The sequence below is a fragment of the Tenrec ecaudatus genome, chromosome 5, assembly GCF_050624435.1.
Source record: "Tenrec ecaudatus isolate mTenEca1 chromosome 5, mTenEca1.hap1, whole genome shotgun sequence".
Taxonomy (NCBI): domain Eukaryota; kingdom Metazoa; phylum Chordata; class Mammalia; order Afrosoricida; family Tenrecidae; genus Tenrec; species Tenrec ecaudatus.
In genome coordinates this window covers 127,473,781-127,545,869 of record NC_134534.1, presented here as the reverse complement: position 1 = coordinate 127,545,869, position 72,089 = coordinate 127,473,781, and the positions used below count along the sequence as shown (strand labels likewise).

Here is a 72,089-nt window from a genome sequence, read left to right as displayed (position 1 = left end):
TAAGGGTGTGCAACAGAACAGCAAGGGAAGTAGAACAATGAAGTCCCTTGGGAATACCAAAAATAGACTGTGGGGCCAGGGCATAGCACCCCATCAGAATCGGCCAGAAACACTCCTGAAGGTCAACAAACAGACCTTGAATGATTTACAGGCTTTCTTTTTTTGGGGGTCATTTTTTTGGTTGTCTTTCGTTGCTTTGTTTTGCTCTATCTTGTTTTTGTGCATATTATTGTCTCTGTATGCCTATCCAGATAAGATAGAAGAGATAAACAATTCAGAGGAGAAAACAACAGACTGTTCCGGGGGTGGCGGGGCATGGGAGAGTGGGAGGCGGGGGAAAGGAAGTGGATGTTAACAAACCCAGGGACAAGGGCATAACAAATGATTTAAAATGGGTGGAGAGGAGTTTGTAGGAGGCCTGGTAGGGCTTGATCAAGGGCAATGTAACCAAGAGGAATTACTGAAACCCAAATAAAAGACTGAACATGATAGTGAGACAAGAGGAAAGTAAAAGGAAACATAGGAAAGAACTAGGAGGAAAAGAGCATTTATAGAGGTCTAAATAGAGGCATGTACATATGTAAATATGTTTATATATGACAAATGATGATGGGGAAATAGTTCTATGTACATTTATTTATAGGTTTAGTATTAAGGTAGCAGATGGACATTGGGCCTCTATTTAAGCACTCCCTCAGCCCAAGAATACTTTGTTCTATTAATCTGTCATTTCATGATGCTCACCTTCTTGACACGATTGCTGAAGACAAATGGGTACATACGTGAATGTTGTGAAGAAAGCTGATGGTGCCCGACTATCAAAAGATACAGCATCTGGGGTCTTAAAGGCTTGAAGATAAACAAGTGGCCATTTACATGGGAAGCAACAAACTTCACATGGAAGAAGCACATCAGCCTGTGTGATCATGAGGTGTCAATGGGATTAGGTATCAGGCATAAAAGACCCAAAACAAAACAAAAAATCATATCGATGTGAATGAGGGAGAGTGTGGAGTGAAGACCCAAAGCCTATCTGTAGGCAACTGGACGTCCTCTATACTTTTGTTATTTCAAAAGTACTGTATAAATGGAAGCATCTAGATTGTAACCTTTTGAGCTGTCTTCCTACCCCAGGACATAATTCTATGGAGATCCATCCCAGTTGTTGGCTCCTTGTTGTTGCTGAGTATTTCTCAGTGTGAATGGTTCACCAATTGCTGAAAACTAGCTGGGTTGTTTCCAGATTTGGGGTCCTATAAATGAAACTGTTACAGTTTTGTGTATATGTTTATGTGAATATAAATGACCATTTCTTGGGAATCAATGCCCGAGTGTAATTGCTGGGTCTTTCGTTAGTTGTAAGTTTATGTGTAAAGAAACTGCCCAACACAGAGTGGCCCAACATTCCTATGAGTGACCTGGTTTCTTTATATCATCATCAGCATTTAGTGTTGCCACTATTTAAAAAAAACCTATTTTCAATTTTAGGTATTCAAGTAGGTTTGCAATAATAGCAAATTGTGGTTTAAGTTTTTGTTTCTGCAGTGGCGAATGAAGTTGAAAACATTACAACAGGCAAGTTTGTCATTTGTGTAGTCTCTTTGGTGAAATGCTTATTCATGTCTTTTGACCACTTATTGAATTGTTTTATTTTTATACTGCTGAGTTTCAGGAGCGCTTTGTTTATTCTGCATGTCATTTGTTAGATCTGTCATCAGCGCATAGTTTCTCCTATTCAATATCTTGTCATTTTGTCTTCTTTTTTAAAAAAATATTTTATTGGGGGCTCATACAACTCTTATCACAATTTATCCATCCATCCTTTGTGTCCAGCACATTTGTACATTTGTTGTCATCATCACTCTCAAAACATTTTCTTTCTACTTGAACTCTTGGGATCAGCTCCTCACTTTTTCCCCTCCCTCCCTAATTCACCCTCCCTCTCTCACAAAACCCTTGATAATTTATGAATTATTATTTTGTCATGTCTTACCCTGTCTTATGTCTCCCTTCACTCACTTTGCTGTTGTCCATCTCCCAGGGAGGGGGTTATATGGAGATCATTGTGATCAGTTCCCCCTTTCTCCCCATCCTTCCCCTTCCCTTCCTGTATCTCTACTCTCATTATTGATCCTGAGGGGGTTATCAGTCCTACATTCCTTGTGTTTCCAGCTCTTATCTGTATCAGTATACATCCTCTGGACTAGCTGGATTTGTAATGTAAAATTGGGATCATGAGAGTTGGGGTGGGGTGGGGGGAGGAAGCATTAAAGAACTAGAGGAAAGTTGTGTGTTTCATCGGTGCTATACTGCACCCTGACCCCTCTGTGAGGGGATGTCCAATTGTCTACAGATGGACATTGGGTCTCCACTCCATGACATCCTCCCCCTATTCACACTAGGTCTTAGATGCCTCATACCTGATCCCATTGACACCTCATGATCACACAGGCTAGTGTACTTCCATGTGGGCTTTGCTCTTTCTCAGATAGATGGCCGCTTTAAGATTTCAGATACTCTATCTTTTGATAGCTGGTCACCATCAGCTTTCTTCACCACATTTCTTTATGCACCCGCTTTGTGTCTTCAGCAATTGTGTCAGGAAGGTGAGCATCACAGAATGCCAGATTATTAGAGCAAAGTGTTCTTGTGTTGAGGGAGTACTTGGATAGAGCCCCAATGTCCATCTGCAACCTTAATTCTTAACATATAGATATAAGTACATAGATCTATTCCCCTATCAGTATATATAAATGTATTTACATATATACATGCCTGTATTTAGACCTCCTGGTTCTGCCCCTTTTATCTTATTCTAAGTCAGGGGTCCTCAAACTTTTAAAACAGGGGGCTTGTTCACTGTCCCTCAGACCATTGGAGGGCCTGACTATAGTTAAAAAAAACTATGAACAAATCCCTATGCACACTGCACACATCTTATTTTGAAGTGAAAAACCAAAACGGGTAAAAACACCTGGCGGGCTGGTTAAATGTCCTCGGCGGGCTGCATATGGCCCGCGGGCTGTAGTTTGAGGACCTCTGTAAGGTGTGCACACACCACTAGTGTTGTCATTCCCTTTATAGATTTCCATATGTTTGGCATGAGATTGGGCCATGGGGAGGGGTAAGTTCGGTTCTCGAACTGAAGGCCATAGTCTTGGGGTTCCACCAGTCTCTGTTCCCATTTTGCTGATGAGGAAACTGAGCCATGGAGATGTGACTTGAACGAGGCCTGATACCAAGTGGCAGGTAGTCTGAGAGGGGATTCCCTGGCTCCCTGTTCTTCTCGAAGAGGATGCAAAAGGCTTCTCAAGGAACCACTTGCTCCTTTTGGCACTGGGACACACAACTGCGTCTACTGTCCGTATTCTGTCTTCGCCAACATTTCTGTAAAGTCAGAGGCTGGCCTCTGCATATTCATTTTCCTGCGGTTCTGCTTCTGCGACAAGGCCTCTGCTGCACACTCTCCGAGTGCAGCCTGCCCCATGTCCATCACTGTCAGCCATCAGCCCGTCAGGGCTGGGTCCTGACGAGGAAGCAGAATGAGGCATGGAGCAGCTGCACCGTCACTGCTAGGAGAGCCAGGGAATTAATTGGGAGTCAAATACTTACCTACTCCAGAGTGATCTATCACAATTGAAGGGGATAATTATTTGCCCTTTGGATGGAGCAGAAATTTCAAGGGTTTGACTGCTATAATGTGTAACTAAATCATGGGAGACGGGAGTCAGTCAGTTCCCACTGAGATGATGCCAGTACTGCTCAGAGGCCTGGAACCCCATGCAAGGAGTGGGGAGTGGGGTGCAGGTCCTTCCGATGGTGCGTTAGGAACCCGTGAGGGCAGTCCAATGATCCCTGCAGACCCTGGCGATAGGTGCTGCTTTTGAAACCGAGTGTTTGTTTCTCAGCCTGTGCAACACACTTAACTTCACCTCTTGAGTTGGAACTCACAAACGGTTTCTGTGGTTGAAACCAGATATGGTTCGATGTCGGGCTCCAACTTAGAGTTTACTGTGGGCACAGCCAAATCATACTTCCAAGCCACCCACCCTGCTCAACCTTTGCGAGTGGATGGAGGGCACGGTGCTTTGCCTTATTTAAACCATCTACCTCCTCCTCCGACTTTTCTCTCCTTGGCCAGTGGGTACCATTGATTTTACAAAAATCAAACCCACAGTCCTTCTCCAGTGAGCTGCAGAAGCTGCAACTGTTCCAAGTCAGGGAGCACTTTGCTGCTGCTGCGGAACATTCCACCGCATATAATATGAGGGGCGAAAGCGGTGCATGCTCATTAAGGATTCCAATCAAGTCCAGGGCTTGATCCTGTGATCAAAACAGACCCAGTAGCTGAATGTAAACTTGCATCTGCGGCATTTCCTTTAGTAATAAGGCTCTTACTGGTCAACTTTTAGGAACAACATTTTTTGAACTAGGAAAAGTGAAGTTCGGGGAGAAGGGAGCTTTTCTGACACTTGCCACTATGCATATATTTTGCTTTCAAGCCCCAAACCAGTTAATTCCGAAGCACGGTAAGCCCAAGTACTCCAGAGTAGACCTGTAGGGTTTTCATGACAGGGACTTTTTGGAAGCAGATTTTCAGAGCTTTCTTCGGAGGCACCTCTGGGTGGTTCAAATGGCCAACTTTTTAGTTACTGAAAATTCATACCCTCCCGGGCATAAAGATTCTCAAAATTACTTCTTTGGAGGCCCAAAGCCCGCAGCGTCAGGATAGCATGGCTTTGGAGAAAAGAAGTGCCGAGAATTTATTTGATTCCAAAGAAAACGGTTTGCACACACAGCAGCCAGTCAGTGTAACTGACTGCAGGCGTGCTGGGCCTGTGACTGAGTCTCCTAATTAACTAGACACAACAGCCCTCACCTGCCTTCCAGGCTTGCAGGCCCTCTGCCATCCCAGAAACCCGTGACCCCGACATGTCTCCTCCCCAGGGACGAGCTTGATGTCGGCCCTGAGTGCCCATAGTAGAAGCAGGTCTGCTGGAAGCTGCCCTCATTGCCCTCCTCTGCCCTTTCCTCCTGACTTACTCCATGATTTGCTTTAATGACTAATGCTACCTTTTGGGCCTGCTATTTCTAAACGCTGCCTGGAATCGAGGACCAACGAGTGAAATATACATAACTGGCTATTTTACCAAGTCATCATTTATGAATAGAGCTCGATTAATTTGTTTAGTCAGATGTAGAGGGGCAATAAAAAGTGATTGACTAAAAACAATTAAAACAGTAAAAGTAAATTGTTTGTGTCCATTAAAACCTGCTGAGGCTGTCAGTGGAAAATTGTGGGCCTCAATGCGAAAATTAAAACTATTGATTTTCCCTGGTATGTATGTGAATATCAGGGTTCTAATTTGTTTTGTTTTTACTAGTGGGAAGTCCCTGAGGTCACAATGAAGGTGGGCCTTCAATAAGCTGCTTTGGTGGAGTTAATAAAGAGTTGGAAAGACAAATATGATAAGAAATGGCTGTGATGTTTTTAGGGGAGAATTATGTGTCTGGTCGTACCATACCCAAGTCACACTGCTGAATGCTAACACTCAGTAATTTATTGCATTCAGGGGTGAAAACGGGAAACCAACCACAGACTAAATAGTATTCATAGGGTTGCATTTTTTAGGGCTTCGTCATAATTTATCTGAGTGATATGGATATTTTTTTATTATTGTCATTTTAGTGTTTTATGTGCTACACTAAATCTTGTATTCCACGAACTATTATTTTTTAGTGTTCAATTAAAATACCAGCATAAAAGGGATTTTACATGGATAGATCTTGACTCATAATAAGAAAACTTTGGGGGAACCCTCTAAATCAGAGGAAGAGGTTTTCAATCACAAGAAGGCCTGGAATGGAGCCTCAGTAGGTTGTAAAATAGTGTTAACAGTCCTTTGGAGTTCTAAGCGTTCGACTGTCTGTCAAGGTATTGGACTGGGCCTGAGTTAACATTGGATTAGCCCCCTCATAAGTCATACATGGAGAGTGCAAACTCTCGCACTCGGTAATTAAGTGCACGATCAATAAACAAGTCAGACCTCCTTTTCCCCTTTAAATATGTCAGGCTTGGTTTCTGGGAAAGGGTTTAAAAAGTTATAGATGAAATCTGTTTGACTAGGACGTCCCAGGAGGCCTTAGTTGTCTGGTTCTCTGAGCTTGATTCTATCTAACACACTGTTTGTTTGTTTTAAAAATATTTTTATTGGGGGCTTGTACAAGTCTTATCACAATCCATCCATCCATCCATTGTGTCAAGCACATATGTACATTTGTTGCCATCATCATTCTCAAAACATTTGCTTTCTACTTGAGCCTTTAATATCGGCTGCTCATTTCCCCCCTCCCTCCCCACTCCCCTCTACCTCATGAACCCTTCATAATTCATAAATTACTATTATTTTGTCATATGTTACACTGTCTGATGTCTCCCCCTGCCCTCTTCTCTGCTGTCCATCCCCCAGGGAGGAGGCTATACATAGATTCTTATAATCAGTTCCCCCTTTCTACCCCACATTCCCTCCACCCTCCAGGCACCGCCACTCTCACCACTGGTCCTGAAGGAGTCATCTGTCCTGGATTCCCTGTGTTTCCAGTTGCTATGTGTACCAATGAACATCCTCTGGTCTAGCCAGATTTGTAAGGTAGAATTGGGATCATGATAGTGGGGGGGGGGCGGGGAGAGGAAGATTAAAGAACTAGAGGAAAGTTATATGTTTCATTGTTGCTACCTGCACCCTGACTGGCTTATCTCCTCCCCACAACCCTTCAGTAAGGGCGTGTCCAGTTGGCTGCCGATAGGCTTTGAGTCTCCACTCTGCACTCACCCACATTTGCAATGATATGATTTTTTGTTCCTTGATACTTGATACCTGATCTCTTTGACAGCTCGTGGTCACACAGGCTGGTGTGTTTCTTCCATGTGGGCTTTGTTGCTTCTGAACTAGATGGCCACGTGCTTATCTTCGAGCCTTTAAGACCCCAGATGCTATATCTTTTGATAGCCGGGCACCATTAGCTTTCTTCACCACATTTGCTTATATACACATTTGTCTTCAGTGAACATATCAGGAAGGTGGGCACCCACTGATATGGTTTTTAGCTCTTTGATGTCTGATAACTGATCCCTTCCAACCTTGTGGTCAGGCAGGCCGGTGTGCTTCTTCCATGTGGGCTTTGATGCTTCTCAGCTAGATGGCTGCTTGTTTATCTTCAAGCCTTTAAGACCCCAGATGCTATATCTTTTGATAGCCGGGCACCATTAGCTTTCTTCACCACATTTGCTTATGCACACATTTTGCTTCAGCAATCGAACACACTGGTTTTTAAGGGAAAGGCAATCCTGGGAGATGTCCAAACCAATAGCACATTTTTCCCTCTTGGGGAGAGTTTGTTTCATCTCTCTCCATGTCAACCCTACCACCCACCCCCGCCTATGTCTCCAGTAACAGTTTTCTAAGAAGCACATCAACACTTTAACCCATGAAAAGGCTGTGGCAACTGCACATATCTCACACTTATCCCAGCAGAGGACTTCTGGTGGCCAGCCCATATGTATCAGAGTAGAACTGTGCTCCAGAGAGCGTCTAATGGCTGATTTGGGGGAAGCCAAGCTCCAGGCCTTTTCTACAAGGTGCGTCTGGGTTGAACTTAAATCCCCAGCCTTTCAGTTGGCAGACAAGCACTGTAACCTTTTGCACCATCGATTGACCCCGTTTCTTATATGCAAACCCAATGTTGCTGAAGCAATTACAACTCTGAGACTGTAACTTTTCAGGGAAGCAGTCTCCTTTTTCTTCCAAGGAGCAGCTGGTGTATTTGAACTAATAGTCTTTGTTCAGCAGCCCAGTGCTTAAGTCACTGTGCTGTCAGTGACCTTCAAATGTTAGTAAGCCAGACAAATTGATTATCAGGCACTGATTCTAGATATTCTGGTTTGAGAGGTCTGGGCAGATATTTGGAATCTGTACTTTTAAAAAGGTTTTGGATGATTTTGATATGGGAATTATATCTAGAACAATGATGCTTATGGCTTTTGGAATCAGAAATCATTTTGAGAATCTGTTAAAAAAATATACCCTCATTTTTTGCCTCTACTGGAAATGGCTAAGTAACCCGCTCGGCTGCTCAGAGATGATAGGCTTGAGTCTGTGCAGAGGTACCTCAGAAGAAAGGTCTCACAATCTACTTTCAGAAGATCACAGTCCTTGAAAGCCTTATGGACTACAGTTCTCCTCCAATGTACATGGGGTCACTGTGAGTCAGAGTTGACTTGACAATAACAGGTTCAGAACTGCTGAGCCTGTTCAGCAAGATGTCTTTGTCTTTCAACGAGGGAAGGGACACAGTTAGCCTGGAAGAGGAATGAAGTGAGAAATACCCAAAGGTTTAACGGACTTTTCCTGGAATGGTCTTCACAGGTCCTCTTGACACATGAGCTGCGGGATGCCTGTGATTTCATGGTGGCTGCTGGTTGGAGTCTGGATGTAAGAGATGCCAGGTAAGTGGTGCCCATTAAGTAGATAGTTCCTTGATGAGCAGATGATTTATTTGGCCACAAATCTAAAGTCAGGAACATGAAGGGTGGGTGGAAAATTGAGTCATGCGCAGTTTAGATCGCTGAGAGGTGAATAGGGTGCATTGTGTTTGGGAAGGAGGTGTTTATTGTGTGCCCAACAGTGAGGTCACAGCATGGCAAGCTTCCAGGGCTTTCTGGATATAGCTGAGTGGATGAACCAGAGGGTTTGCTGGCCCTACTGGCCAAATGGGTTCATGGAACATGAACAGGAAGGTTTGAAGTAGGGGTTGCTTCTGCAAAATCAACAACAGAAAGTAGAAGTGAATCAATTAAATTATTTAGATAAGCAAAGCAGTTCTATGGTTCAAAACTTTAAGCATCAGACTCTAACAAGAAGTCTCCTTCATATATAGCAGTTTCTTGTGTAATGGGGAGAAATTTTATGCAAATACCAGCAAATGCCACATATATACTTCTCTCTGTGTGTATAATGGCCCCTTTTTATACAAACACAAATGGTAGTATAGTTTTGGTTACATTTTTAGTAGGTTTATTTAGTCCTGGGCAGAGTTTAGCAAAGGCCTGTGTGTGTTTTACTGCCCCTTACTTCATATTAAACCCTGCTGTATAACCCAAGGCTTTCGACTCTTTCATTCTGCTTCAACCCCTCTGCTGAGAATGTGCATTTCCACCCCAGAATGAACCATTTTAGAGTTCTAGTATAATTCCAGAGAGATGCAAGGTGGGAATGGCCTGTTTTGGTTTGGTGGGTGGTTGGGATAAGATGCTGGCATTTGTGATATTCTGAAATTTGAGCATCCACCAAAGGCATGGTGGGGGGGGGGGTGTATAGCAGAAAAAGAAGGAAAGGATATGGCTCATAATTGACACAAAGTCCCCCTTAAAACTGCTGCGTTCTAAGTGTGCCCCACCCTGCTGCTTCCTTATCTCTAAGGGGTTCAAATGATGAACTCCATCAGCCGAGAGATGGGAGCGTGGAGTTCACCCAGAGTGCCTCAGTAGAAAGACCTCCAGCTATGGGAAATCCTCTGAATCATAGCTCTACTCTGACATATACAGATGGTGTCACTATGAGTTTGAGGCTGCTTGATGATGTCAGGTCTCCAAGCCCAGCCTGCAGGGACACAGGGGAGTGCTGAGTATATTGGAGCACCTGCCACTTGCCTGGGCATAAGGACTGGGGCCTGTGAACATGCCACAATTTTCTCATTGATAAGATGAAAATTTTGTTGTTCTCATACATAGTGACTACCAGAATCTCCTGTAATCTTCTAAAAAAACCATCATGGCGGAGAGTGCAAGATTGTGACCAAGTAGCACACAAGGGAGGGACTCCACAGAGAATAGGGAAAGGGAGCTACTGAGAGGTATATCCTACATCTCCAGACCACAGCATTATCAGCATAAAGACAAGTAGACACAAATCTGCTAAAACCAAAGAGCAGCAATGTTTCCTGATTAGACTTCCTTTTGTCATTGCTCACCGGCTGATGCAGAAGTGGCAGAACAGCAGGGACGCAGTTCCACGGGACTCACCCGGGGCGGATAAAAATATAAATAACTTTGGCTGTTCACCCAGGCTGAGAGCTCCAGTAGGTAACCCCCTAGCCCTACCTCCCAATAGCAGGCTGAGTTAGCCACAGCTTACTGAGCCTCATGGGGATAAATCTGCAGGGCAGCCTGGAGCAGGCTTAAAGAGTGAGCACAAACCCAGGGAGCACCAGCCTTGCTTGGCAAAACTAATCCCACTTCCCTAAGGTACGATTTGGCACAGCCCCCAATCTTAAGACACCCTTCTCGCCTCCCCCCAAAAGCCCCTGAAACTTAAAAAACATGGTCAAGGAACAAGGACAATAACACAATCCCTCCAATAAAGGAAGGAAAGAAATCATAATGATCAAAGCAGAAATGAATTATATGGAAAATAAAACAAAATTAACAAGATAAGAAGCTAGTTATTTGAAAAGATTAACAAAGCAGACAGATCATTGGTAAACTTAACAAAGGAGAGCAAAGAAAAGATGCAAATACCTGGAATAGGAGATGAAAACAATGACAACACAACAGATCAACATGAAGTAAAAAAAAACAATAACACACTACAATGAACAGCTGTTCCAACAAACCCCACAATCTAGAGGAAATAGGCAGATACGTAGAAACACATCACCCACTCAAATTAATGCAGACCGATATTGAAAAACTCAACAGACCCATCACTAAAGAAAAATGGAGAAAGTCATTAAAAACTACCAGCCAAGAAAAGTCCAGAACCAGATGGTTTCACAGGGGAATTCTACCAAACATTCAAAGAAGGCCTGACACCAATACTGCACAAGATCTTTCAAAACATAGAAAAAGACAACAAACTCCCAAAACTTACTCTATGAAGTCAACATAACACTGATATCCAAACTGGGCAAACATCCCACAAAGTTTAAAAATTATAGAACAATATTCCTCATGAACATAGATACTAAACCCCCCAACACAATCCTGGCCAATAGAATACAGCAACATATAAAAAACATAACTCACCATGACCAAATGGGATTCATTCCCGGAATGCAGGTATGGTTCAATATTTGAAAACTAATCAATGTAATCCACCATACAAGCAAGACAAGAAATAAAACCTACATGTTTATATCAATAAATGCAGAAAAGGCATTTTACAATATTCAACATCATTTCTGTTCAAAACACTAGCAAAATAGGAATAAAAGTAAAATCCCTCACCATAATAAATTATCATTTATGAGAAACCAACAGCCAACATCATGCTCATTGAGGAAAATCTAGAAACATTCCCACTGAAAACAAGGACCAGGCAAGGGTGTACCCTATCACCACTCTTATTCAACATCATGCTGGAAATTTTAGCTAGAGACATCAGACAACAAAAAGAAATCAAGGTATTACAATGGACAAATAAGTGAAACTGGCTGCTTTATGATATGATCTCTATAAAACCCCAAAGGCCCCACAAAAAGCCTACTGGAAACAATCAAGGAATTCAGAAAGATAGCAGGATACACAGTTACTATCCAGAAATCATTTGGGTTCCTGTCTGCCAGCAAAGAATGCTACAAAAAAGACATTAAGAAATCAATACTTAATACAAAAAAAGAGGAGCTGATACCAAGGGTTCAAGGAGAAAGAAAATGTTTTGGAAGTGATGATGCAACATATGTACCAATGTGCTTGATACAATTGATGTATGGATTGTTATAAGAGCTGTAACAGCCTGCAATGAATGATATATTAAAAAAGAGAAAGAAATCAATACTGGCCGACTTCCTGGAAGATAACTCTGAGGTAGGGGTAGCCGAGTGGGGGTTGGGATGTACAGTTGGACCTTGTGGCACCCCAGGGCTCTTCTTTAGCTTGTGGGCTGACTTCCCCTGCAATGCTGATCCTCCCTGTCCCCATATGCACTGCAGAGCTTCTGTGACCTGTGGCCTGTGGCACAGGCAATCCCAGCCTGCACCACCTCTTCCCCCTTGGCTTTTCGTGCCAGCCTATAAGCCTGCACCTTTCCCCACTGGCCCGTGTCTTCTCCACTGCTGTCACGGCTTCCTGTGTTATCAGCCTACCAAGCGTCACACTCGCTGCTTGCAAACACCCTGCTGGTGCTGGCTGAGAGGACTACCCCAGCTCTCCTCCAAATAGGTAAACATAATTGTCTAGGGAGAAAGTAAAACTCCAGCGAGATGGAGACACAGCTTGATCATGCATTGCTGTTGGCTACAGTAGTCCTTAGAATCATTCTTACTAGCCTCCCAGGGAGAAAACTCAGGGCTCCTGTACTACAGGGGAAATGATTCCAAATTCCACCAAAATGACATGCAGAAAACAGTCGACATCAGTAACCTCTATAAGAAAGCAAGAGACACAAAATCCAATGTCGGAGGATGACTTGAACCTAATGACGTACATAGAAGAAGCAGACGTTGGACTTCCACAGAAAGAAATCTTAAGAATGCTGTTTAAAGTCATACAGGATATGAAAGAATCAATACAGAAAAAGGATGAAATAACAGAAGATAGAGTCTACATACTGAAGGGAAATACAAGAGTTGATGGAATGAGGCAAGAGAACCACAGAATAAAGTATGAGACCTCACCAACAGACTGGAAGCAGAGGACCATATCAGCATCTCAAAGGGAGCCAAGCAGATTTCAACAAAATGGAAAGGCAATCAAACAAGATAATCAAGGAAGGTGAAGAATATCTGAGAATAATGAGCAATTCTATGAATAGGAACAGTATTTGAATAATTGGGATACCAGAACAAGACATAACAAAGAAATCAACAGCCAAAACAGTGAGGGAATTTCTGGAAGAAAACTTCCTCAATTTAATGAATCTAGGAAGCAGAGAAGACATCAATTAGGCTGAACTCCAAGAAGAACACACCCAGACATATAGTAGCCTAATTATCCAACTTTGAGGAAAAGGAAAAACATCATAAGAGCAGCTAGAGAAAAGAATGCAATCACCTATTAAGGTACCCAGATAAGAATATGTTCAGACGTAGCAGCTATCATGAAGGAGAGAGAGTGGACTAGCATCTTCTGAAAGTTGAAGGAGAATAATGGTAATCCAAGAATCCTATATCCTGCCAAACTATCTATCAAAATAGATGGACAGGTAAGAGTTTTCCCAGACAAGGAAAAATTCAGAGAATACAGAAACAACAACAACCCCCAAACACCCAGCACTACCAAAAATTCTTGCCAACTCACTTTGGACAGAAGGCCAACATCCACAGAGCACTCACATGAAACCACCATATAGCACAACTGTGGTAGTTAATCTGTTGTCAATTTGAGAGGATTAAGTGAGAAGGGGTGGAATTCAGCCTGTCTATCTGGCACAGCATGATGACCTTATTTAGAGGTGTTATGGAGAGAAATAGCTCACTGGAGGCAGGACACAGGCTCACTCCCTGGGAGACATTGCAGCTGAAAAGACACATGGAGGTACGCTAGTGCCCTAAGCTGGAGTAGCCACATGGAGACCCCTGCCAGCACTGAGATGCTCACACTGCCACTGTAGCCATAAGACTTTCCACCTACTGACATGTGATCTTCCTGCATTTGGTGTCATTGCATGTGTTGTGTGAGTCTGAAGAGGAATTTATAGACATATTGGCTAATATCAGACTTATGGACTTGATCTGGACAGGGTTAGGATGTTTTCTCAATATTCAATTGTTCTTGTATATAAGCCTCTTTCTTATGCACATATGAGTCTCACTGGATTTTTTTTCTCTAGTCTACCCAGACTGACACAACAACACTATCCACAAGCCCAAACACTGGATGCAATGCCCGACATCAATGACCCAATGGTTAAAACAGGCAATAGTGAATCTCCCCACACATATACAACACAGTGCTAAGGATGGAGACAGGTAAATATCTAACACATTGGGTATGAGAAGACAGCAAAGAATTCACAGATGGATGTAATAACTGTAAATATCAATGGTGTGAATCCATCCATTAAAAGACAAAGGCTAGCAGACTGCATTAGGAAACAAAACACATCAATGTATTGTCTGCAAGAGACACGTCTCAAGTTCTTAAAGAAAAATAGGCTGAGTATCAAAAGCTGGTGAAAAGTATACCAAGCTTACGGCAATTTTTTAAGAAGCAGGAGTTGCAATCCTAATCTCTGACAAAATCGATCTCAAAGTGCAGCACATAACAAAATTTCAGTTTGGGTATGATATAATGCTTAAGGGATCAGTAGACTAAGAGCTAGTTAGCATAAAAATATATACATGCCCAAAGAAAGATCCATGGCATTTGTCAATCAAATCCTTTAAAACATGAAAAAAGAAGCCACAGTTGCAACAGTCATAGTAGAAGACCATTACACTGTGCTATGAGAAAGACGATCAGTGGGAAAGATACTCAACAGGGAGGCTACAGAACTAAATCCCACAATTAGACAACTCTACCTAATAGACACATTCATAGCTCTCCACCCAAATGCCAAAAAATTCATTCTTTTCAAGTGCACATGGCACTGAAAATAGACCACATGCTGGAACACAAGTCAAGCTTGAGTAAATTCTGACATATAGAGGTCACTCAGACATCCTTCTCTGATCATTTATGCCTCAATGCCATATACCAATAAAGGAAAGATTAAAAAAATCATATACTTGGATGATGAATAATTTTATTCTCTAAAAAGAGTAGGTATTTTCTCCAAATGGAGACAAAATTAGGAAGTTTCTAGAATCTAATGGGAATGGGAATACAGCACAAAAAACCTATGGGATGAAGCAAAGGCAGTTATCAGAGGATGTTAGGAAGTGATAAATGCACATATAAAGAAGGAACCCAGACTTATGTTTGATACCCTATCACAAAATCTTCAGTAGTTGGAACAGAGTAAACAGAATAATACTTTAATAGTGAAACATAGGAAACAATAAATATCAAGGTGGAGATAAATGAGTGGGAAAACAAAAAAAAAAAAAACCCAAACAATGCAAATATGAAGGCAGTAAAAAGCTGTTTCATTGAAAGGATTAACAAACCACTGGCAAATCTAAGCAAAGATAGCATGGAGTAGACATCAATATCCACGTTTAGGGATGAAAGCTGGGAACTTTTAATGGACCATCATGAAATTAAAGATTAATTACTCAGTACTATGAAACTCTGTACTTCAATGAATACAATAACTAGGAAGACGTGGACAAATACTTGGAAGAAGAATTCCTCCCCAGATTATCCCCCAAAGATGTCAGAACCTGAACTGACCCATAGCAAAAGAAGAAATAGATAAGGTTATCAAGGAATTATCAAATTAAAAAATTCCTGGCCCAGACAGTTCGACAGGAGAATTCTACCAAGCATTCAGGGAAGGGCTGACACCAATTCTATACAAGCTCTTCCAAAGCATAGAAAATGATGGTAAACTAAAACATATTTTATGAAGCTAGTATGACACAGATACCAAAACCAGGTAAGGACCCGCAAGAATAGAGAACTACAGGGCCATATCTCTAAAGAACATTAATGCAAAAAATCCTCAACAAAATTTCAGCCAATAGAATACAAAAGTATATAAAATGAATAATCCATCATGAGCAAATGAGATTCATACTAGAGATACAGGAATGATTCAACATCTGAAAGTCCATTAACATTTTCCAGTGCATTGACCAAAAAACGACAAGAACCACATGAGCTATCTAGGGATGTACCTAAATAAACCCAAATAATCTGTGTGAGGAAAACTACAGAACATTATTATAAGAAACCAAAAGGGATTTTAACAATGTAAGAAATGGATGAATATCCTATGTTCATGGATCAGAAGACTCAATATTACAGAGATGTCAGTCCCACCCAAGGCACTATCTAAGTTCAATCCTGATACAAAACCCAACTTCTTTTTTCAAAGAAATGGAAAAACTGACTACCAACTTCATATGGAAAGGGAAGAAGCCCAGAATTGGCAAAGAATAATAAATTAGGAGCACTTGCATGACTTTAGAGCTTATTATACAGCCACAGTTGTCAAAACAGCATGGTACTGGTGTAATGATAAATACAAAAACCAATGGATAGGAACAGCAAACCCATAAATAAAACAATCAGCATACAGACAACTGATTGTCAATAAGGGCCCCCCAAATATCAAATGGGAAGTGGATACCCTCTTTAACAAGTGGGGAAAAATTGCATATCTATGTGCAGAAAAATGCAAGACTCTTACCTCTCTCCATACACAAAACCAAATTCAAGGTAGATCACAGACCTTGTGGTAAAGTCCCCAAACATCAAAATCATCAACAAGCAAATTGGGGCAAAGCTAAGAATCTTAGCACAGGGACTACATAGGCTATCAGCAATAAGGAAGGATAAGCACCCCAGGGATGTTAAAATAGACGAGTGGTACATACAAAAGGAAAAACACGTGTGAACATCAAAAGGCTTCATCAAGTGAGTAAAAAGAGAGCTCACGGACTTGGAAAAGATATTTAGTAATGACATACCAGACAAAAGGCTTATTACCAAAGTCTACAGGATTCTGTAAGCTTACAATGAGAAAAAAATGAATTGCCTAATAAGGAGGTGGGCAAAAGACTTGAACAGAAGATTCACATGGGAGCAAACCTGAATGACTGGTAAACATATAAGTAAATGTTCCTGATCATTATACATTTGGGAAATGCAAATTAAAACAACTATGAGATACCAGTTAATACCCTTAAAGATAGCCCAGTTCAAAAAAATCAGAAAGCAACAAATGTTGGAGGGGGTGTGGTGAGATAGGAACTCTCATCCATTGCTGGTGGTCTTGTAGATATGTACAGCCACTGTGGAAAGAGATTTGGTAATACCTAAAACAGATGGAAATCGAGTTACCTTATGATTCAGTGTGGTGGTCACCTAATCTGGTGTCAATTTAAGGATTAAGAGTGTAGGTGTGGAGTCTAGGCTGTCAATCTGGAGATAGCCAATGAGACTTCTGTGGGCATGGCCTTCTCCTGAGAATTCTGGGAAATCTGGTACTTTCTCCTTGGATGTGGAAGACACCTCTCTCTCTCTGCTACTCCCTGGGAGACATTGCAGAAGACAAGCAGCATGGATGCAACCAGACCTCTGAAGCTGGAGAAGCTGCAGAGAGACCCCTGCCAGCACCGAGATGCTTACAGTGCCACTGGACCCAAAGACTTTCTACCCACTGGCTTGTGATCATCCTGCATTTGACTTCATTGCAGGTGTTTCATGACTCTGAAGAGGACTTTATAGATTAGTATTGGACATATGGGCTAAAATCAGACTTAAGGCCTTTGACTGGACTGGGTTTGGATGTTTTCTCAATATTAAATTCCTCTTGTATATAAAACTCTTTTTTATACACATGTGTGTCCATGGATTTGTTTCTCTAGCCTACCCAGACTAACACAGCCCAACAATCCTTTACTGGGCATGTAACCAGAAGAAATAAGAAACAGACCACGATCAAACATCTGCACTTCAATGTTCATTGCTGCACAGTTCACAATCATAAAGAATTGGAAACAGTCTTAATTTCCATCAATAGAAGAATGGATTTAAAAACTCTGGTATATATACACAATGGAGTTCTATGCATTCCTAAAAAAAACAGTGATGAAAAGATGAAGTATTTCGCCTTGTGGAAAGATTTGGAGGCTATTTAGCTGAGGAAAGTTAGCCAAGCACAAAAGGACAAGTACAAAAAGAGTCCGCTGAGGTAAGTTCAAACAGTAGAATGGACATAGGGGAAAATGCATGTAATGCATAGGTCTTGGGCTGAGGAACAGGTAGCCTGCCAACCCCTAATGATGCATAAATCATCAAAAAATAAAAATAAAATAAAAAAGAAGCAAATAACACCTGGGCTGAAAGACATCTCCCCTGGCCCCTTCATACGCTTTTTAAGGCGGGGTAGGAGGAAAGAAAAAAGAGAAAGAGGAAAGAAGAAAGTAAAAATTATATGGACATAAGTATATATATGTATATATGTTAATATATACATATAGGTGGATTTATGTGTATATGTTTACATATATACATACATGCAGCCATACCAATATTCATCTTTCCGACACTATCACTGAAGACAAATGGTGCATTAGCAAATGTGGTGAAGAAAGCTGATGGTGCTTGGCTATTAAAAGATGCAGTATTTTGAGTCTTAAAGGTTTGAAATTAAACAATGGCCATCTATCTGGGAAGTAACAAAGTTCACATGGAAGAAGCACACCAGTCTGTGTGATCATGAGGTGTCAATGTGAGTAGGTATCAGAAGTTCAAAAACAAGCAATAAAATTGACGTGAAGGGACGTGGACAAAGTGGAGACCCCAAACCTACCTGTAAGATAATTGGGCAATCCCTCAGAGAAGGGCCACATGGTAGGGATGATATATCTAGGGCACAGTTTAGCACTGATGAAATACATAATTATTCTCTAGTTCTTTAATATTCTCATCCCTTACCATTTTGGTCTTAGTTTTACCTCATTAATCTTGTTAGACCTGCATAAGTCCATTTGTATAATTAAGATCATTGGATGCATGAAAGCCAAGATAGATAACCCTTCAGAAATAGTAATGGGAGTAATGATTCCCTGAGGATGTGGGAAGAGAGGGCAGTGGAAAGGGGGTACTGATAGCAATGATGAACGTGATAGTTAGGTTTATTGTGCCAACCTGGCCAATAGGATCATGTGGGTAGAGATTCATCAGGTCACAGTTTGATTGGAGGGAAAAGAGATAAATGGCCTTGCAAGACACATCACTGTCTCTCTTGCTCTCTGGTGACCATACCAGTGTGCTGCTACTTTATCTAGTTCTCTGCCTTAACCTGTGTACTACACTACTTGTGGGCTAAGCCAACCCATGGATTGTGTGCTAGAGCTTGAGGAGGCTCCTTTGAGAACTGCTTCGCCACACCGCTGGTGCTTGTATCACTTGAACATGAGACTGGTGGATCCTGTGGCCATGCATTTCTTTCTACGGGCCCTTGGTATCTCCCCCCCCCCTTCCTCTCTACCCTCCCACCCTCGTGAACCCTTGGTAATTTATAAATTATTTTTATTTTCATATTTTACACCATCCACTGTCTCCACCCATGTTTTTGTTGTTCATCCTCCTGGGCTGGGGTGTAAGTCGATCATTGTGATTGGATCCTCCTTTCTCTCCCCTTCCACCTACCCTCATAGTATTGCTACTCTCATTATTGGTCCAGAGGGGTTTGTCCTGGATTCTGTGTGTCGAAAGCTCTTATCTGTACCAGTGTACACACTCTGGTCTAGACAGATTTGTAGGGTAGAACTGGGGTCATGATAGCGGGGAGTGTGTGTATGGGGGGGAAGGAAGCATTAAAGACCTAGAGGAATGTGATGTGTTTCCTCGGTGCTACACTGCACCCTGGTTGGCTCATCCCTTCTATGAGGGGATGTCCAATTGTCTACACATTGTCAATCATCCCCCTGGGGTATAAAGCAATTTCACTGTAACATCATCAAGTTTTCCAGTGACATAGAACTTGGAAGTTTTCCCCTGACACCAGTCCTCATACTTAGGGTCAACAGAGTCCAATTGAATGGAAGACTGAATTGTGTGTGGCTCATGGTGGAACTACTCACACAGACTCCTCACACCGACAGTGCTGTGTCATTGGAAAAATGGATGATGTTTTCAGTGAAATCACCTTATACTCCAGGGGGATGATTGACAGTGTTTTACTGTTGTTTTTTTCCTATGGGATTTTGTTTTCCTGTCTTTAGTTTTTTGGGGGCTGGTTATTTGTTGCTGTTGTTGGTGTAGTTGTTCTTAAAAATGGTGTTTTGATTTTGTGATAATATGACTGCCAAAGTGAATCTGAGTCATGTATATCCCATGCATGGATGCATGAGTTCTGGGCTCCCACTTAACTCCATACCCAATCCAAGAAGTTAGTTCTGATAATATGGCCCTGCTCGATACTCACCTTCATGGTCACTGAAGATAAGGGTGCTACAGCAAAGTGTGGTGAAGAAAGCAGATGGAGCCTGGGTATCAATCAGAATAGTGTCTAGGGTTTTAAAAGATTGATTTCAATCAAGCAGCCAATCTAAGTGAGGAGTCAACTCAGTCCACATGGAAGAAGCACATCAGCTTGTGTGATCCAGAGATGATAATAACTCAATTCAAATATGACAAAGGAAAAAGTATCAGAGCTTAAATTGTGAGCACTTAATTTGTAGAAGGCTATGGAGGACAGTGGGAGCCCAAATCCCATCTGCAGAGTGTCTAGTCAGATTAAGCCTCTGGCAGATCCCCTCTAGCCACAGAAAAGGGTCTAGAACAGCGCTATCAGATAGAGATTTTAATCCTGATTATGCTGGATCGAACTCAACACTTGGTCATTGACCTCCTTCTTGACTCATCCTGAAATTACTCTAGATGCAAGTATTTATTGCTTGTTCCATGACAAAAATTACTTCTTTGACTTTTAAAATACTGATGGTGGGCTTTTCTTTCCTACTCCTTATTTGTATTTTATCTTTATATAATTATTATTTTATCCTTACCACTTTCTTTTGTTTTTTATTGTTTCTGTTGGGGTTTCCAGTTTGTGAAGCACAGAAGGAGTAGATGAATAGAGATAATAGCTGATTCAAGGGCCTATAGGGGATATAGGGGTTGAGGTGGGAGATAGGGAGGGAGGGTGGAGATAAGGAGAGTGAGGGGGTTGGGGGAGCAAACAATGTATGGGGGAGGGAGCACTAGAACTGACTGTGATTCCACAATTCATTTTAAAAGTGATTTAACCCTGATAAAAAGGAGAGCAAAGGTTCTAAAATTGATTGCAATAATGATTGTACAATTCTTCTTCATATGCTTGACCTATTGAATTGTATGATATGCGGAGTATGTGACAAAAAGGATGCAATTGCAGGAAAAAAGAAAAACCACCCTTGAATTTCAGAACCCCATTCCTGGAAGTTCTGTACTAGGCCTCCCAGGGGGATCTAGGAAGATGCCTTTGGCCAAGTTCCCCAGGTGAGTCTGCTGTAGATTACCCATGAAATATACTCTGTTGGCCTCGTGGCTTCCCACAGTCCTGCCTAACTCACCATTTCTGACCACAGATAGACAATGTAGCCTTGACTACCACCTTCAGGCTGGATCGAAGCAGCTGAAGTGTTCCTCATGTCTTAGACTTTACAGACTCCCTTCTCCCCACCTGTAACTACGAAGGCAGAGCCCTAAACGTTTACAGCTGTAATTAAGACGGGTTGGCCAGGCTCATTAGTCACAGGTCGAATCCAATTTTCAAACATCTCCCACCTGCTGCCCCTTGGGAACCCATGTTCCCTGCCCCTTGCTTCATGACGTGGTGCTTGTCTGTGTGTCTGTATGTGTGACTATATTTAGAAGCAGGCAAGGTTGTTCCTGGCAGCTTCACCTGCACCTTGCTGATGCCCCTCCAGCTGGCAGGGAGCAGCACTTTTAATGTAAACAAAATTTCCCTTTGATTTCAGAGTGCTACCAATACCCTGTGCAGCGTTTATGAAGGACCATCTGGGCAGAATCACCCGGGGAGCTTTGTTAAAACATGCAGGTTCCTGGGTCCTCCTGGAGTCCACCAAATCCAAGTGTCTGGGGGCAGTGTTGGGGAACTGGAATTTTAACATGCTCCCTTTGGCAATCCACAGCTAGCATCAGTCTTTCCCTAATGACCTGTGTACATGTTTGGGCTTCTGTTGCCATGTGTAGCAGGTGAGTGGAGACTAGTTTGAAACGTATCTCTGATCATTTTCTCAAGGGCACCTTCCAAACCACAGCTGCTGCCACTGGCTAGCTCAGCAACTTGTTGCTGTTAATTCTTTCTCTGTTCTATCGGTCTTGGGTGTACAATATTCCAGGCTTTAATGTACATGTGAATCCCCTGGGGCTCTTGTTAAAATTCAGACCCAGACAGGGTGCGGAGATTGGGGGTTTTCTTGAGACTCTGGATACTGTCCATTTAAGTAAGTCTGTTCACATGGATTTCTGCATTTCAGAGGATACCCTCTCTCCTGGGTAAAAATGGGTTCTGTTAGCCTACTAGCTTGTCATAACTAGCAAGGAGCCCTGCTGGTGCTGTGGAGTAGGCATGGGACTGCTAGTCGCCAGTTTGATGGTTCAAATCTACCAGCTGCTCTGCTGGAGGAAGATGAGGCTGACTGCTCCCATGAAGACTTACAATCTCAAAAACCTTACATCAGGCTGCTATGAGTCACAATCGACTCAATGGCAATGGGTTCAGAAAAACTTAAAGTGCTCTGGCGGCATTGTTAGGTAAGCATTGGATGGCTAACCTCAATGTTGGTGGATCAAAGCCACTGGCTGCTCCTTGGAAGAAAGATGAGGCTGCCTGCTCTCATAAACATCTATAGTCTCAGAAACCAGGCATAGAATTGCTATGAGTCAGAACTGACTCGATGGCAGTGGGTTGCGTTGGGTCACAGCCAGCTCTCTGCTTTGGCTTAGTGTGTTGGTACTGACCACTGGATGTTGTCTTTGCTAGTAGCACTGACTTCTCTGTTTTCCTTTTTTGGTGACGGTAAGCCTGAAAGACCAGGTCTTGAGCCTGCCTTGCAGGAAGGCAGCTGATGATGTCGCCAGGCAAAGACTTTACTGCGCTGGGGTGGTGGGGACAGTACTGGATAGGGAGAAATCAGCACCCGCCTTCAGGAGCGGCCTCTAGACTGTAAGCCTTCTTAGTTTTAGCTTAATTTGTCATTAAGGGGAAAAGAGCCAAACTTAAAGCATTGCTCGAGGGCCTGGGCTTTTAAATTTATGTCACCGAGCAGCCTATGAATTAAGCCACCCACAGCCAGCCTATCAGTTTGGAAATGGTCCCTTTTCAGTGGCTTTATGCAAATTTTAACTTTTTTGAGTATCAAGCTTAATGGGAACACCTGATAAGTCCTGTCCTGCTTGGTGGGTCGGCATGGCTGGATGTGCACTAGTGTGTCATTGTGGAATGCCGTCTGTCCTGATCCCTTAGAGTCTAAGGCTTATATCACGAAATGGGAGTGATGTCAGTTCCCACTGAGGCTTGGGTTGCTAACAGAAAGGTCAGCAGTTCAAAACTATCATCTGCTCTGCAGGAGGAAGATGAGGCTTCTTTGTACGGAGTTATAGTCTCAGAAATCCACAGGGCTACTTCTACCCTGTCCTATAGGGTGTCACCATAAGTCAGAATCGACTTGATGCAGTGCGTTTGGAGAGAGTTGGGGAGTGGACTTGAAAGTTCTTCTAAGTGAAACGTGACAGTGGAGGAAAAAATATATGCAGGTGACCTTGGAACAACAAGGGGGGTCACATAAAACTTTTGATTTCCCCAAACTTAGCTACTGACAGTCTGCTGTTGGCCAGAAGCGCTTAGAATATGGTAGCCAATCAACACATGAGTATGTATTACATACTGCCCACATAGGAAAGCTGCGTTTTCAATAGGCGGCAAAAAGCTATCTTGTACACAGTGTCCCCTCAATGACCCATAGTGCTAAGGGGACAGCACTGGAGTCACAGAGTGGGAATTGTCCCTGGTCTGACACCACTCCCTTTCCCACAGGGTGGGGATGGGGCCACAAAGGGAGCGAAACAGAACAGGAAGAGGCAGAGCAATGAAGTCCCCAGGGAATTCCCCAGATAGACTTCTGAGGCAGGGCCTTGGAACCTCGGCAGACTCTGTTGGAAAACATTCACAAGGTCCACAGGGACAGACCTGGAACTATTTATAGGCTCCTTTCTTTCTCTCTCTCTCTCTCTCTCTCTCTCTCTCTCTCTCTCTCTCTCTCTCTCTCTGTCTGTCTTTATTTCTTCCCCTCCCTCATGTCTATCTATATAAGATAGGCAGGATAAACAATCCTGAGGACTGATGGTTTTGGGGGACATGGGAAAGGGGGAGGTACAGGAAAGAAAGGTGGGGAGCCAATAAACCCAGGGACAAGGGAACAATAAGTGATCTTTAAAAAAAGGATGGTGAGGAGAGTGTAGAATGCCTGGTGGGGCTTGAGCAAGTGCAATGTAGCTGAGAGGAATAACTGAGAGCCTAATGAAAGTTGAAAATGATAGTGGGGCGGGAGGAAAGCAAAAGGAAATAGAGGAAAGAACTAGGAGTCAAAAGACATTTAAGGAGGTATAAATACAGGCATGCTCATATGTAAATATATTTATATATAATGTTAGGGATATAGATCTATGCTCATAGATTTATCTGTTAAGTATTAAGATAGCAGACAGACATTGGGCCTCGACTCAAGAATTCTCTCAATACAAGAACACTTTGTTCTAATAACTTGGCATTCTGTGATGCTCATCTTCCTGAGAAGATCGCTGAAGATAAAATGGGTGCATAAGCAAATGTGGTGAAGAAAGTTGATGGTGCCTGGCTTTTGCAAGATATAGCATATGAGGTCTTAAAGGCTTGAAGATAAACAAGTTACCATCGAGCTGGGAAGCAACAAAGCCTACATGGAAGAAGCACATTAGCCTGTGTGATCACAAGATGTCCACAGAATTAGGCATCAGGCATCAGCAGACCCAAGACAAACAATCATATTGATGTAATTGAGGGGGCTGGAGTGGAAAGTCAAAGTCCACCTGTAGACAATTGGACAGCCTTTACATAAGGGCCACAAGGAAGGGCCGAGCCAGTCAGGGTTTAGTATAGCCCTGGTGAAACATACAACATCCTTCTAGTTTTTTGATGCTTGCCCACCCCCAACCCCCAACCACTATCAAGACCCCAGTTATATCTTACAAATCCGGACAAGGAGCATGTACACTGGTACAGATAAAAGCTCTCGACACACGGAATCCAGGGCAGATAAAACCTTCAGGATATGGGTAAAAATGATCACCATTTATATTTGTTTCAATTTTGCTGATCATTGTGTCATGCTCTAAGGACACTTTGTCCTTACCTCTACTAAGCTAACCACATGATTGTGAAGAGAATAAGGTAAATTTCTTGCTTTGTTCTCTAGTAATAACATCATCTACTCTGCTTTTAGGTGGATGCATGGCCACTTGGGGAAAAATACTACTTTTCCCAGTCTCCCTTGCAGGTAGTAGTGATCCCATGATGAATACACAAAGAAGCATGGGTACGTTTTAGGAACTGTCACCTGGTTCTATTCCTCCTCCTTGCTGTGGACTACTGATGTGATAACTGGAATTGCGCAGTCACTTTGGGCTCTGAGGCTGGTAGCGTAACAAGACAGAGGGACCTGAGCTCTTCTGTGAAGCTGCCCATCCAGCCCGCACTACCTGCCTCTGGACTTCGTTCATGTGATTTAAACGGTTGTTGTTTGGGATTTAATATCACTCTCAGCTCAACCAAATACTTACTTAATCCAAGGACCAAAAGCCAGTACTTGGTACTGTTTTGATCACTGTGGTTATATAATAGGTTTTAAATCTGGAAGTGAAAAGCCTCCTTCTTGGGTTTTAATATTTTAATAGTGTTTTATTTATCCTAGGTTTCTTTCCTTTCCATATAAAGTAATTTTGGTAATATTGACATTTTGCAATATACTACTATGTTTTCTCAATATTCAATTGCTCTTTCTTATACACATATGTGTGTTTATTGATTTCTCTGGTCTACCCACACTAACACAAGGGTGCTGCCACAAACTCAAGCCAGATCTAAAAAAGGGGCAGTGGTGCTGACATCAGATGATCTTGGCTGAAAATAGAGAATGCCAAAGGATGTTTGCTTGTGCTTTATTGATTTTGCAAAGGCATTCAACTGTGTGGACCTTAACAAACTATAAATAGCCTTGAGAAGAGTGGGAATTCCAAAACACTTAATTGTGCTCAGGTAGGACCTGTGCACAGATCAAGGGACAGTCTTTGGAACAGAACAAGGGGATGTCGAGTGGTTTGAATTCATGAACGACCTCTTGAAGTGTTAAAGGTCAAAAATATCACTTTGAGGACTAAGGCACGTCTGACCCACACCATGGTATTTTCAACTACCTCCTGTGTGTGAGAAAGCTGGGCAATGAATAAGGAAGACCATGGGAGAATGAATGCATTTGAATAATGGTTTGGGTGAAGAATATTGACTATACACCATGGGCCTCCAGAACAACAAGTCCATCTGTCATGGAAGAAATACAACCAGAATACTCCAAAAACCAAGGAGAGTAAGTCTTTATCTCAGGTATGTTGGGCATTTATCAGGAATTATCAGTCCCTAGAAAAGGACATCATAATTTGTACAGTGAGAGGTCACCAAAAAAAAGAGGAAGACTCTGAAAGAGAAAGGTTGACACAGTGGCTGCAACACTGGCCTCAAACACAGCAATGTGAGGACGATGCGGGCCGGGCAGGCTTTTCTTTTGCTGTGTACAGGGTCTCTGTGCTCGGAACCAACGTGATGGCAGCGATCACCAGCCAGCTTCTCAGAATCCTGGGGGTGGGATTCATTATGTATTTTTGTTTGCTTTGTTTTAAATACTATTTCTCTCCTCCCCCTATCTACCTGCCCCACTACCAGGCCCCAACCCAATTTCTATTTAGTTGGGTTTGAGTCAGGCTAGTTTTCTTTAAGATCCCACAGCAATACATAGCCAAGATAGGAACCACGGCTGCACTGCTGCTCACTGACCACCTTCTAGGTGCTGGGCCCTGGAACCTTGCCCTCACTATGCAGATTCTCAGCCCAGCTTCCCTCAGCTAGAGGAGGCTCCTCATTATGCAGGTGGGGAATTCAAGGCTCAGAAGGATTCTAAATTGCCCAAGGTGCATTAGAAAATTAATATTAAAAACAGGACTTGTACCAGATTTCATTACAAATATGGTACTTCCCCCTCCAACCCCCCGAGACTGCTACCCTTGAATAAATGTTTCTCATGGTTCTGCTGCTCCTCAGAGGATCTTGGGTTGGCATCTTATCCCTTGTCAACTCTGGGCTATCCACATCCGACAGGGTCCAGCATAGCAGGAATGCCGTGAAGTCAGAGTAGTGAGGGACCCACTGTGGTCAGTGAGGGAGATATACTTCTTGGAATCCTTCCAAGAAGCCTGTCAGTTGCCCTGCAGTTTAGGTGGGAAATTATTGTTGTTGTCATTGTTCTTAGCTGTCAAGCCACATCAGTCCTCAACTTATGGCAACCCCACGTGCACATGAAGGGCCCACTGCTTAGTCCTGGGCCATCCCCATGCTTGGTTGCTGATCAGACCATTGTGATATATATGGATTTCATTGGCTGATTTTCAAACAAAGATCATCAGCTCTTTCTTCATCTAGAGTTCTGCCTGTGCCTGCTCAGCATCACAGCAACATGCAGACGGGTGGATGGTGGCAGTGTTTGATGTGCACTAATTGGGAATTGAGTTCGTCTCCCACACTCGAGCCAAGAATTCTACCACTGACCCACGAATGATTACATGCATCTTACTCGGCAGACCAATTAACAACCTATATGTTACTGATGAACATCAAATGCTTCTTTTCTTTTTCTTTTTCACACGTGGGGCGTCCCCATGACATAAGGAAGCTTATTTATTTAAAAAATAGTTTTATTAGGGGCTCATAAAATCTTATCACAATCCATACATACATCAATTGTGTAAAGCACATTTGTACATTCATTGCCCTCATCATTCTCAAAACATTTACTCTCCACCTAAGCCCCTGGCATCAGCTCCTCATTTTCCCCCTCCCTCCCATTCCCTCCTCCCTCATGAACCCTTGATAATTTATCAATTATTATTTTGTCATATCTTGCCCAGTCCGACATCTCCCTTTACCCACTTTTCTGTTGTCCATCAATCAGGGTGGAGGTTATATGTAGATCCTTGTAACCGGTTTCCCCTTTCCAACCCACCCTCCCTACACCCTCCCAGGATCATCCTCCCTGCTTCCCTGTGTTTCCAGTTCCTATCTGTACCAGGGTACATCCTCTGCTCTAGCCATATTTGTAAGGTAGAATTGGGATCATGATGGCGGGGCAGGGAGGAGGAAGCATTTAAGAACTTGAGGAAAGTTTTGTATGTTTCATCGTTGCTACATCTCACTCTGACTGGCTCGTCTCCTCCCTGAAACCCTTTTGTAAGGGGATGTCCAGTGGCCTACAAATGGGCTTTGGGTCTCCACTCCACATTCTCCCCTTCATTTACAATGATATGATTTTTTTTCTAAAGATGGTTGATACCTGATCCCTTCGACACCTCGTGATTGCAGAGGCTGGTGTGCTTCTTCCATGTGGGCTTTGTTGCTTCTGAACTAGATGGCGCTTGTTTACCTTAAAGCCTTTAAGACCCCAGACGCTATATCTTTTGATAGTTGGGTACCATCAGCTTTCTTCACCACATTTGTTTATGCACCCATTTTTCTTTGGCGATCGTATCAGGGAGGTGAGTACACAATGATATGATTTTTTGTTCTTTGATGACTGATAACTGATCCCTTCGGCACCTCGTGATCACACAGGTTGGTGTGCTTCTTCCCTGTGGGCTTTGTTGCTTCTGAGCTAGATGGCCGCTTGTTTACCTTCAAGCCTTTAAGACCCCAGATGCTATATCTTTTGATAGCCAGGCACCACCAACAGCGTTCTTCACCACGTTTGCTTGTTCAACCACTTTTTCTTCAGCGATTGTGTCGGGATGGTGAGCATCATAGCATGTCATTAATAGAAGAAAGTATTCTTGCATTGAGGGAGTGCTTGAGTGGAGGCCCAACGTCCTTCTGCTACCTTCATACTAAACCTATAAATATAGGCATATAGATCTATTTCCCCATCCTCATATATAAATATATTTGCATATGTACATATCTTTATCTAGACCTCTATAAATGCCCTTTGCCTCCTAGCTCTTTCCTCTATTTCCTTTGATTTTCCTCTTGTCCCACTATCATGCTCAGTCTTCTTTTGGGTTTCAGTAATTCCTCTTGGTTACATTACCCTTGATCATGCCTCCTACAACGTCCTCACCACCGATTTGGATGACTTGTTGTTCCCTTGTTCCTGGGTTTGTTAACATCACTTTCTTTACCCCAACCTGCACCTCTCCCATGTTCCCCCGCAACTTTCGGTCCCATTGTTTTCTCCTCCAGATTGTTCATCCAGCCTATCTTATTTAGACAGACCTGCAGAGATAATAACATGCACAAAAACAAGACAGAGCAAAACCAAGCAACAATATATAACAAAACAACAACAAACCAATAACAAGCAAAACAAAACAAAACACATCAAGAAAGAAAAGCTTGTAGTTAGTTCAAGGATCGTTTGTTGGCCTTTCGGAGTGTTTTCCAGTCCAGTCTGTTGGGGCACCATGCCCTGGCCCCAAAGTCCACCTTCAGCATTCCCTGGGGACCTCGCCACTTCATTCCCTTGCTGTTCTGTTGTACCCCCTTAGTGTTTTGCCTCAGTGTGGCGGATCAGATTGGGTGCAATTCCCACACTGTGTCTCCAGTGTTGTCCTCTGTACGGCCATGGGTCAGTGAGGGACGTCATGTCTTATAGTGAGGCCGGCCATGTGGTCCTCTCTATGGACTGGCTGCTCTAATTGGGATCATTGTCCTCAAGGCCTAGTGGGCCAGGATGTGCTCCACTCTCTCCTCCTCCCCCTTCATCAGCACCCATGTGTTCTGATCAGATATGTCCCTCCCCAAGAGCTGCAGATTCAGTGCCATCCTTTGAAATAAATACTTCTGGGGGAAGGGGCAGGTGTCCACGTAGTTGGGAGTGGGACTGGCTCCTCAGACCTCTCCACTGGTTCCCTACTCCATGCTGGCATGTTGTATTTATATCTTGGAGCACTGGTTGAAGTCTGGTCCTTCTTTCCCTGTGGAGATATAAATAATACACTCCCCTTGGGTGGGTGAGTGCAAATGCTTATTTTCAAGGTACATACAATTCAATATTTTTGTCAAGAAGCAAGCTGTCTTAGATTGATTTAATGCATGTGCATTATATTTAAAAGGAATTTATTTGGTGGGCAGACAAAGCTCTGGAGAACTGCTCTGCAAACAGGTTTTGGCTTCTTTTGGCCTTTCTTCAGCTGCTACAGGAATAGAGTAGCTTACAAGAATCCCCCGTGTGGACCCAAACCAAACTCACTCCCACTGACCGAGTCCAGGCCAACTCATCGCAATCCCGAGGCACAGTAATTTCCTATTTGTTCAGCGACTGAGAAACTTACAAAGAAGCCCACCTCATCGCTCTCCGTCAGAGCTGCTGCTAAGTCCTAACTGCTGATCTTGCGCTCAGTCGTCTAGCACAAAACCTACTGCTCCACAAGGGTTCCCGGCACATCCTACAACCGACTAATCTTTTATTAAAACACTCTGGCTCATAGAATGGCCTGTAAGTTCTCATTTCTTACCATCAAGGTGAAGCCATAAAAAATAGATTTAAAAAATGTAACTTCTTTTGCCATTTTATCGATTTTAAACACTCTACTCATTGCTTCTTTAATGTGTACTTTTGTCTTTATTTCTACCAGTCTAATCTTTAAGCATTTTATGTTGCATTAAGGCAGCTCAGGCACGTGATTAGAATAGTCGAGGCACAGAAGGGGGCAGAATCAGAGCAGGGGTTTCAGGCCCACCACTTTCACTCCCTGAGGAGTGAGTATAGACCACTCGAATTCTCCACTGGTCATGACCACCTTATCATTTACTTTTTCCTCATTCCATTCTTTTCTGCTATGACATAAAAAGAAATCTCCATATTAAAATAGAATATGATTTCAGCTCCATTTCTAGAATATTCTGGCAGAGTGGTTCTAATTATGCGACCCCAGGAAAGTAATTTCTGTTACCTCTTGATTACTTTATTCAAAAGACAGCACGTGAGCACGCAGAGATATTTCTCTATGATCTCTGTGGTATAGTAGGGAACTGCTTCCTTTAATAGTTTAGCAGATTGTCAGCTACTCTAAAACAACTGGTCTCTCCTGACAACATGTCCAAAGCATATGAGATAAAGTCTCACCATCCTTCTAAGGGACATTCTAACTGCACTTCTTTCAAGACAGATTTTGTTTGTTGGTGGTCGTGGTATTGTCAACATTCTTCTCTAGCACCACAATTCAAATGCATCAATTCTCCTTTGGTCTTCCTTATTCAATGTCCAACTTTCACATGCATATGCGGTGATTGAAAATACCATAGTTGGGGTCAGGTGCACCTTAGTTCTCAAAGTAACCTCCCAAACCCCCAAAAGTGTGAGCTTTGTGGGTGAATTCCACGTGACGTGATTGCAATAAGTTCCAGAACCCAGCATAGAAGTAGAGTGCAGTTGTCATGAGAATAGGAAAAGAAAATGGAGGAGGGAAGCATGTCTGATCTCTACCTCATGGCAATAGGGAAGTCATAAGAGATCGCATGTGGCAAATAAATAAATAAATAACTAAACAAACAAACAGACAATTGAATAAATAAATAAGAGATCACATGTGGCTCCCATGCTTGCTTTCCACGCAATTCAGGTTATAATTTTTAAAGGCCTGTATAGCACTTCCCTAGCCACTCCCTCTGTCTCCTTGGTAGTTAGGATGTAGCTGTGATGGCAGGAGCAGGGCAGCCCTCTTGAGTCACAAAGAGAAGAGCATGTGCGGTATGATGGAACCACCCAAGTAGCCCTAAAATCCCAAACTAGAAACTGCTGCTCAAAAACTGCTACAGCCTTCTTGGCACACCCTGGACACACTCTCAAATTAACAACAAGGGTTAAAATCTTCTTTATTTACTTAGCAAGTATCTGAACCCTCCTCTAGTCTGATAGGCCCTGATCTTGGTGATTAGGAAACACAGAGAAAAGGAGAATATGAATCTTGACCTAACGGAGTCCTGGGGGTAAAAAATGGGACCACTAGACAAGCAGGCCATGCCAGCATACAAAAGGTCACAGTCCTGTTCTGAAAAATATACTCAATTTGCCTCTAGAAAATGGGCCAACTTCCACATAAAAAAATATAAAAACAAGAAGCAAGATCAAAAGGCAAAAATCAACTTGGAGTAAAATTCTGGCAACCTTTATTACCAATTAATGTTTCATTCTTCAGTGTTAAGTGGGTCTTTTAAATTAAAAAAGCTCAAGTGACCTTGTAGAAAATGCTAAAATATATGAACAGGCAAATCTAGAAAAATACAAAAGACAATTAAATACAACCAACATTTAATCATTAGCAATCAAAGAAAAATAAATGCATACAAAATAATTTTCACTTACCAGTTTGGCATGAATTAAAAAGACAGATAGCATCTAGTGTGGTGTGATTGTGGGTAGTATGCAAAACAGAGATGATTGTTTAAGTTGATTCAACCTGGCAGAGGAGCATCTGTTGTTAAATATGTATAATTGATAAACCATTAATTACATTTCCAGGATCTATGTAAACTCATTGCCATATTGCTTCTAAAAACCCCCTGCCATTAAGTCCATTCTGAGTCATAGTGACCCTATAAGATAGAGCAGAATTGCCTCATAGTTTGTCCATGGCTGTAAATCTTAACAGGAGCGGACAGTCTCATCCTTCTTCTGCACAGTGGCTGACAAATTCGAGGTGGCAGCCCAAGGTTTAATCCACTGAACCACCAGGACTCCGTAGACTTGCTTAAAGTACCCTCACCTTTAAGACAACTCGAATATCGGTCAATAGAAGATCAGTTACACAAAGCATGACATACCATTGGAATCCTGCGAAAGTTTCTCCATGAAACGGGGAGTAGATTCACCTGTATGATAAAGAGCTTTAAGTCAAGAACTGATGATGTACTAAGAAACCAGTCCACCTCAAGCTTTCAAGTCCAATGCTAGTCCATCAGCCCTGATCAGGCCCATGCAGGCACGTGCAGTGATGCGGACTGCAAGACGGTCACAGCCAGGGGGCACAGAGTTGTGTGGGCACAAGCTCGGTGGAAATGTGGCAGAACTCCGGCAGCTCTCAGGGTTAGTGACTGGGTCCCTGCAGGAAGGAAGGAAGGAAGGAAAGAAGGAAGAGAGAGAGAGAGAGAGATGTTCCCAGGGTCCTCCTTATAGGAAAGCCACACCTCCAAGGAGACAGCATCAGGCTGTGACCCAACTGAGAGCTTGGATTCCACTGCTACACTTTTAGACATCTTCAAGTTGGCATAAAATCATCTCACTACCACAAGTACCATGTAAAGAACTCCAAGCTTTACCATGTGATAAAAATTCATTATTTAACATGTGTTATGAATAGAACGCGATCCTACTAAGACGCTCAATGCTATCTTGGCTTACATACAGTTTTCCATCTGGATGGATCATGACTCTATAGGAGAGAAGGAGGATTGTGGGAAGAAAGCAATGGCAAGAGAGGTTTATTTTCTAAGTCAATATATGCACACACAATAATGTCAAGTCAATTCTGACTCATGGCAACACCATAGGGTCATCTTGGCTATAATCATTCTGGATGCAGATTGCCAGGCCTTGCTTTGATTGTGTCCCTTAGTGGATTCACACCACCAACTCTTAGGTTAGTATTCAAGCACAAGCCATTGTTCTGTATGTCAGTGTTCTATATGTCATAGAACCTATCGCTACCAAGTCAATTCCAACCCGTAGTGACCCTAGAGGAGAGGAGAACTGTCCCGTACAGTGTCCCAGGCTGTAATCCTTACAGAGGCGGACTGCCATACCTTTTACTCAGCGAGCATCCAGGGGTTCCAACCATCTACCTTTTTGTTAGTAACCATCTTCTTAGCCGCTATGCTACCAGGGCTCCCTAAGTCATATTCTTAAGTCTTTCACAGAAACAAGATTCCTTGTTTTTAATTAATACCCATGTCCATTTAAAGACAGAAAAATAAGAAATTTGCAATGACCGAAAAGCTCCCAAACTTCTGAAGCAACTAGAACTCTCAGAGTTTGCCTCCAAAGCAAGACCTTGACGTCTCATGAGTCATTTTGGGAGCCCTGTGGTGTCAAGTTGCACCGCTAACTGTAAGGCCAGCAGTTTGGAATCACCAGTTTCTCCCAGGGGAAAAGACAAGGCTTTATACCCCAGGAAAGAGCTACCGTCTCAGAAATTCCCAGAGGCAGTGCTACCCTGTTCTATTGGGTCATTGTGAGTTGTCATTGACTCGATGGCAGTAATTTGATTTTTAGTGGGTGCTGTTGTTTGTTTCAGCTGGCAAATTAGGGAACAAGTGTCTCTAGATGCAGGACGCTGGGACGAATTATCAGCATCTGGATGGCATAGATGGACATTTTGTTCCCAGCATCACCTTTGGTCACTCTGTGGTAGAGTCTCTGAGAGCAGCAAGGCCAGGACCCTTTCTTTGATAGACACATGCTGGCTTCCAGGCCAAAGCAGTAGCTAAAGCCAATGGCTATAACATGCCAATCAATGCACCTTTTATCTTGAGTTTACTTCAAACCCAGAGGCTTCAACTCAGTATAATGGGTTGAAGATTGATCTTACCATCCAACCAGGAACTACAGTACTTGGCATGGGTTAATCAGGTAGATCTGACGTTGGAACCTGTGTTTGGAGGGCAGAAACTCATGTATGGCATGACACCAAAGGTTCCCTGGTTGAGGACCCAGTTCCCGTCTTTAACATAAAGGTTGATATGGCACAGGGGATCCCAGCACTACCGTCAGGGTGCAGAGGTAGGAGCTAACATGACCGTGTCTGGCAATGCCATTATGAGGTAGGAAGACCCCAGGTGAGTCAACAACTTATTGGATGTTTGCTCAGAAAATTTCCCTTGATCAACAAAATCATAAGCAGCCTACTGTTTTTGCTTATAAAATCCTTTATTCTGGAAATCAAGAAGGTTGACTATCAAATTACATCAAATTGCACCACAGTTTAGGCAGCGCTGCTTCTCTGAGCAATGATTCATACCAGTGACTAAAATGTATCATAAAGAATGTTTAAGAGGGTGGAAATTGGTGTATTGTATCTATATTTTACCTGATAGAATTGAAAGATAAGTAAGGAGTCCTCATGGTATTTTCAAATAAGCATTGGACTGTTAACCTCAAGGTCCGAGGTTCAAACCCACCAGCCGCTCCACTGGAGAAAGATGAGGGCCTTGTAAAGACGTACATTCTCTGAAAGCCTACATGGTATCACTGTGAGTCAGACCGACTTGGTGACAGTAGGTTTGGTTTGGCTGGTGAATATCCTGTGGTTTTATAAGACTTGAGTTTTATAAAGAGTACAAATGTGGCTGTATCAAGGTCACAAATCAGAAATGTGTCTTCTACTAAAGAAAGCATGTTAGCTACTATGGAACAAAAAAGGGGGGTGTTTATATTTCTAATAAGAATTTTCTGCTGTTTCTCAGCTGTTTTGCAAAAGCAAAGGATGTTGTATTTCTCTTGTATCAAAAAGAAAAAGTCACCTCACACCTAGATCATGGGTTTAATCTGAGACACTCTTATTTAATGGAAATCTATCCCCCCTGCCCCCACCTCAAAATTTTATTATTAAAAAGGGAAAATTTGCATGTAAAAGTTGAATTTTCATTGAACACCTATGTGCTTACTTTGTCGATTCTACCATATATCTTACTAGATTAAACATCTCCCCATCCTCTAGTCATCCATCAACCCACTGTGTTTTTTTACACATTTCAAAGTAGTCTGAAAACATGAATGGCCTTCTCCCCAAGCACTTCCACATGCACACCATGCAGTCAGGTTTTAAATAAGCGATGAAGAATGAAGATTTAAGACACCAGAAGGGACCACACGTGATGTCAGACTGCCAAAGGGAAGGGGCCAGGAAAGATAGGCTTTGCAGGCTCAGGCCCTTCAAGTGGACTAATTAGATTTGGTTTGCCACCTTTATCTAGCCTTCTCAACGCCGGCAGAGAAGCATCCATACCTCTCAGCCACACATCAATATGTATGCCATTAATCAAAACTGTGGTTATAAAGACAGGGGAAAAAATCAAAGGGAAAGACAAGGTGTGCCCATGTGTGTAGCTGCGAGCATTTTCCCAGAGGAGTTGGTGTCTCGAACTGGGAGGTTCCCGCCCTGGTTGGACCGGAGCCTTTAGCTCCCAGGAACACAACACCAGCCTAGCAACCTTTCAAGTCCTGGCGAAAGGGTCTGTTGCTGTTTTCTTACAAATATTTGCTTGATGGTATCACTTGATGCTCTCAAAACGTTCAAGCATTCTGTTTAACTACACAAACACCTAACCCCAAACAACTCAAGACAACTTTCATGTTCATGTACAGTGCATCATTTTTTTCACCCCGACCTGAAAACTTTATTCACTTTAATTCCTAATTGGCAGGTAACCTAATAGAATCAAAGTCACCTTCCCTTTACACATGGCTCGGCCTGCCAGCCTGGTTTAACAAACAGCAAAGCATTCTTCTTCTGAAATAAGATAACAATTGCACCTACTTTGATGAACGTGCCCGGCAAGGTGTTACTCAGAATCAGACGAGCAAAATGACCGCTCACATTTGCTTGTTGTGATGGTGCCATTCCACGGCTCCCACTGCAACTGGAATTGCCAAGTACAGTAGTCCCTATGCGAAGTGTGACGTGTCTGGCAGCCTCTATGGACATTTATTTCTGAGGGAGTCATGCCTCTATGATAATGCAAACCAAATTCAAATTTTAAGATGGCCAAAATGGAAACATCTACAGTAAATATGAGAAACTTCATGAGAATAATTTGACTCTAGATTTAAAAACCATCAGTACCAGTTACCTACCATCCAGTCCAATGTTCCCCAAAGTAGAAGAAACTGCCCTCTGGAGGATACTGCAAAGCAGATGCCTACACTTTATCCTAGATTATGGGTTGTTATGCAAAAGTTTTTAATTGTCAGGGGGGCACTGAGTAAAATTATTTTTGTTGAAAAGTGGGGGGGGGGTGGCCCAATAAGTTTGGGAGCCTATGGTCTAGTGCAGGGGTTGGCAAACTGCAGTTCATAGTATGTACATGGGCTATTGAAAGAAAACTGGAAAAAATGCTAAAGATAGCATTCAGATAATGGTGATTTCATTTGTTTGTAAAATATACTTATGGCTCTCAAATAAATTGTAAATTGTTTTGAGGGATAGGATTGCCTTTTCCATCTCAAAATTTTTCCAACCCCTGTTCTAATCAACTCTGCTAACAGAGACTCTTGTGTATGAGAACTCAACCAGTTCCAATAGAGTTTTCATTGGCTACTTTTTCAGAATTAGATCACCAGCCCTTTCTTCCAAGATGCCTTTGGGTGGACTTGAACTTTCAACTTCTCGATTAGCAGCTGAGCATGTTAACCATTTGTATCACCCAAGGACTCCAGAAACGTGTTACATATTTTGCTATTTCACTATCTCACCTGACCATCAAGCATCAACGACAGATAGCACAATGGATGATCCTTTAGTGCTTGTATGGGGTACATGGTTAAAAAAATAGATGAGGGTAAAAGAAGTTAAAGATGCTCATCTCTCCTCTTAAGCCTGTCTATTTTAACTTACACTCTTGTTTTTCCCCGTGTTTAAAATTCAAGAATAAATTAAAAGTTGAATCCACTAAGACTTTAATGGAAAGAAATAAATGACATTACATTTATCTGGTCAGAACATCACCAGAAAACTAATTTCAGAAAGAAAAGGCTAATTAATAAGAGCAGAAATGACTATGTAACTTCCTTTGATCTTAGAAATTATTAAATAGTAAAATAACCTCTCTGTTTTTATTAGGCACAATAAAATGAAGAAGGCAAAGGCAAAGGAGCAAATGAAATATGGAGCTTGAAAGACAGGGGCGACCCCTTGGACTTAGCCACACAACAGAAGCCGGAGCCCTTATGGCTGAGGCTTATACAAAGAAAACTACAATGGTAGCATCGGCATTCTGCAATAGTAGTATTTAGTCTGCCTATGCAGGAACGCGGTAACTTGCTCCATGTGTGCAAATTCCTTTCAGTTTCTTGAAGGGATATTTTGTAAGCATCTCAGCGCTGGCAGGAGTCTTCTTATGGCTCCTCTAGCTCAGGGCACTAGCACAGTTCCAGGTGTCTGGTTAGTTCAGTGTCTCCCAGGGAGGGAAGAGAGAGAGAGAGAGAGAGAGAGAGAGAGAGAGAGAGAGAGAGAGAGAGAGAGAGAGAGAGAGAGAGAGAGAGAGAGAGAGAGAGACCCTCCTCCAAGGAGGATACTCCAGAGAGAAGGCCAGGCCCACACAGAGGCCTCATTGCCTAAGACCTGATTGACAGGCTAGACTCCACCCCTTCACTCTTGCTCCTCTCAAATTGATAGACTGTTATATAACTACCACAACCCTGTTGCTGGAGTGCTGCAAAACTTTTTGAGTTGCCTTTAGCAATATTTTACTTGTGATGTTAATTATACCCTTCAACAATTTCTGTATTCTATTTGGCCACATATTTTGGGCACAAATATGACTCTCTTTCAGGCAGTTGACCATATAGATCTCTCAAATTTTTTGGCATTGACTATATAGTGCTTCCAGGGTTACGTCACGTTTTTGAAACATTTCAGTTGGTATGCTGTCAATATTTGGAGCCTTATTTTTCACTAATGCCTTCATTAAAGCTTGAGAATTTCTCTTTAACACCAATGGCACTTGATCACATGCTAACTTTAGAAACGGTGGCGTATCAACCCACTCCTTTTGTTACAGTGACTGTGCATTCATTTCATCTTCTCTTCCTGCATGGTTTAATAGTTTGCCTATAAAATCCTTCAGTATTGAATCTTGAGGCTTGACTTTTTCTATCTTTCAGCTTATAATATGCTGTGGGTGCTCTCCCCTTCTGGCTTTCTTTTCTAATACCAAGTCTTTGTACATTTCATTATAATGCTTTACTTTGTCTTCTTGAACAGCCCTTTGAAACTTTCTGTTTGGCTATTTTCATCATCTCTTCCACTTGCTAGGTTCAGGGTCTCTTCTGATATCCATTTGATCTTTTCTCCTTCCAACTTTTTTTCTTATTTATTTTTTCTTATATTAGTTTTATAGACATTTTACACAATCCAATATATCAATTAATATGTAATTCTGTTGTTCAATGCCATCAGCTTCCCATTCTCCCACCTTTACTCTCCCCCTCTCTTCCTGCACCTTCAGGGAACCATTACTCCTATTACATTTTCTGCAGGGTTATCTATCTTGACTTTCATGTACCAAACAATTCTAAATATACAAGTGAACATATGCAAATCTAACATGTTTAATGAAGTAACACAAATGGTATCTTCTTAGTAAGGGGAAGAAATATTAAAGAACTAACAGATAATTATGTGGTTCATCAGTACCATGCCTTTCCCTGGATTTGTTATCCTTTCCATGAGGCCCTTCTGAGAAGGACTGTCCAATTATCTTGCAGGTGAGCTTTGATCTCTAGTGCATCATGCCCTTGATATTGAGTTGGTTACGTGTTTTTTGAACTTCTGATACCTCTTCCTATCAACACCTCATGATCACACAGGCAGATGTGCTTCTTCCATGTGGACTTTGTTGCTTTCCTGCTAGATGGCAGCTTGTTTAATTACAGGCTTTTAAGACTCCTATCTTTTGATAGCTAGGCACCATCAGCTTTCTTCATCAAATTTGCTTACACACCCATTTTGTTTTCAGTGATCATGTCAGGAAGGTGAGCATCATAAAATACCACATTATTAGAACAAAGAGTTCTTGTACTGAGGCAGGGTTTAAGTAGAAGCCCAAAGTCCATCTGCTTCCCTGACACACACACACACACACACACACACACACACACACACACACACCACATATTTTCCCCCTTCTACTCCACAGTTATGTTTACTCATTGTTCACATTTCAATAATTCCTCTCATATAGAATTCAGTTGTTCAAATATGTCAAGAAAAGCTACCCACTCACTGATGTCAATTTTAGAACACTTACTATTCTTTTGTACCCATCGTTATTGGGTTCCTACTCCCTTCCTCCCACGCCCCCCAGTAAGTATCAGTTCCTGTCTCCGTAAAGTTCCCTGTCCTGGATTACTTGTATAGATAACTACCAATACAACATACACATAGTCACAAGTCTGATAAGAAAAATAACAGAGCAGATAAATACTCTATGTTTAAAGAAAGGACAGGACATGTTAGAGGCCATCATTCCAGTTCCTATTACTTTCATGATTACCTGTCCCAGGTTCCTCTTACTTAACCCCTCATACATCCTTTTAGTCTTCAGTAATCATGTCTGGAAGGTGAGCATCCTCATAAGTCTACATAGTTATCCCAGCAATCAGGAATAGAGTGATCTAGTGACCAACCCCCAGTGTGGACCCCTTGTGAGTAATCCACATCCAGTTGAGATGGGGTGCCAAGTGCTGCCCCCCACATCAGAAAACTATACTTGGAATTCTTTGGGGATTTCGTGATTTCACCCGCATCACTGGCCGGTTGCACATTCATCTTGGTTTGACACCAGGTGGGCAGGTCAGACTGACAGCTCTCCCCGAACTCTGTCTTCAGAGCTCCCTCCTGCGGCACTGCCATCAAGGGAGAGAACACCACATCTTGAACTGATAACGGCCCTGAGGTCATCTCTGGGAATGAGCTTCTCTGAGCAGTAACGTTACCCTCAGGAATTGGTACACTGGAATGGGATCCACTCTTGCTCTCTCTTTCCTGTGGAAATATAAACAAGACCCCCGCCCTTGGGTGGGTTATTGCCCTGACCGCCACCCCCCTCATTGTCATCATTATTCTTCTCCCACACCTCTTTGGGCCTTAAAAGGATATGAAAGGGTTGGGTGGTGGTGGTGGTGGACATGCCTTTCAGCATCTGGTGACTCTTGGTTCTGGTTTGGCTCATGCCAGAATATCTGGTCCTCAGTCCAGGGATTGTGCATTGTGTGTGTTTTCCCTTTTGCCCATTCGGCTGTTTGAACTTACCTCAGTGCACTCATGTTGAACTTGATGCTTTGTGCTTGTCTAACTTAACTCAGCGCATTCTCCTTCAGATCTTTCCATGCGATGGGGTGCTTTGCCGTTTCATTGCTGTTTTTTAGGGATGCATATTATTCCATTGTGTGTATGTACCAGAAATTCTTTATCCATTGTCTATTCATGGAAATTTAGGCTGTTTCCAAGTTTTTGCAATTGTGAACTGTGAACTGTACATCAATGAACATTGGAGAGCAGATGTCTGGTTGTGGACTATTTCTTATTTCCTTTGAGTAAATGCCTAGTAGTGGAATTGCTGAATTATGTGGTGGCTTAATTTCCATCTGTTTTAGGTAAAGCCAATTTGCTTTCCATAGTGGCTGTACATATCTACAAGACCACCGACAGTGAGTAAGAGTTCCTGTCTCACCACACCCCCTCTAGCATTTGTTGTTTTCTGCCTTTTCGATTGGGGTATCTTTGTGGTGGTCGGTAGTATCTCAGAGTTGTTTTGATTCACATTTCCTGGATGGCTAAGGATCGGGAACATTTTCTCAAATGTTTATTGGCCCTTCAGCTTTCCTCCTTTATGATACTGTGGTTCAAGTCTTTTGCTCACCTCCTCAGTGGGCTGTTCAATTTTTCCTTGTTGTAAATTTCCAAGATTTCCTGGTAGGGCTTGATCAAGGGCAATGTAACCAAGAGGAATTACTGAAACCCAAATAAAGGCTGAACATGATAGTGGGACAATAGAAAAGTAAATAGGGGGAAAGAACTAGGAGGCAAAGAGCATGTATAGAGCTCTAATTACAGGCATCCATATATGTAAATATATTTATATATGATGGGGAAATAGATCTATGTGCATATATTTATAGGTTTAGTATTAAGGTATCAGATGAACATTGGGCCTCCACTCAAGTACTCCCTCAACACAAGAACACTTTGTTCTATTAAACTGGAATTCCATGATGCTCACCTTCCTGACATGATAGCTGAAGACAACGCGGGTGCATAAATAAATGTGGTGAAGAAAGTTGATGGTGCCTGGCTATCAAAAAGATATAACATCTGGGGTTTTAAAGTCTTGAGGATAAACAAGTGGCCATCTAACTGAGAAGCAACAAAGCCCACATGGAAGAAGCACACCAGACCATGTGATCATGAGGTGTCGATAGGCTCAGGTATCAGGTATCAGAGAACAAAAAATCATAACAATGTGAATGAGAGGGAGGGCAGAGTAGAGACCCAAAGTCCATCTTTGGCAACTGGGTATCCATTTACAGAAGGGTCAAGGGGAGGAGATGAGCCAGTCAGGGTGCAGTATTACACTGATGAAACATACAACTTTCCTCTAGTTCTTTAATGCTTCCTCCTTCACACTATCATGATCCCACTTCTACCTTACAAATTCGGCTAGACCAGGGATGTACACTGGTACAGATAGGAAATGGAAACACAGGGAATCCAGGACAGATAAATCCCTCAGGACCAATAATGAGAGTAGCAATACCAGGAGGGGAAGGTGAAGGGGTAGAAGGGGGGAACTGATCACAAGGATCTACATATAACTCCCTCCCTGGGGGATGGACAACAGATAAGTGGGTGAGGGGAGATGTTGGACAGTGTAAGACATGACAAAATAATAATAAAGAATAATAATTATCAAGGGTTCATGAGGGAGGAGGGGCGGAGAGGGAGGGGAAAATGTGGAGCTGATACCAAGGGCTCAAGTAGAAATAAAATGTTTTGAGAATGATGATGGCAACAAATGTACAGATGTGTTTGACACAATGGATGTTTGTATGGATTGTGATAAGAGTTGTACGAGCCCCCAATAAAATGACTAAAAAAAATTCTAAGATTTTAGTAATAAGCTCTTTGTCTGTTATGTCATTACTAAATATCTCTTCCCTGTCTGTGGGCTTTCTTATGATTCTCCTGATAAAGTCTTTTGATGTACACAAGTGTTTTATCTTTAGTAGGTCCCACTCATATATTTTATCTTCCTCTGGGTGTTTATTCATCCTTATTTCTGATAGCCTCTGTATTCCTTTGCTAAGGTTATTAGCTTTGTCCCAATTTTCTCATTGATGATCCTGGTAGTTTTGGGTTTTACTTCTAGGTCTGTGATACACCTTGAACTTATTCTCATGCATGGAGTGAGGTAAGCCTCTTGTTTCATTCTTCTGTAGGCTGTTAATCCTGGTTTTCCAGTGCCATTTGTTGAAAAAGGTATCTGCTTCCCATTTCATATTTTTTGGACCTTTGTCAGAGGTCAGTTGTCTGTATGCTGCTGTTTTTATTTCTGGATTTTCTGTTCTTATCTATAGGTCCAAGCATCTTTCATTATACCAGTACCATGCTGTTTTGCCAACTGTGGCTGTATAATAAGTTTTAAAGTCAGGTTACTTAGTTGTTCTTCTTGAGGAGTTCTTTGCTAATTCTGGGCTTCTACTCTTTCCATATGAAGTTGGTAGCCAGTTTTTCCATTTCTTTGAAAATTGGTGCTTTGCATTTGGAATTTGTACTAGGATTGCGTTGAATTTAGAATAGCGCCTTAGGTAGAATTGTCATCTTTACAATATTGAGTTTTCTGATCTATGTGCTTGGGATATTCTTCCACTTGTGTTAGGTCCCTTTTGATTTCTTGTAATAATGTTCTGTTCTTTAAAAAGCAAAACTTTTTTATTGTGAATTAGGTGGATATTTACTTATGGAACCATAATTTTTGGATTCAACAACTTGAACAATTTATCAAATCTCTCAATGGCTGTGTGAGCTTGGATTGAGTACAGAAACAAATCCAGTGACTCTCACATATGTGTAAGAGAAAGCTTTATATCAAGAAGTTATTCTACATTAAACAAACATCCAAGCCCAGTTCAGATCAAGTCAATAAGTCTGATTTTTGTCTATAAATCCAGTCCTAGTCCTTAAGCCCCATTTCAGAACCATGAGCCACATGCAATAATGCAGAATGCAGGAAGATCACAGGATCCAATGGCAATGATCAAATTACAGGGTTCGCTGCAACCCAGGTCTGCCAGCAGAAAGGTGGAGCCAGAGAGAAAGGGGGAGGTTCTCAGGGCCCTCCTTATGAGAAGGTCATGCCCACAAGGAGGCATCATCAGACTGTGTGACATGATTGACAGTCTAGATTTGAGCCCTACACTATTATATATCTTCAAGTTGACATGAAATTATGTAACTACCACCACCTCCCTCTTGTAGAATATTATCTTCACCTTTACGATAACAAATACTTGTCTAACATCTAAATTTGAACTTTGCTTATCCTTCCACCCCCTAGTAAACTAGACACAGTTTTGTTTTTTTCTCATATGAAAACCTTTTTCTTGATTAAAAAAAACAATGGCCTCAAACAATATTTGTCCTTCAGTGACTGTCTAACTTCACTCAGCATAATGTCCTTCCAGTACGTACATGCCATGTGTTTCACCATCATACTTTAATGTTGCATAATATTTCAGTGAGTGTATGAGTTTTTTATCCATTCTTTTATGAGTAGACATTTAGATGGTTTCCATCTTCTTGCTATTGTGAACGGTGCTGCCATGAACATGAGTGTTTTCATAACTGTTCATATTCTGTTCCTTATTTCTTTAGACTATGTACCCACTAGAGAGATTGCTGGATCATATTTCAATTCTCAGTTGCTCGGGGAAGCCCCAAGTGCTTATTTTCTCTGTGTGTTTTTTAACTTTCCTGTTAGTGTTGGGTGAAGTGCTATCTCATCCTTGCTTGGCTTTGCATCTCTCAGCGGCTAATGATCTCAAGCATTTCCTCATATGTTTGTCGCCACCTGGATGTGTTATTCTCTGTTGAGCTTTATATCCACGTTCTCTGCCTACTTGGATTATTCATCTTTTTTCCTGTTGAGTTACTGTAGTTTTATATAAATTTTAGAGATGAGTTCCTTGTCAGATATAGCATTGCCAATTTCCCCCATCTGTGGATACTTCTTACACTTTTGGTCTTTGTATGTACATGAATTTCTTGTTTTAGGACATTCTATTTCTGTGTGTATGTTTTATAGCCTCTAAGTTTATTCCTATATTTTCATTGATGATCTCTATTGTCCTTAAGGTTTACTAGTTAGCTTTTACATCCATCTTGAGTTCATCTTCGTGTACGGAATGAAGTATGGGCCCTGTTCCATTCTGTAAATGGAAACCCATCTTTCACAGCAGCATTTGTTGATGAGACTGACTACTCCTCATTTAACTATTTTTGCCTTCTGTAAAAAAAAATAGTAGTTTTCAAGAGGATGTATTTATTTCTGGGATCTCTGTTTTATTTCATTGGTCTCTGTATCTATCATTGTGCCAGAATAATGTTATTTTTAAAAAGTTTTACTGGTGTATACTTCACATATCATATAACTTAGTCATAATAAAAAGAATTGTACAATTATTAACACACTTAATTTCAGAACATTTTCTTCTTTTTCATGCTTATTGTTGATAGCTCACCATTTCTCTCCCTACCCCATGCCGTGCCCCTAGACAATTATTAATCTAGTTACTATCTAGTTATAGATTTACCAATCTTGAAATTTATATCCCGAAAGTCATACAAAACGCAAACAAGAAACAAATAACAACAACAACAATGCAAAGCAAAACAGAGAAAAACCTCAATCTCCAAGAAACAGAAAATAAAAAAAATCGAAACAACTTTCAAACAGATTATCGACAACCTGATCCTTTCACATTAATTGAGCTCCTGAGAGAAGGTGGCTGTTTTGTGGTCCAAGCCATCCAACAATGCCAAGTAGGCTGCCCCTTAGGGCTTTCCAGGATGCCAGCTCCATGGAAGCAGTTTGCCAGGACATTTTCCTGTGAAGCTGCCGATGCGCTCACACTATGACCTTTAGGTTGTCTGCCAAACGTTTAACCATGAAGCCACCAGGGCTCCTTAGCTGCTTCTTGATTTGTCTGTCTCTCTTGGAGACATTCAAAGGAGCGTCACAAAGTGTGTAGAAAGTGGAGTGGAAAGATAATGGAGTTTTTTCATGAACGATTCCTATATATGAAGGAAAACAGACATCTGTAGTGGTTACTTGATGGGCTGCTAACTGCAAGGCCAACAGTTCAAAACTACCAACCACTCAGATGGAGAAAGCAGATGCTTTCTGCTCATAGAAGGAATGACAGGCTCAGAAACCCACAGGGGCAGTTCTGCCCTATCCTATTGGGTCGCTGGGAAATAGAATTGATTTGACTCTGGAAGGGAATTTGCGTTTGGGGCTTGGTTTCTCACAGAGGTTGAATGTTTCCGGCTCCTTCAGGAGGAGCACAGCATATTTTCTTTGATGCACATCAGGAAAATAAGCCTCAAAGAGAGTTAGACAACTGAACTGGCTCATCAGAATATGAACTCATGAACATGTGAGCTGGAATTCTGAATTGAGCCTGACCCTGGAAGACAGGTTCTTTCCTTTAGGTTACGTCTTGGGTTGAGTTCTCCTTCTGCCCTGACAGATTCACACAGCCCTTTTTCTACTTTCTGTGCCCTTAAGGGTTGACCCATGGGCAGCAGCAATAGCCTCCCTCAGCAGAAGGGACACTCCAGCTAATCTTTGATTCACCGGTGAAATGAGTAATTGAGACATGTGGGTTGGTTATATACATTGGGTAGCCACTCCTGCTTGCCTTGCATGAATAGGATAAATCAGGAGCCAGTGAACTCTTGTTTTTATAAAGGACCAGATAGTAAATATTTCAGGCTCTGGGATGATACGGTCTCTGTTGTAAGTACTCAATTCTGCTGCTGTAGGGTAAATGTTACCATAACAAATTTATAAATGAATGAGCATGGCCGCATTCCAATAAAACTTTCATTACAAAACCAGGCAGCCAGCAGGATTTAGTCCTGGGCTGTGGTTTGCCAGCCCCTGGTGTGGAAGTGTCTAACATGCTCAGGATGCTGCTTACCCTAGAAGACCCTGGGCCCCAGATTCTCTCACTCCTGTGTACAGCCATTAACAGGGGTTTTGTCACGTGGCCCCGGATGTCTAAAAGGGTAGCTGCTGGAATAGTACTGCATTTTCTCAACTGAACCTTTCATGTGAGGGCAGAGAGACCTTGAACTTTGAGAGCAGGTTGTGTGGCTGTCCTGGTGGCAGTTTTGGTCACCTGTGACTAGGTCATGGTGGAAGCGACCCAAAGCTTTCTCTTTGTAACTACTGAAGGTTGCCACTTGTGTTAGTCTGGGTACAGTAGAGAAACAAATCCACAGAAACTCATATGTATGAGACAGTTTTATATAAAGGGTAAGTGCCCATCAAGAAAACATCCCAACCCAGTGCTGCCCAAGCCTCCAAGTCCAATATTAACTCATTAACCCATATGTCCGACACCAATCCACAAAGTCCTCCTCCATCTCACAAAACACACACTATGATACCGACTGCAGGAGAAAAGCCAAATCAGTGAATGTGTAAGCATCTCAGCGCTGACAGGGGTCTCCACACAGCTGCTCCAGCACCCAGGGCTGCATCGGGATAGGTTCATGTGGCTTCTCCTCAGGGATGTCTTGCAGAAAGTGAGCCTTGCCAGCTGAAGCAGGGAACTGGCTAAGGCAGTTGAACCCTGGTGCAACCATCACAAAGCAAGAGACCTAAGAACTAGAAAGGCGAGGCTCACTGAGTCATTTATCCGCCCTTCAATTAACCCCACATGTGTACCGGCCAGGTTGGCACAATAAACGAACTCACCTCTCTTGGCCAAAAAAGAAAAAAATCCAGTATCTGCCAGTGTTCCAGGTGGCTCAGGTAAGTTTGTAACTGTCTCTCAACCAGATATTGGTCTAGGCAGACCTGGTTTGCTATGTGGCTTTTATTGAAACTTAATCCTGAAAGGTAGCATATCTTTTAAAAAAATGAATTGTAAGCTATTTCCCAGAGTGTGGTGCCTGGAACACTGGTTTTGTAGGATCTTAAAGGACTTTTGAGAGGAGTGAACCCAGAGTCCAAATAATTCTGGGATGCTGTGGTCCACTAGTTACCTTCCCATAGATCTCTGCTGACATGTCCCCCTGCTCTTCCCATATTGATTATTTCATTGTGACAGTTACATAATTTCATGTCAACTTGAAGATATATAAAAGTGTAGGGGTGGGGGCTAGCCTTTCAATCAGGTCACAACTTGATAGTACCTGCTTATGGGCACGGCCTTCTCATGAGCAGGACCCTGCTTTTCATGAGCAGGACCCTGAGGACCTCCCCCTTTCTTCTTTGCCTTCACCTACCTGGTAGCGGAAACTGATGGTAGCCAGAGCCCTCAAGATGTGTCCACTCCCATTGAATCCACACAACTTTATATTCCTATATTTTGCATCATTGTTTGCGACTGTGTGAGTCTGAAGAGGGACTTAAGGACCAGTATCAGACGTATGGACTTTAGTTGGACTGGGTTAGGATATTTTCTTGATATATAATAACTTCTTGATAGCAAGTTCTCCTATACATATACGAGTGTCTCCTATACATATATGAGTCAACTCGGCCTAATCCATTATGGTAACTTGTGAGTGAAGTACTAGAGAAACAATTATCAAGCTGGTGAGTGGAGACTTGTCGGACCTATGCCGTATGGTAGCTTTTCTTCTTTGGCTAGCCAGAGGGCACATATGACTATGCAGTTTACTGAGCTCTTTTCTGGAAAGCACATGAGAAGTGAAGATTTTGATTCCCAGAAGTTGTTGTTGGTTATTCCTAACTGAAATGGTGAAAATGAATGTGATAAATGTAAATTTTGAGCTCAGGGGGCAAATCACCCTTGAACTTCTCTGAGGCCATGCTGACCAAAGATCTGGCTCTGGCTCGATGCTGGCAGAGACCTAAGGCCATACTGCATATGAATGGGGTAGTTTAGATAAGAAAAGATGGAATTTGACTGTTTTCAGAATTGTGTTTAGGATATGACTATATTAGGGTTATACTGATTTTTTTTTCTTCCTATGCCCTCTGCCTTCAGACAGTAAATTGGATCTGTTAATGGGTTACTATGAAATGCCTACAAAGAAGACTTAGAAGAGGCAAGACCCACTTAGTGCCTTCAGTGATCAGGACATTTGCATTCAAAAGCCTTTCTGAGAGAGCTGTTGGCAGACTAAAGGAAAAAAAGGAGCCATTTGGCCTGTTTGAATTTTGAACTGGTGGTGTGCTCCTGAAGCTGGAAAAATCTGGACCTATGAAGGGACTCTCCTCTCTAGGACTGAAAGTTAAAGGTAACTTGTGGGTAGACCAAAATGCTCAATAGGTGACCACCTGGTTCCACTTGTTGAGTGGAAGTGGGAGAAATGCAGCAATAGAAAGACGGGCTGAGTCTGGTCATTGACACTGGTGGACCTGATTCACAGGGACTAGAAGAAAGACGAGAGTCTGAAGTTTAAAGAGTTGTGTGGAGCATGAGCCTATGGCATGACCTAGTCCAAGGGGACTAGGGTTGTTGCGCATTTGTGAAGGGTCCATGGTCAAAAGGCGAGGTGGCCAATGGGCACCTTGGTGAAGCTAAGTGAGGTGGTCCACATTGAGTTGACCAGAACCTGAGCAGATGAAGATATGTTTTTTGAGTCTGTTTATTGGTGCACATTGCAATTGACTTAATGGACAGTCTGTCATGATTTGACTTTATTTATGAATGTGAACTCACAAGGTTCCCAGTGGAATGAAGATTCTTCACATAAAAGAAGATGCTTGTCTCCTCACAGCACTGGGTTGATATAAATGGGAAGTATAGAAATTGGATACCCAAATGGGGAGGATAAAAGTATGGAGGCCCTTGCAGAGGGGTCTAGGGGAGGAGATGAGTCAGGCAGGGTGCGATGTAGCACCGATGCACAATACAGCTTTCCTCCAGTTCCTAAATGCTTCCTCCCTCGCCCAACTATCATGATCCGAATTCTACCTTGCAAGTCTGGATAGGGCAGAGGATGTACACTGGTACAGATAGGAGCTGGAGGCACAGGGAATCCAGGGTGAATGATACCTTCAGGACCAGGGGTGTGAGTGGCGATACTGGGAGGGTAGAGCGAGAAGGGGTTGGAAAGAGGGAACCGATTATAAGGATCTACATGTGACCTCCTTCCTGGGGGACGTACAACAGAAAAGGGGGTGAAGGGAGACGTCGGATAGGGCAAGATATGAAAAAATAATAATTTATAAATTATCTAGGGCTCATGAGGGAGGGGAAGTGGGAAAGGAGGGGAAAAAAAGAGGACCTGATGCCAAGGGCTTAAGTGGAGAGCAAATGCTTTGAAAATGATGAGGGCAAAGAATGTACAGATGTGCTTTACACAATTGATGTATGTATGGATTGTGATAAGAGTTGTATGAACCCCTAATAAAACGTTTTAAAAAGTATTAAAAAAAGGAAAGTAAAAGGAAATAGAGCGAAGAACTAGGATGCAAAGGGCATTTACAGATATATACATATGTAATACAGATATACATATGTAAATAAAAAAAGCATGAAGTGGCTGACTTACAAACTTTCGTGGGTGAGGAATATGTTGATAAGATTATGATATGACTATTCGTATAACTTCAATTGTTAGGCATAGAATATTTTTGTTTTGTTCCCTTATAGAATGTTATATTTAAATGCGGGTTTAGCTTTGTCCTGTTAGGTGCAAATATGATATTATTATTGTTTTGTTCAAAAATTATGTAGTATGAAAGAGCTGTGTAAAGGTGTCAAGCTGCTAAGGGGTGACCTGAGGTAGTTATATAATTTCAAGTCAACTTGAAGATTTATAAAAAGTGTATGGGTGGAGTCTAGTCTGTCAATAAAGTCATAACCTGAGATTACCTCCTTGTGGACATGGCCTTCTCATAAGGAGAACCTTGGGGGCCTCCCTTCTCTCTCTCTGTTCCCGTATTCCTGTTGGTGAAACAAGGTGGCAGCCAAAACCCTGGAGATACATCCACCACCTTTGGATCCACAAGACTTTGCATCCACCAACCTGTGATAGTCCTGCATTCTGAATCATTGCTTGTGATTTTGTGAGTCTGAAGAGGGACATACGACTTGTATCAGACTTATGGACTTGTTCTGGATGGCTCTGGGATGTTTTCCTGATATATAAAGCTTCTTGATAGAAGGCTCTTTCTTACACATATATGAGTGTCACTGGATTTGTGTCTCCAGTCAGTCAACCTGGCCTAACACACTCATTATCCAACATTTTACATTTATGAGAAGAGTAAGAAATCTCTCTGTTCATTTCGTGCAGTAGCAACAAACCTTTGGCAGTAATGAGCCTTAGGGTGCAAGGTGAGAGTAAGGGCTGTGATGGTGGCCATGAGTCTCACATGTTGTTTTGGCAACTATGTAATTATGTAAATTGTCAATTATGCAGTGATGGGATTCTGCACTTATATAATGATGATATTATCCTCCATTTTCATATAATGTTTGTTTTCCAATAATGTCCCAGTCTTTAGAACATATGACCATGTTTGTAAGTGAGGAGCAGATATACAGCGAATCTCTAAGTGGATGGTGGGGGCACCTTGGAAGAAAGACTGGGAGATCTACTTCCAAAAGTCAGATGTTGGAAATTTTATAAAGCATAGTTCTACTCTGACACACACTGGGTTATCACAAGTCATAGTTGACTCAACTACAATTAGTTGGTATTGAACTAACTCCTTTATTTCCCAGTCTTTAGGATTAGTTATTGGGACTTTTTCAAAAAGTATGAACCAGTCTTGATTTTCTCCAACCTGTATAAATGATCTTTAAAAATGTAAATTTGGTGAGATCATGGTTTGCTTTAAAAGGTGTACTAGCAATTAGCTATGGAGTGTCAGAATCATCTGTAAGCTGGGTGGGGAAATATATTATTCAAATGCCAAACTTTGCATCATCCATTCAAATCTGCTATTTATATATTTTTAATTCCCAAGACCTCAGTCTCAGTCATTTGCATTCTCTCCTCATTGTTGTAAAAACATGTAAAATAACATTAGCCAATTTAGCATTTTACATGAATAATTTAATGACATCAGTTACAATAATCACAGTGCAGCATCACTGATATCTGTTGCCAAATTTTCCATGACTATAAATAGAAACCTAATGTTTCTTGATCAATGACTCCCCATTTCCCTATCCTTTGTGTCCTGCTTTGGTAACCCCTAGTAAGCTAGTTTCTCTGGGGCTGCTCTCATTAGGTGCTGTAGAGTTGGTTCCAACTCATGGCAACCGGGTATAGCGAAGACCAGAGCATGACCTGTTCCTGCACCATTCTTATAACCATTGCTGTGTTTGAGCCCATTGTTGCAGCCACTGTGCCCTTCCATCATTTTGAAGGTTTTCCTTGTTTTGCTGGCCCTCTACTAAACATGGTGTCCTTTTCCAGGGAATGATACCTTCTGATAATATGGCCAAAGAACATGAGATGAAGTCTCACTAACTTCAAGGAAGATCCTGGCTGTACTGCTTCCAAAACAGATTTGTTCACTATTCTGGCACTTAATGGTGTATATTCAATATTCTTGAGCATCCCCACAATTCAAAGTCATTGAACAACCAAACCACCACAAATGGATGGTGACATAAAGAATTATGCTCTTTGGGAAATACTATTGGTCATCAAAGCACAAACCTTCGCACTGTGCACCTCACCCAACTCTACCCAGCCCCTGATTTCATTTTCAGCCTTAGACATAAACCCTTGACTCCTGCTCCCTGCTGTTTTCCAATCTGGAGTATTTTCTTGAACAAATTACCCTTTTATGGACTGTTTCCTCTATCTCTCATGCTGTTTCATCTTTGGCTGATTCATAAATTCTTCTTTCTTTCATTAGCGCCACTGGAATGCCACCTGCATCTCTTTTTCCTCCAAGGGAGACTTAGTTGCTTCTTCTCTGTGTTCTCATTACATGCACCTTTGAGAGTCACTGAGGCACCACCATTTATCCCTCAGATATTCACCATGTGAACCTCATGCCAGCTGCTTGAATGTCCGTTCAACATGGCTACTAACTTCCTCAGAGTAGGGAGATCTGGGAGAGATTAAGGTGGAAGTTGTAATGTAAATTTATGATTTAGCCTCTGAAGCCAGTCATTTCTGCCACATTCTGTTTGTCAAAAGTGAGTCCCTGAGTTCAGCCCACACTCAAGAAAAGCCCAGCTGGGTTTCACCTTTTTACAGGAACGAGTGTAAAGAATTTTTGTGTACCTATTTTAAACCTACCATCTGGGTATACATGGTGGGTCTTCAGTAAGCACTCCCTGAAGGAACAATGAGCATTTTCCCCACCCATTCAGGTTGGTGGTGAGTGCCTCAGCTGTGTTACTTTTTTACTTCAACAAGTCCAAGTGCTTTCCCTCCCTCTTTCAATTAACCTTTATTTCAAACTTCAGCTCTTAGTTTCTTCAGCTTATTTATAATCTAGAGAATGAATTATGTATAACCAGACCCAGAAAATTTCTTGCCCGAGGAGCTTAAAATAGTAAAGAGCTAAGCCACCACCAGGCTTGCAAATTAGGGAACACACACACACACACACACACACACACACACACACACACACTGTCTTGGGAAATAGAATTTATTTAAAAATATGATCCATTCTACAAGTTGACAAAAATAATCTTTACCGTATTATTAGAAATTTCCTGGAAACTGACAGTGAGATGTGGGATTCTGTCATCACCCCTTGTTATTGGAAAGAGGATTTTCCCGCTCCCATTCATGGTTTTTAGACAAAGCCCTGGTCAGTGTCCTTAGTTAGGCTGAGATGTCAGTCTTAAGCTGGTTTAAGATTCAGGGTAGAGAGTCTGTCAGCTGCATTGTCTCAGCGTGGCCTACAGTACTGAAAGTATTCACTCTCCAAGATGCCTGGACTTCCCTGTTTGTTAACATGGATTACTGTAAACCTATTCACTTCTTTAGTTCCAGAAATAGTATTTCCCTCTAGTTTCAAGATTTCCTTGGAAAAGTGCTACTGGGAGCTTTCTTCCCACCAAGAGGCACGTGCTGTGTGACAGGGCTGATTCCTCGTTGCTTCTGTCCACTTGTCAGAGTGGACAGGGGGCTTCCCAGGGGTTCATGTGGCTCTGGACCAGGAATATTTAGTTCGGGGAGTTCCCTGGCCAAACCTGTGACATGCTAATACTGTACAGGAAGGACTCGCAAGTCACCATGACTCGGAGTCATTGCTTCAGGGACAGCTTGGTGATGATGGAGAAACTTGGAAAGGCTGGTGGTACCATCACGGGAGGGTACTGGCATTGTTAGGGGCTAACACCAAAATGACTCTGGGGTCTCTGGCTGGGGCTGGGTGGCAGCAGCAGGGGGCATCTGTGTACTGCAGGAGGAAGGTATACCAAGGCCACAGGGTCACCCATCACCACATTCCCATACTTTGCCAGTCAAACTCAGGCTGGCCTTGGTGACCACCGTTGGACAGAGAGAAATTTCTCTGCCTTGGCCAATAGGTGAAGTGGGGAGTTGTCAGGGAGCTATGGCAAATGGGGCCAGCTGGGCTGCTTCTGCCCCCCAGCAGGGCTGGCCATGACACCATCAAGTTCTTGAACTGGGCAATACCAACCCTCGTGATGCCACTACCCATCTTGGCTTTTCATGACATACATTCTTTCCACGCAATTTGGAGTAATGTTCCAGCTGCCAAAAATCAACCCTCATTAATGTTTCAGATGCAATCAGATGACTCTACTCAAGGAATTTACACATGTCCACTTATTAAGTTTCATGTGCCGTTTTTCATGCCAGTTTGTTCAGGATGTCACTTTCACTTTACCCTTATAAGCACCTCCTGTTTACAGTGAGACCTTGCTAGGAGGTTTTGAACCTCATAGCATAAACAAGCGCCATGCTCATTTCTGTTTTTTTAAAAGTAGTTTTACTGGTGTATACATCGCCTACCATACAATTGAATCATTCAATCATAGTAAGAATATTTGTGCAATCACCCCACAATCAATTTCAAAGCATTTCTGTTTCACTTAAACTCATTTCTTCATAGTGAAGTAGCGTTTTACCCTCCTGGACTTTCTGGTATGTTTTTGTGTTAGATTCCATCCAAACTGCTCTTTGATACCCAGCACTATTGGCCTCACACTCTTAAGTGTGACAACTTAACAGCTTTTCAGCCCCTCAAACATTCTGACACTGTCAATTCCTCCTTCTTTTCAGAAATCGTGTTTTTCTGAACTTGGTGGGATAGGCCTTTTTGTTTCATGTCTCAGATTTTTCTTTTTAAACCTTTTCTGTGACCTTTTCCTTGCATGTTTTTACCTGCTGTCTGCCATTTTCTCAGAACATGGCCCTTTATGAAGCAGTCCTGGTTCAGTGCTGGAGATCCTGGTTCAATTCCTGGTCACTGCACCTTATGTGCAGTGACCACCCATCTGTTAGTGGAAGCTGTTGAGGTAGTTAGTTTATTGTGCCAACAGTGTAAGTTGCATAGTTCTCTTCACGCCTACATTGTTTGTGTTGATAACCCTGACTTTCTACTATTGGTAGCAAAACTCGACTGTATTTCTTTTAACATGGAGATATTCAGACACTGGCTACTCTTACAAACCTCAGGAAGGTGTGCCGTTTTGTTGCAGTTAATGGCCCCACTGTCACCACTGTGAACTTGAGGTCAGAGTGTAATGGTATCAGTTCAGTTTGCGTTCAGGTCCAGCTGCTGTTCCTTTCCAGCACTGGAGCCTAGTACAAGAGCTAGAGAAGTGAAGAAACAAGGCAAAAGGTAGAAAAACCCTCGTATCAACCATGTCCTGGGACCATATTCAGTGAGAAATGCAGGTCCTCAGGTGGGAAATCTTACAGAACAGAGCCCTCTCAGAACTGGGTTGTTTCCTGGGAGATGTTTTGGCAATCTTGGGGTCTCACAGTGATTGGAGGGCTCCAATAACCTATTGTGGTTAAAGATCAGGGGTATGAGATGCTCGACAATTTAATTATATATGGTGGTGAATCACTTTAAACTCTATCATTCTTAAGTGCCTGCTGGATGATTATATGTATAGAAAAGCCTGTTAAATTATCTAGGTGATAACTCTTCATTATAATAAAATGTGGTTGTTTTTTTAACATAGTTTGATTATATAATCATTTATTTTATTACATTTTCCAATAATGTGTCTAGGAGGTTTGCATTTAAAAATTCCCTGACTCTTGGAAGCCTCTTGTACAGGAATTGTCAAGATTTCCCACATCCCTTTGCATTTTAACAGTAGTAATTATTATGATTCTATGTGGGTATAAGAATGCAGCTACAGCATTATATCAGTTGAACATGCTCATATAGTTAAATATTAAAAGGGCTGTTTTATTTTCAACTATGTTCCTTTTATTTCTCATGCATAGTTCAGTTCGGGTATCATATTATTTTTTAAAAATACACGTGTAAGTATATTGTACTACCTATGACATTTATATCAGCACAGTGATGCACTCAAGGTTTTATCAGCAGATCCAGGAGCCAACAGGAATTATATGTGCTCAGGGATGTGTGGACTTAATTCTGCTGCTGAGTGGACAATGACAGAAATATCACAACCCCTCAATTTTAAGTTCTAAGAAGACCATGTCTGTATGTTTTAATTTTCTTATAAAAGTGTTTTCCACCTGCTATGGATGCTGAAGCACTGTGACAATGATTTCTCTTGGAAACTCAATTTACCACTGTTGGAAACCCAACCTACCACTTTGTGGTAGTTACATAATCTGGTGTCAATTTCAAAGTTGAAAGGATTAAGAGTGAAGTGGTGGAGTCTGGCCTGTCAATCAAGGTAGAACCAATGAGGTCTCTGTGTAGGCATGGCCTTCTCCTGAGAATTCTGGGAACTCCTGCATTTTCCTCCTTGGAGGCAGGAGATACCTCTCTCTTAGCTCACTCCCTGAGAGACGCTCTACTGACAAGACACGTGGCACTATGCTGATATACCCTGTGCCCTGAGAACTGGAGAAGCCATGTGGAGACCCCTGCCAGTACTGAGATGCTCACAACGCCACTGGATCCAAAGACTTTCTAGCCACTGACCTGTGATTGTCCTGCACTTGGCATCATTGCTTGTGTTTCATGAGTTTGAAGAGGATTTTATAGATTGGTATCCAACATATGGGCCAATATCGGACTTATGAGCTTGGACTGGACTGGGTTGGGATGCTTTCTTAATGTACAATTACCCCTTATATACAACTCTCTCTTATACACATATGCGTTTATGAATTTGTTTCTCTAATCTACCCAGACTAACACACACCTTTAGCATTTGTTCTAGCATTGGGAATGTAAGAGGGTTTGTTTTTAAAGGTCCTAGAAATTCAGACTTATTCCTGATCTTTGTTTGTCTTATGTGAAATTCTCTTTTTCACCTTCCCTTTAAATGTGTATATTTCTGGTGCTCTGTAAATTATATATTGATGTGATATTAATCTAAGTAGAAATGGATTTAGTTTGTGTATTTATGTTGAGAGGTAGTGTACTGTAATGGTTAGGGGCATGGAGTCTGAAGTTCGGTTGCCTGGATACACATTCTAGTTCAACTCATCCATTTTGCTTGGTTTCTGAGTCAGCTCTTGAACTCCTGGTGATACCAGCATAGTGGAAGGAAATGCTGCCCCGTGCTGCACCAGCCCCACAATTATCTGTGGATCAGACTTTTGTGATCTCTCTGATTCTCATTGGGTGATACTGGAAAATACAGCACAAGGCCTTTCTTCCTAGTCCATCTTAGTCTGGAAACTCTGATGAAACCTATTCAGCATTATAGCAACAAACCATGCTCTACTCTCAGGTAAGTAGTGACTGCATATGAGGTGCATGGGGCAGGATTTAACCCGAATCCCACACATGGAAGAAGAGAATTCTCCTAATGTGCGATTTGGGCATACAGCATCCTCGTTTTGGATACTGGAACCCACGGAGACTGCTGGAGGGCAGTCGGGGTTAGCTACTCTCTCATGATAGCTACCAGGTTATTTTTTACAACAAAATGGCCACTGACAACATCTCACTAAGGAGCCAGTAATAAGCCAAAGGAAATCACTATATCATCTTTCCTGTAAACACTACCAGCTTCCAGCTGTACTATTTTTAGTGGGTTTGGATAGCTGCTTGAATGGCTGGTCTGAGGTTAGTGCAGCAGGATCCCCGAAACTCCTTTAAGTAGTGTTGTGATTGAATAGCAATCTCACAAAATGCCCACCAGTTATCTCAGAACGTAACCTTAGTTGGCAATCAGATCTTTGTAGATGTAGTCAAAACAAGACGGAGTCACACTGGATTAAGGTGGTGAGCAGAAACACGGGGGCCACTTGAAGATGAAGGCAGAGAGCAAAATGATATATCTCTAAGTCAAGGAATGCCCAAGGATTGCTGGGAACCCCTTGAAACTGGGAAGAAGCAAGGGTTCTCCCTTAGAGCCCTCCCAGGGAGCAAAGCTTTGCAGGCACTTTCTGAACAGTTACATAATACATTTTTATTCTTTTAAGATTCCAAATCTGTGGGAATTGGCTCAGCTATCTGGGGAAACTAGAAATTACTATCCAACTGCTTGACCCTGACTCATGGCAACTTGGTGTGTCATGGCAACTGTATGCCAAAGGGGTTTTAATGGTTGATTTTTTGGGAAGTTGATTGCCAGGCCTTTCTTCTGAGGTGCTATGGATGGAATTCAATCTCCAACCTTTCTGTTAGCAGCCACTTGTGTTCGCTGTTTGCGCCACTCTGGTGCTCCCTCCATGGTTAGCGTCAGCGCATCAGAAACCCTCCTAGAGCAATGAGCAGATGGAGGGCACTCTGGAGCTCAAGTCACATAGGCGCCGTTCTCAAGGGCACGAGTAACAGGCTGTGCGAGACTCTTCTTTCTTGTTTGACAAGGGATGGCGTCTGAAAATATTTTGTCCAGTGAACTTTTGTTCTGCCTGCTGAGAGCCGTTTTGGAACATTTATCATGCCACTTAACAAGCCATTAATTTCATCAGCAAGAGTTTGCTTTTGACATGCATTGTGCTAAATATTCCAAACTCATGTGTTGATGGAAATACGGATAACTGTAGCTAAGTCGTAGCCACCTCAAGAGTGTCACCTTTCTAATAGGATGCTCAGTAAACCATGGGAAGTCAGTGGCTGTGTGAACAGTCAAGCACTCAACTCCTGAATGAAAGGCTGGCACTTTGTACCCATCTAGACCATGGCTCAGAAGAAAGACCTGGCGAGCTAGTGCTGAAAACCAGCCACTGAAAACCACATGGAGTAGTTTTACTCTGATACACCTGAGATGATCATGAGTTGAAATCAACAGCAATTTGGTATTTATTTATTTTTCTGTAGCTAACGTAAGAGTGTGAATTATTAATTTGAGCAACACTTTGACCTTCAAGTTAAAGCTTGGACCAGCTACCCCTGTGTGTGCGGAGGAAGCATGGTCAAATCAATTACTGAACAAACACCCTTTGGGTTATTGTGATGCTTAAATGAGTCACTGCATGTACTGTGTTTAAACTAGCGGTAAGTACTATGCAGGTACTTGACATCATCATTATTCATAATCATATCACCTGTGTTACCAGTTTGAATCCTGAGGTGGCCATACTTACTTTTCTGACCAATTTCCTGGGGTCTAGTCCACATAGTCACAGGTTTGCTTTTGTCAGCTGCTCTTGAGTTGCCCTTGCCAGATGAAGATCCCTACGCAACAGAACTAAAAGCTGCCCACGGCCCTCATCATCCTCATGCTCGGACCATGGTGGTCCAGAGGGTGTTCCTTGGCTGGCTTTCAGAGGTAGATCAGCAGGCTTTTCGTCCTGGTCCATCTTAGTGGGGAAGTTCTGCCCAAACCTGTTCAGCATCCCCATACCACGCAGCTCTTCACTGGCAGACAGGTCATAGCTGTGCGTGTTGGCATTTGTGGAAGGGGGAAATCCTGCCATGGAAACCAATGGTGCCGCTTTTTGGAGGCTTTCTGCCCAGTCCTGCCCTTCAGCACTGGTTCAAGAGACATAAGGAGCGGGAGTGGCTACATGATGTCAGGCCTTAGTCAAAATGGAGATGTGAGGCTCCTGCTTAAAAATTGTGAACAGCTGCAAGAAGATGACAGAGCATTAAATCAATCATAGGAGGCTTCTGAGGGAGGGGGCCTGCCCGGGCCAGAGGCCATGAAACGGACCCTGCTCGCAGGTTCACTCAGGCCGGAAGAGAGTCTGCATATATTGGCCAGAAGAAGAGAGGAAACTCAGCTGGTGCCACATGGCGGTGGCTTCTGATTGCTGGTGCCGGTAGAGTGGACACTGCGCTGATGCTGCCGTATTCCTGTTCCTGAGGCCGACCTTGCTTGGTGAGCTGCCCACTCCTCAGACAGAAGCACCTGGTGAGCGGTGCCAATTGTGGCTTGAGCGTGGCTTGCCAGGTCAGGCGGTCCCCGCCGTTGTGAGCCTTCCTTTGGGGACCTGGCAGGACTCACTCAGCCTGGGCCATTTCACCCGATAGCTTTCTCCACTGTGCTTTTGGAGGAGCTGGCCTTGGGACTGGCAATATTTTCACCCAGAAAGCTTCTGGAGTCGGACGCTAATCTGACTTGCCTTTTTCTGAAGTCAACAGAGGAAAGAGAGGACCATTTCTCTAACTCTAAGGACCCAGCCACGTGAAGTATGGCTGTTAAGCAACCTTGAAGAGGCTGCTCAGTTACGCCACACAGAACCGTGTCGATTTGCTCCAAGGGACTCTGGGTCTGCTTCTGGACCAGCACACAAGTGCATTGGGAGCCTCGAAGTGTGACGATCATCTCTTTAGCTGCTTTGGCCTGCAGATTATTTGGTAATAATTCACACTAGTTGATAACATATAAGCCAGGAAACTTCACAACGAAATCTCACTACAGCCTGTCTGGGAAACACTGGGCACATCTGATGATACTACATCGACATTTCCATGTCCTTGATGCCCAGGAACTAGATAGCAGCTGTCCCCTTACCTGAGAGTCCCCATTCATTAACCTCACCTGCCTGGCCCAGAGGTGCAGAACTGGCATCTCTGTGTGATGGAATCTGATCTGAATCCACTGATACCCAGGTGGTACCAGTTGTTGAATACTTTGAATAAGGTCCCTACGTGAAGATGTTTGAGTTGCTAAACCTGCTCTACAAAGTAGCAGCTATCAGCTTCTTGGTAAAAAACAAATTTAAATTCTAACCTAAGGGTCACTCTGTTACACCGATTAATCTGTTAGATAGGCAGGATTCTTACCGTTTCATTTATGTGGAGCAAAGCTTATAGCGGGATATCTGAGAGGAGTTCCGAAATTCTGGCCACGTGTTGCTGATGGCCTGGGTGCCTTGGGAGGCCAATTTGCATGAGGGATGACGTGACGTGTATGGAGAGATAAAGCTTTGCTGTTAGGGAAAGCTTTGCTGTGATGTGTGGCATCTTGATTTTTCTCTGTACACACCCCTCAGTGAGCTCCTTGCTGTGTGCTTAAAGAACAGAGCAGCACATAAAAAGGGAAGAGGTGTTTTTACATAAATTCTTGGGGACCAGAGTTGAATTGAGAGAGCAGAAAGAGACATTTTCCATTGCTTACCCATGAGCCATTTTGACGTGCCTGAATTTTACTGAAAGGGCTTTCTAGACGCTTCAATTAGCTGTGGGAGAAGGCATGTGGTCCTCCACTGATGGTTAGGAGGTTCTAGTTAATGACCCTTCTACCTTTCCAGCTCTTTAACCCGTTGGGGACAGATAATAAGAACTAAATTGACTCAAACGTAAAAATGGAGTATGTGGTGGGGCAACTAGATTGTCTTACAATAACTACTGTGTAGGCAGTGCTACTGTAGTTATATATGTAAACTAAATTTAATATACACACTTGATTTCAAATAAGAGTATTATTTTAAGTATTCATATTCTGGTTATCCATCAGTCATTTAATAAAATATGATAAAATTTCGAAAGTTGTAAAGCAGTATGTCACTGCCTCTCATGGTCTGTGGGTTGACTGCCTCAGTTGGGCCCTTCTGACGTGGAGTCTTCCATATGATGTTAGACTGGTGGTGGCTGAGGCTGGAGTCCTCAGAAGCTTCATCTAGGCAGGATATTCCAGGTGATGTCTTCCCTCAGGGAGCTGATGCCTGGGCTTGGATGAAGGAAATAGTTGGGAGCTAATGGGATATTTATTCTGCATTTGGTTACCCCATATGGGTAGCTTGTATATCCTCAGAGCATGGTGTTCACAAAGTAGCCAGTCTTCCAAGAGAGCATTCAAGAGACCTGTGCAGAAACGAAAGACTTCTTACTACATACAGTATTGTCCAAGGAACTGTGATGGCGTGGTTATACATTGGGCTGCTAACTGCAAGATCAGCAGTTCAAAACCACCAGCAGCATTGCAGGAGAAAGATGAGTCTCTCTACTTGCATAAAGAGTTACAGTCTTGGAACCCTACAGAAGCAGTTCTATCTTGTCCTATAGGGTTGTGATGAGTTACAATTGACTTAACAGCAGTGAATTTGTTTGTTTTTGAGAAATTTGGCCCAGGTCTGCGTTAGGCAGGGTTCTCTAGAGAAACAAAACCAGGACACTTATGATTATATATAAATATAAGAGGATAGATTTATACAGCAAGAAGGAATATAACAGCTAATTAGTCCACACGGCAGTACAAAGGGTTCAGTTCAACTCACTTTTGGGGATCAGTTAATATATTGGAAATCCTGCAACTCATGTGGGCTTCTGGGTCGAATGTTAAGGAAGCAGACATTGGAGTCCTCCCTCGGGCAAGGCAAGCAGAGTTTGAACACAGGGAGCAAACAGCAGGGTAGGTCACCAGTAGTCAGTAGCTCAGGAGATTAGCAAAGCAGGCTCGGATGGGATATTGAACAGAAGCAATGCAAGGTGACAGCCTCAAGCTCAAGTGAAATATGCACCAACAGCATGGTGAAGAAGGACTCGAAGGAGCCTCTAGCTCTAGTGACATGATCCATGGGTTGGCTTGGCCCACGGGTGGTGTAGCTCACAGGTTGAGGCATAGAACGAGCTAAAGCAGCAACACACCCCAGCACGCTCTGATCACCAGAGAGCAAGAGAGAGGGGGGCAAGCCTTGCAGAGCCATTTATCTCTTTGCCCTCAAACTGCAATCTGGTTAATCCTACATGTTCCTATTGGTCAGATTGGCACAATAAACCTAACTATCACAAGGTCCAAAGGAGGGGGATTCAACAAGTAAAAGGAAGGAGTTTTGAGCTTTTCTGCCATCTCTAAGTCAACAGAGTTCTCACTCTAAATCTATTCTTCATGGGTGGCGATGTGGTATCTGAAAGTCTCTGGGTGCTACAAATGCCGGATGCACATAGCTACTAGTTGAAAGTTTGGAGGTTTGATTCTAAGTAGATCCCTGGAGGAAAGACCGGGTAGCTACTAGTTGAAAGTTTGGAGGTTTGATTCTAAGTAGATCCCTGGAGGAAAGACCGGGTAATCTACTTTTATACAGCTGCCACGGAAAGCTCGGTGGAACTGGCTACACTCTGACACACATGTGAAGTCATCCTGAGACAGCGTAGGATGGGCAATAACTGGCTTAATGCAGAATTTACCCTCTAGAAAGGGCTGTAAAGGGCTTCAACTATCATTCTGTAAAATCTTCGATGGAAGGTTTTAAAATTAGCATAAGGGATATCTAAGAATAGGTTTTCATTGATTAAATAGTGGTCTAAGAATATTTGTTGGCAGTGTTTTAAATTCTATACTGGTAGATAAATTAATGATACTATCAATGGAATTACCTTATGCTTCATGGGAATGATTTAGAATGTTGGGTATTATAAAATAATAATGATATCTCTAAAGTGAACACCCAGTTTGCAGAAGGCTATGGATGACAGCCCCAAATTCAATGGGAGGGTCCACACATGAATTAAGCCTCCTGTGAAGTCCCTCTGACCATGGTCCAGGGATGTGAATGGACTTGCAGTCAGTCAGAGAGCATTGTAATATGGACTATGGAAGATGTAGTTAGACTAAAATGTAACATCAATTTTTCTCCATTTGACCCATTTTATAGTTTTTCAGCCTGTAATATTTTCTGCTTTCTTTTCAATTGAGGTTTTTCTCTATTTTGTCATCATTGTTGTCTTGGTATGGGTTTCTGCATAGAAAACCAGGAAGGGTAAATCCACAGAGACAGTAATTGAATTAATAACTACCTAGGGACATGGCAGGGGACGTTGGAGGAAAATAGGGAGCTAAAAACAATGTATGAGAAATTAGAAAATGTTCTGAAATTGATTGTGGTGGCTGAAAGCAGAGAACACCAGCCAAGATTCAGCTGACATCACTAATGATAGCTCTTATTCCATGTCCTCTTCAACATCTGATTTGAATTTTTGGTAGTTTCTTATCCATGTGGTCCTGCAACTGACTTAGAATTATCCTAGAAAAAATTATTTGTATGTTATATGGTTTAATAATTTCTTCATTTTGTTGGGTCTCCCTTCTTTACATGGATCTCTTCCAGTTAGATGGCCAGATAGCTGTCTTCCAAATTTCTTGGCATAGATGAGTGAGTATCTTTCGTGTTGCATCTATTTGATGAAACATCTCAAGTGATATTTCATCAAAACCTGGAGCCTTTTTTTGCCAGTAACTCCAGGGCAGCTTGACCTCCTTCCTTCAATAGCACCTGTTCTTGATCAAATATTACTTCTTGAACTGGATGAACATGAGCCAATTAGTTTTGGTACAGTGACTCTCTGTATTCTATTTTCTTTTGATGCTTGTCCATCATTCAACATTTTGTCCATAGCATTCTCCAATATTGTAACTGAGGCTTGAATTTTTCTTCGTTCATTTCAGCTTGGGAAATGCTGAGCATGCTAGTCCTCTTTGGTTTCCGACCTTTGAGTCTTTACACATTTCATTGTAGTACTTTACTTCACCTTCTAAAGCTGTCTTTTGAAATCTCCTGTTTAGCCCTTTAAAAAAATCATTTTATTAGGAGCTCATACAACTCTTATGAAAATCCATCAATTGTGTAAAGTACATTTGTACACTCATTGCCTTCATCATTCTCATCCTGTTTAGCTCTTATTCATAATTCTTTTCATTTGCTTTAGCTACTCTACATTCAAGAGCAATTTTCTGAGTCTCTTCTGGCATACATTTTGGTAAATTTTTTCATCCACCCCCCATTTTATTGCCCTCTAATTTCTTCAGGTGAGTTGTCTTTGGAGTCATTCCACAGTCTTCTGGTCTTTGGTCATTAGTGGTCAATCAGTCAAGTCAAGTCTTGAGATGGTCTCTAATTTTGGTGGGATATACTTAGGGTTATATTTCTGCTCTTTTGAACTTTTTTCATTTTCTTCAGCATCAACTTGACATTGTATATGGGAAATTGGTAGTCTGTTTCATAGTCAGTTCCAGACTTTCTTCTGATTGATGATATTGATTTCTGCATATTCTATCTGATGAGGAAATGTGTACTTATATTGTTATTATTAGGTGACACTGTGTTGTTTCCAACAATGGCATTGATTTTTCTTTGCTTTTCCTTATTCAATGTTCAGTTATCACTTGCATATGAGGTAATTGAAACTAGTATGGCTTAGGTCAGGCCTACCTTAGTCCTCAAAGTAACATCTTTGTTTTTCCATATTTCAAAGAGGTCTATGCAGCAAAATTACCTATATAGCATGTCTTTTGATCTCTTGACTTCTGCTTCCATGAGCATTGATCATTGATCTGAGCAAGACAACGTCTGACAGCTCCAGCCTCCCACCATTTATCATGATGTTATCTATTGGTCGAGCTGTGAGGCTTTTGTTCTTTACATTGCGTTCTAATCTGCACTGAAGGCTAAAATCTTTGATCATCATCAGCAAGTGCTAGAAGTCTTCCTCACTTTCAGCAAGCAGGTTTGTGTCCTCTGCATACTGAAGGTTGTTAACAGGCCTTCCTCCAATCCTGATGCTGAGCTATTTCCCCTGTAATCCAGGTTCTCCGATGATTTGCTTAGTACAAGATTGAATAAGTATGGTGAGAGGATACCTGACGCACACCTTTCCTGAACTGAAACCAGACAGTATGTCCTTCTTCTGTTTGTGCAACTGCCTCTTGCTCCACGTACAAATTCCTCATGAGCACAATGAAGTGTTCTAGAATTCCCATTCTTCTCAAGGTTATCCATGCATAGTTTGTTATGATCCACACAGTCGAATATCTTGGCATCGTCAATAAAATACAAATAAGCATCTATCTGATATTCTGTGTTTTGAGTCACTTTGAATCACTGCTTATTTTGTTCAAGTAAAGTGCTTAGAATGAATAAGTCATCGAGCTCGCAAATTCTATCATCTGATCTCTGATATTGTGTCTTTCATCAAGATGATATCGTCCAGGAACTGATCCTCCTTAGTTTCCAGCGTTAGCATTCCAACCAGCTCTGTTCCCAGCTTTAGCATTATCATGGCATCTTGATTTTTTTCCCCTCAGACTGCAGAAGTTGGTGGAATTCTTCACTTTTTTCATCTTTGTCATTAGTGGTTGGCATGTAAATTTAAATACCGAATATACTTGAATATAAGCCGACCCGAGTATAAGCCGAGGCACCTAATTATTACCTAGGAAACCAGAAAAACTGATTGACTCAGGTATAAGCCTAGGGTGGGAAATGCAGGATGTGAATTAACAGAGATCAGAGGGGAGAGACGGAGCACAGCCACAGACACATCCTTACCAGTTCAGCTGCTGGCGTAAGTGAATCACTATGGGTGCTTCTGTGAATTGGAGCCGTCCACGTCAGAGGGTGGCTCTGATTGGTTAGATGTGAGGAAACAAAGCCCCTGCAGTGTCAGCAGGGCTTTGAATGAACAGCGGAGGAATGGCAATCACCCGTGAGATGCTACACTTCGCTGGGGTAGCACTGCCCGTGTATAAGTTGTACCCCAGTTTTTCAGCACATTTTTTTATATGACATAGGGCAAAGTCATAAGAATTCATTGTTGCTAGGTTAGCAGTCCTATTAGGTGTGAGCCCAAAGTGGATTCATGTATCTTTGATTTAGATATGCCGTGGTTTATTTTAGAGACATCATTATTTTATAATAGAGAACATTGTAAATCATCCCCATGGGGCATAAGGTAATTCTATTGATAGTATCATTAGTTTAGTCAGTAGTATAGAATTTAAAACATTGTTGAGAAAAGGAAATTATTCATGTATATACCAGATTTTTAGACAGCAATACATGAATTTTTGACTGGTACATTTTAAAAGCTGAAGTTACTAAACGCTATTTACACAAATGGAGGATTGCGGATAGGGAAACATTTCTAATAACACTTATTCACAAAGGCATAACCATGACTGTCAGACCAACACATTTCATCAAAAAAGCAAAGTGAGCATGAAAATAGAGATATAGCATCTGGGGTCTTCAAGACTTGAAGGTAAACAAGCGGCCATCTAGCTCAGAAGCAACAAAGCCCACATGGGTGGGTGATCACAAGGTGTCGAAGGGATCAGGAATTAAGCACCAAAGAACAAAAATCATATCATCATGAATGAGGGGGAGTGTGGGGTGGGAATCCAGGGCTCATCTGTAGGCAACTGGACATCCCTTTGCAGAGGAGTTGCGGGGAGGGGATGAGTCAGTCAGTGCAGTGTAGCATCAAGGAAACCCACAACCTTCCTCTAGTTCTTAAATGCTTCCTCCCCACCCAATATCATGATCCCAATTCTACCTCTGGCTAGACCAGAGGATGTACACTGGTACAGATAGGAACTAGAAACACAGGGAATCCAGGACAGATGTACTCCTCAGGACCAGTGGTGAGAGTGGCAATTCCAGGAGGGAAGGTGGGGTAGAAAGGGGGAGCCGATTACAAAGATCTACATATAACCTCCTCCCTGAGGACAGACAACAGAAAAGTGGGTGAAGGGAAACGTTGGGCAGTGTAACATATGATAAAGTAATAATAATTTATAAATTATCAAGGGTTCATGAGGGAGTGGGGAGCAGGGAGGGAGGGAAAAAATGAGGAGCTGATACCAAGGGCTCAAGTGGAAAGCAAATGGTTTGAGAATGATGAGGATAACAAATGTACAAATGTGCTTGACACAATGGATGTATACATGGATTGTGAGAAGAGTTGTATGAGCCCCAATAAAATGATTTAAATTAGAATAAATAGTGACTATATGGTAGTTCCAGGCCACCTTTCACTGGGCACCCTCAAAGGAAGAGATCTGAACCAGAGTCCAGTGATCATAGGTTTGGATCGTGGTCATCTGCTTCTTGTCACATGAGGGCAGTTCAGTTTTAAAACTAGGGAGTGTGTCAAAAGAACAGACTCCAAACCCCCAATTGTTGATAGCACCTGCCTTGGGCCACCAAGGTCAGGATAGAAGTTAAGAAAAGGGTCCAATTGGGACCATGATATCAGGCCTATTCTCCCCTTGGGGTCTATATGAGTAACGGTAAGCTTTTTTTTTCAATGACATGTTGCCTCACCCAGAAGTGTTTACCACCAACAGAAATGTAATCACAATCTCTGAGACAAATATGTCCACCCCTGTTTCCCACCCCTCACTCCCACCTCCAATGAGTTTTGCAATTCATTCTTATAGGAGTATCTGTTGATTTGAGGTGACTGTAGAATAATTTTATATGGCAGGGATTGATTGATCTTCTTCCTCTTCTGCCATCCTGAGAAACTGACCCCAGGTGAGGTGAGGCTTTCTCTCTCCAACTGTTTTTTAAAAAGTTATACTATTGGGGGACTCTTATCACAACCCACCCATCCATCAACCATCCATCCATCCATCCATCCATCCATCCATCCATCCATCCATCCATCCATCCATCCATCCATTGTGTCAAGCACTTTTGTACATATGTTGCCATCATCATTTCTACTTGAGCCCTTAAGATATATAACTAAGAGGGTGCTATATTGTTCATGGACACTAGGCAGGCACACTACCTTGTTGCTTGGGAGACCAGATTAGAAGATTACGTGTCCTGATACCAGAAACTTGCCTTTTTATTGATGTTTATCCATATAGTAGTGGATTCCTACAATATTTATCTTTCTGTGATTGACTAACTTCACTCAGTAGAATGGTTTCCAAGTCCATTCATGTCATGAGATGTTTCCTGGTTTCATCACTGTCTTTTAAGGGATGCATAGTATTCCCAGAGTTTGTTTATTCTTCCACTGATGGGTATTTCTAGCTTCTTGCTATGTGAACTGTGCTAAAACAAACATGGGAGGGCATACGTCTCCTCATGTTCTTATTTCTTTAGGGTATATGACCACCAGAGGTATTGTGGGATCATATGATATTTCTAGTCATATTTGTTCTAGGTAAAGCCATTTCACTTTCCACAATGGTTGTACATCCTGTTTTATTTTTGATGGCTTCCAATTTTCCTACATTCATGCATTGTACAGTCTACGTTGTGCTTATTCAAGTATGTTTGCAGTTGTTTCTTCCCATTTTGACTTGTGCCTCACCAGGAAATGAAAATCTCAAAAGCTTCCTCCATCCATGTAATTAAGTTCGACTCTACTTTGAGGAGGCAGCTCTTTCCCAGTTGTATTTTGAGTGTCTTCCAACCTGAGGGGCTTATATTCCAGCCCTATATTAGACTGCCCATTATGTTTTCATTGACCTGTTCCCCCACCATACCGCATTCCCAAAGTAGATTTCCAGGTCCTTTTTTCTAGTCTTAGTCTAGAAGCGCCACTGACACCTGTCCAGCATAGATTAACCTTGCTCGTATTTGAAATATTGATGATACAGCTTCCAGCATCACAGCAGCATGGAATCCAGCACAGTCTAACCAAAATGTCACTACCCCCCGCCCCCCCCTCCCCGCAATCTGACCATGCTGAATGGCACCTGGATTCAGGCTACTGTGCAACACAGGCTCTTTCTCTTTCTAAACCTGGACCTTAGGATTCACATGGTGGTTCTGATATACATACTTTTTTTTTTTTTGCAGCTTGAAGCTCTGTAAACAGTGTGAAACTTAGCTAGGCTTCCTTTGTGAGCAGGTGGCCCTCACAAAAACTCTGCCTCTGCAGTACTCCTTCGAGTGTGTAGCCCCGTGTCTCTGTCCCAGGAGTGTGGTAGCAAAGCGCCACACCCTAAGAACATTCTTGTTTCATCGTTCTGGAGGCTAGAAATACAAGTTCAGGTCATGTTGCCAGGGGTCTAGGATCTTTTCTTGTCTCCTCAGCTTCTGGCAGCCCTAGGTGTTACTTGCCTCACAGATGCATTTTCATGTGTCCAACTTTCTTCTGTCTATCTGTTCACACGTTTTAAAAGTTACCATTCAGATGAGATTAGGACCCACCCTAATCTAGTTCGACTTTATGTAATCTTATACCATTTTCTACGACCCTTTTTCTTCTTTTATAAGAAATCATTTTATTTGGACTCTTACAGCTTTTCTAGCAATCCATGTATCCATTGTGTCAAACACCTTTGTACATTTGTTGCCATCTTCATTTTCAAAACATTTTCTTTCTACTTGAGCCCTTGATACCAGGTCCTCATTTTTTACTCCCTCCTTTCCCCACCATCCCTCTCTCAAGAACCCTTGATAATTTATAAATTATTATTTTTTTCATGTCTTACACTGGCCGCTGTCTCCCTTCACCCATGCTTCTGTTGTTTGGGTAGTGTTGGTGGGTTGTTCATTGATGATTGCAATCGGTTCCCCTTTTTCTCTCCCCACATTTCCCCTACTCCAATGGTATTGCTACTTCCATTATTGTTCATGAGGGGTTCATCTGTCCTGAATTCCGTGTGTCAAGAGCTCTTATCTGTACCAGTGTGCATGCTCTGGTCTAGCCAGACTTGTAAGGAAGAACTGGGGTCATGATAGTGGGCGTGGGGGTGGGAGAGAAGGAACCATTAAAGAACTAGAGGAATGTTATATGTTTCGTCAGGGCAATACTGCACCCTGACTGCCTCATCCCTTCCTTGTGACCCCTCTTGTGAGGGGATGTCCATTGTCTATAGATGGGCGTTGGGTCTCTGCTCCTCTCCCATCACATCAATGTGATTGTTTGTTTTGGGTCTTCTTTTTTAAAAATCATTTTATCAGGGGCTCATACAACTCTTATCAGAATCCATATATACGTCAATTGTGGAAAGTACACATACATTCGCTGCCCTCATTATTCTCAAAACATTTGCCTTCTGCTTGGGCTCTTGGAAACAGCTCCCCCTTCTTTTCTCCCCCTCCCTCCCGCTCCCCCCTTCCCCCTCCCTTGTGAACCCTTGATAATTTATAAATGATTATTTTATCATATGTTACACTGCCCAACGTTTCCCTTCACCCACTTTTCTGTTGTTCATCCCTCAGGGAGGAGGTTATATGTAGATCCTTGTAATCGTTTCCCCCTTACTAACTCCCCTTGCCTCCATCTTCCCAGTATCACTACTCTCATCACTGGTCCTGAGGGGTTCATCTGTCCTGGAATCCCTGTGTTTCCAGTTCCTATATGCACCATTGTACATCCTCTGGTCTAAGTTTGTAAGTTAGAATTGGGATCATGATAGTGGAGCGGGGCGGGGGGGGGAGCATTTAAGAACTAGAGGAAAGTTGTGTATTTCATCCATGCTACACTGCAGCCTGAGTGACTCATCTCCTCCCCACCACCCTTCTGTAAGGGATGTCCAGTTGTCTACAGATGGGCAATGGGTCCCCATCCCACACTCCTCCTCATTCACGATGATATGATTTTTTATTCTTTGGTGCTTAATATCTGGTCCCTTTGACCCCTCATGATCACACAGGCTGGTGTACTTCTTCCATGTGGGCTTTGTTGCTTCTGGGCTAGATGGCCGCTTGTTTACCTTCAAGCCTTTAAGACTCCAGATGCTATATCTCTTGATAGCCAGGCACCATCAGCCTTATTCACCACACTTACTTATGTTTTGGGTCTTCTGATGCCTGATCCTGTCGACACCTCATGATCACACAGTCTGGTGTGCTTTTTCCATGTGGCTTCCCAACTAGATGGCTGCTTGTTTATCTTCAAGCCTTTAAGACTCCAGATGCTATGTCTTATAATAACTGGGCACCATCAGCTTTCTTCATTACATTGGCTTATGCACCCATTTTGGCTTCAGCG

The 72,089-nt window shown here is 42.3% G+C and overlaps 1 pseudogene; it reads left to right on the top strand.

Moving 5' to 3' along the window:
• Positions 1-30,404: 30,404 nt before the first annotated feature.
• Positions 30,405-34,794, top strand: LOC142449247 (ribulose-phosphate 3-epimerase-like; annotated as a pseudogene).
• The last annotated feature ends 37,295 nt before the right edge of the window (positions 34,795-72,089 follow it).